The 72,089-nt window shown below is 34.4% G+C and overlaps 3 protein-coding genes across 3 annotated transcripts; all 3 read left to right on the forward strand.

Moving 5' to 3' along the window:
• Nucleotides 1–9,099: 9,099 nt before the first annotated feature.
• LOC123560717 (unconventional myosin-IXa-like) lies at nucleotides 9,100–33,613 on the forward strand. The gene is made up of 12 exons (XM_053516921.1): nucleotides 9,100–9,193; nucleotides 9,672–9,743; nucleotides 28,180–28,315; nucleotides 28,461–28,686; nucleotides 29,532–29,696; nucleotides 30,388–30,530; nucleotides 30,884–31,085; nucleotides 31,334–31,389; nucleotides 32,045–32,194; nucleotides 32,418–32,532; nucleotides 32,946–33,176; nucleotides 33,464–33,613. Exons 1-12 carry the CDS (start codon nucleotides 9,100–9,102, stop codon nucleotides 33,611–33,613), a joined length of 1,740 nt encoding a protein of 579 aa, XP_053372896.1.
• A 3,599-nt stretch (nucleotides 33,614–37,212) lies between these two features.
• LOC128546420 (chitin synthase chs-2-like) lies at nucleotides 37,213–40,553 on the forward strand. Its single transcript, XM_053516922.1, has 3 exons — nucleotides 37,213–37,401; nucleotides 38,470–39,437; nucleotides 40,391–40,553. Exons 1-3 carry the CDS (start codon nucleotides 37,213–37,215, stop codon nucleotides 40,551–40,553), a joined length of 1,320 nt encoding a protein of 439 aa, XP_053372897.1.
• A 1,251-nt stretch (nucleotides 40,554–41,804) lies between these two features.
• Nucleotides 41,805–70,239, forward strand: LOC123561516 (chitin synthase chs-2-like). Its single transcript, XM_045353956.2, has 15 exons — nucleotides 41,805–41,985; nucleotides 44,437–44,516; nucleotides 44,956–45,058; nucleotides 49,221–49,374; nucleotides 49,723–49,905; nucleotides 50,051–50,186; nucleotides 50,353–50,553; nucleotides 51,111–52,344; nucleotides 52,640–52,811; nucleotides 53,181–53,408; nucleotides 55,532–55,722; nucleotides 56,587–56,895; nucleotides 57,155–57,228; nucleotides 57,905–58,035; nucleotides 67,189–70,239. The coding sequence occupies exons 1-15, from the start codon at nucleotides 41,912–41,914 to the stop codon at nucleotides 67,195–67,197; spliced, it is 3,279 nt and encodes a 1,092-aa protein (XP_045209891.2). The 5' UTR covers nucleotides 41,805–41,911; the 3' UTR covers nucleotides 67,198–70,239.
• The last annotated feature ends 1,850 nt before the right edge of the window (nucleotides 70,240–72,089 follow it).

Below are 72,089 nucleotides of genomic sequence, written 5' to 3' on the forward strand. Positions count from 1 at the left end.
TTTCATAGTTTTATAGTCGGTGCATAAAGCTTTTAAATAAATACAATACAACCAAACGGTCCTTAATACTTATAATGTCCACGAAGCGTTATTTACTCTGTGAATGTACGGTAGGCGTTCCGTGACGAGATTATTTTACTGTTCAACGTACACTTCATGTTCTCAAAGCCAGACCAGAATAAGGGCCCTTGACTGAGTCAAAAATATAAATAAATGGCATCAATTCCCCTCCCACCAACAAAAATATCTTTTATTTCATTTAAGCTTGTACTTCTTCATTAAATTTTGTAGCAGATGCCAACAGTTCTCCCTCCCTTCACACAAAACCGTTAAAAACACCCCAACATGCAACGTTAACAAGAAGCGCATTACGACGCAGTAATGATTGGAAAGTGTGGGTACCAGTGTCCAATTAAATGGACATATACCTTGCTTTTTATAGATGTAGAATACATAGAGATAGACATGACGTCATAACCATGGCCTGTAATTCATCGATGTTTTATAGTATGAAATTCAGGCTTAGACTTAAATTCTTCTTAAATATGGCTTTGTACACATTGCGTCAATACTGCTAAAAATCGTACATGGTTTTATGGAGCTATGTTTCTGCAAAGTGTCATGAACATCAGTGCCTTTTTTCTCTAAAAAAACACAGGGCCAGCAGAATATTCAAGCTAGATCGTTGGTTAATATGGAACCAGATGGATACTACCCTCACAGTGTCTCTCATTATGGTGTCGGGTAGCGGCTAGTAATAAGTCAATACAGGGGAAAATAATTCCATATACATGTATGTCAAACAACTTAGCTAACCTGAATCACCATTGTGGCTGTGATCAGGGTGAAACCATGCTGTGCCAGATATTTCGTTTCTGATTCTAATATATTCAACGATAGAAAATGTAATCCCCTCATCTGTTTTCTTTCAGACAAACGTTAGTGACATATTGATTGCCATTAACCCATGGAAAGAACTCAAGATTTATGACAAAAAGGTACGTAGTCTACTGTTGCTATATTACACGTGCTACTAGATGCTACTAGATAATTACATTAATATAGGATGGTATTTGTTGTTAGTATATGACTAAATTTATTTAACAAATAAATTTCCGCTCCGTCTTCTATGTGAGATGCTAATATATAAATTAACGATGTCATTTTGACTTTGTATTTCATATTTTACAAGGCTTATATATTTACAAGAATACGACTACTTCGGATTTTGAATATGCAATTTTGTTAATTTGTTATTTGATACTATGACAATGTGACAGCAAAAAAAGCCCCCCACCCCCTTCCCTCCCCCCAACCCCCAAAAAACAACAACAACAACAGACTCCCCCCCCCCACCTCCCCCCCAAAAAAAAAGATCAGCAATGTTGTCTTTTACAGAATCATATCATATTATTCGTATATCATGCCCTTTAAAAGTTATAAAAGTTAATTGAAATTCTTTCAAACAAAATTTGTGTTTGAATGCAATACACCATTTATGCATTGCCCTAAGCAACACACAATATATCAACATTATCTATAGCATACGTATTACATGTAGAAAGGTCTAAAATAATCAGAAAAAAATATTCTTCTTTTTTTTCCCCTTAAGATATAAGTTTAGATCATACAAAGATTCAACGTTTATATCTAAGCAGATTTTTGTTTCCAGTGGACAACTTAGACAATTAAAGGTAATGCCTGGGTCATAATCAAAGGTATGACTAAATCTTTAAATGCAATTTCTGAATCGGTGTTCATACATTGAAATACTCGTGTAAATATGAAGAAAAACTACATAACTACGTTTAAAGTTACAGAATGTTTTTGTAACCAAATATGACTTCACATTTTATAGACACACGACAAATACCATGCAGACAAATACGGGACAGAAGTGCAACCGCATATTTTTCAGATTGCATCAACAGCCTACAAGCGTATGCGTGAAAATGACGAAAATCAGGTTTATTTTTGACTCACCTGTTACCTAGTGACAGGGTGGGCTTTTGTGATCGCCCTTCGTCCGTCGTCCGTCTGTCGTCCGTTCACAATTTGTTGTAAACAAGATAGAGACAATATTTTGCAATCGATTTTAATTAAACTTGCACACAATTTGTATTGGCATAATATCTAGCTTCCTTTCGAAAACTGGCCAGATCTCATCATGAGTTCTAGAGTTATGGCCCCTTTAAGGCCAAAATTTGCCATATTTTGTGAACACGATAGAGACCAAATTTTGCAATTGATTTTAAGCAAACTTGCAAACAACTTGTATTGGCATAATATCTGGATTTTGTTTCGGAAACTGTCCAGATCCCATCACGAGTTCTAGAGTTATGACCCCTTAAAGGGAATTCCTATAGTTTTTTATGCGCATCTTTCTGCGCAGCCGACACTTTCTATGGAAAACTGAACTGAAGTCAACATTTGTTGAAACATGTTACAGACAATCTTAAATATGAAGAATCTCGAATGAAATAACATTTTTGATAAGTTTTACCAGTAATCAAATGTTGATACTGGTTTATGTTGTATTGACAAATATCATGCCTGACAGGTATCTTGCTATTTTTGTGGTTGTGTTTTCACATCGTATTTTAGTACAAAGACAGTGTTGTTCATATAATGTAAGATAATTTACTTAGTATTGATAAGACAATATCACCTTTCAGATTATTTAGTATTCAATTATAGAAAAAATTAAGAATTTTTAAAAAAAATTTAACTTCTAGCACACATACATGTAATCAATTTGGCCAGGTTTGAGCTATTTTCCGTCCGAACAGGTGTTGTTCTAGCGGTCTTAACATAAAATTTAGCCTGGTGACCCATACATTTTTAGCCATTTTTATGCTCACAATACAATTATCTATACACAAGAAAAACAGGGAAAAAATTCTATGAAATAGTTTTTTCAAAATTAATAAAAAAATATTCTTCACTATGGGTATTTTTCATTGAAAAAAGTTCACAAAAGTAAATATGAAACAATATTATTTTTCATTTGTACCCATTATTATAAGGATAGAGTATTACAAATATGACTATGATATCAAATAAGTATATAATAAAATCTGTAAAAAGAAAAAACTTTATTGTGCTGTCTTGATGTATATTTTGGTTGGTATTTATAAAAAAGCAGAAAATTATGAAAATGTTGAAAACTCGCTGGCAGTTTCACCAACAGTGGATGTGTACAAAACAATTTTTCACAAAAACAAGCCTGGTGACCTATTGTTTTTATTTGTTCATTGTTTTCAGCACACATTTTCCTATCATATATGTGAATTTAAAAAAAATTCTATGAAAGGAAAAAAAATATAGGAATTCTCTTTGAGGGGCTAAAAGTTGCTATTTTTAGCTTGTGAACACAGTAAAAACCACATTTTGCAATTGATTTTAAATAAACTTATACAAAACTTGTATTGGCATAATATCTCGATTCCTTTCAAAAACTGGCCATATCCCATCATGGGTTCTAGTGTCATGGCCCTTAAATGCCCGAAAATTGCTATTCTGGCTTTTGCAGGCATATAGAGACTTCATGTATGGTTTGATTTGATACACAAATTTGCAAAATATCTTTAACAATAGATAGTTACAGGCTCTGATAGTTACAGACCCGGAGTTACAGGCCCTGATTGATCCCCGAAAGAGTCAATTACCTTGTAAACACAAAAGAAGTGACATTTTACATTGAAATATAACTACACTTACAATTTAAGTCACAATAATATCTCGGTTCTTTTCAAAAACCGGCTAGATGTCTTCATGTTACTGCCCCTAAAAGTGGAAACATTTTCTAAATTGGCCCTTTCAGCCATATATAGATTTCATTTATGCTTTGAATTGAAATCAAAGAGTAAGCTTGTTTACACTGTAAGGGGGCGCGTTTTTATTCTATCTACATAAAATTTTGTCAAAATGTTTGTTCTAAGTCTTGGACGATTTTAAATCTTGGTTACTAGGGATCACTAGGTCAAAGGAAAAGATTGTTTATACTCTAGAGGCCACATGTTTGCTACAATTTTCCCGAAACTTTGTCAGAATGTTTGTTTTTATGAAATCTTGGATCATGTGGGGTAAACAATAAGGCCACTAGGTCAGTTTAAAGAAAACGCTTGTGTACACCGAATAGGCCACATTCTTGATGGTCCAGTCTAGATGGAAATTAATCAGAAAATTTCTCTCCATGAATCATTAGGTAATCACTAGGTAAAACATATTTACACTTCTATGGTGTGTTACTCAGGTGAGCGCCCTATGGCCATTTTGGCCCTTTTGTTAAAACAATTCTATACAATAAATATACATAGAATTGTCATATGAAGCTGTATTTTCAAGTTTAAAATGACTGTGTTCTATTATTACCAAATTCTGCAGCTGATATATTTTTTGCCAGCATCTGACCTAAGAGAACACATTTTTCACATTTATGTTATAGTTCACTATTTCTTATTTACATTTTTACTGTTTTCACTATACAATGTATATGAGAATGCATATATGTATTCAGTCTTTTATTTTGCTAGTATTGTTGTCTGTATTCCCCAACAGTCTTTTACCTTATACATAGAGGCCTCCGTGGCCGAGAGGTTAATGCTGCTGATTTCAAATCACTTGCCCCTCGAACCTCACTTCGGGCGTCGAATTCGTCATGTGAGGAAGCCATTCAGCTGGTTTACGGAATGTCGGTGGTTCTACCCAGGTGCCCGCCTATAATGAAATAATGCAGGGAGGGGCATCTAGGGTCTTATTCTACCATCAAAGCTCGAAAATCGCCATATGACCTATAATTGTGTTGGTGCGACGTTTAATCCAACGACAAAAAAATCTTATACTTGGCAACGTTACGCGTAATTAATTCTACTGTTCTTTTTATTGTGAATAGTGAATTAGATTATGTTAAAAATTTTCAAAAGAGTGAAGTAACGGCTAAATTTTTCTAGGTCATTATTGTTTCTGGAGAAAGTGGAGCCGGAAAAACAGAGAACACCAAATATATGGTGAAACATATGGTCCATATGAGTCAGAAAGGAGATATGGAGCTGCATGAGAAAATCGTGAAGGTAAGGCCTAACGACACTTAGAATTGGTGCTCAAACCTCGAAAAGAAAACCACATTGGCAATCGACAAGAAGCTGTATTTTTTCTTAATTACTATATATAAACATAAAGAATTTTAAAAGATTCAAATCAGAAGTTTGTTGAATATTTAAAATATCTACTCAACAAAATATGAGCCTTTTGGGAACCATACTAGTAAAATAAAAGTTATTCTGTAATAAGACTTCTCAAGATGAATGAACACAAACTTTACCGTAAGAGCCAAATCTGTATGGTTCACACATAACTAAATAAAGAAAAAGTCCGCCCGCTTAGCTTAAAAGGGAAAGTGCTGATCTACTGATCGCAGGTTGTGAGTTTGAGCCCTGGGCGGGGCGTATGTACTCCGTGACGTTTTGATAAAAGACATTGTGTCTGATATCATTTGTTCTCCACCTCTGATTCATGTGAGTAAGTTGGCAGTTACTTGCGGAGAATAGGTTTGTACTAGTACAGAATCCAGGAAAACTGGTTAGGTTACTTGCCCGCCGTTATATAATTGAAATACTGTTGAAAAACGACGTTAAACCCAAAACGAACAAACAAACAAACAAAAATAAAGAACAAATATATAGTTTATACAATGTTTATGACAGGTCGGCCGTTTTGTATACCTGTTATTCATGTTGATATCTTAAAGTTTATTGTAAAATGTTTGTTCGTGTTGTATGTTTCAATAAGATATGTTCAAATTTCACTTTCTTATCTTTTTTTCACAATATATGTTTTGTATTCTTTACTGTTCGTACAGTACTTACACTGTTTTTGTTGAAATTCCTGAAACTTCATTTTTCCTCGATAAAATAAACCCTCTCTCTTTTCTCTCTCACACACACATACACATGCACACACGCACGCACGCAAAATAGGATTCGGTGAATAGGCTATGCCTTGTTACCAAGTCGGCGTAAATTATTGACATATATTTTATTCTTGCACTGTCTTTTGCTATATATCTATAATTTGACATTACATTTTTTATAATTAATACTAACAGTATTTTCAGATCAACCCTCTCCTGGAAGCTTTCGGCAATGCTAAAACAATTATGAATGACAACTCAAGCAGATACGCTAAATATCTTGAGATAAGCTTTAAAGATGGAGGCGAGCTAGCTGGAGGTAACGTCTGTTTATCTTTTGATCTTTTTCAGTTTTGCTGTAAAAGAAAGAAAACATTTTAATATCAGATTGCATAGAATTTATACTTGAAACAGCGCATACCTGGGCCCAACACATCCGCAAAAAGAGTGATTTGTCCTCGCCTTTTATTATTTAAAGAAGCATTTTGAAGAATAAGAAACTCACGAAAACTTAATGCGCAGCGATTATTGAAATTATCGGTGAGTATATACTGTATACAAAATGACCTTCATAAGACTAAAGCATCTGAACATGCAACAATATCTTATTTCGATAGTTTACAGGCGTGAGAAGAATGGTCTTTCGTAGCACTAAACATTTTTACCTTTCGAAATCTGTTCTGTAACGGAAGCTACTCTGTCTGATGCAATAATTACACATTACCATGGCTTTATAGTTCAGAGGTGGCATAGCCTGTATTTTGCAGAAATCGCTTTTATAAATATTATTTACTTGCGGTGGAGACTGGACTATATATTTTAATATAAGCTTTTGTATGAAACTATAATTTGGAGAATTCACATTTTTAATGCTGATTTTCAGCGGTGGTTAGGGACTATATGTTGGAGAAATCACGTGTTATTCATCAAAATGATGGTGAAAGAAACTTCCACATTTTCTATGCATTGTTTGCTGGATGCCATCAAGAGGTCCTTGATGATTTATTTCTCAACGAACCTGCAGATCATTACAGGTGATCAACCTTTTAGCTCTCCTTAACTTTGTTCAGCGTGCATATTAATGTAGACAGGCGGTCCATCGTACATCGGTCAGCATTGATAGTGTCTGTCAGAGATGGAAAAAAAATGAGAAAAGAAAACTTTAAACGACTTCTTCTCGTTAGGCACTTAATAAATATTTACCAAACTTTAACGATAAACATTTGTCTCTTAAATTGGTTCTAATAATTTTGCTTGACCCCTAAAAGGACCTCTAGAGCTGAAAGTGCATAAAAAAATTAAATTACATTTTCGTCTGAGGCGCTATGTGGATCTTAACTAAACTTGGTCTGGAGCATCGTTGACCTATCGCATTTTTTTCAAACATAATTTTACTTGGCCCTTCTTGTGTGTCGCTATATCTGCAAACAGATAAAATCGTTAAAATAACTCCTTTTTTATGAGCAACTTCATGATCTAAACCAAACTTAGCATGTAGCAACTCTAAGACTCACCGGAATTGGAAATAGAAGAAGAAACTTCAAACGACTTCGTCTTATAAACTTGATCTATTATGCGTTTATCGGCCTATTTTACTTTTATGCAAACGGATTGTACAAAGGAGCTGAAGAAAACTTTATACTACTTTTTCTCATGAACTGTTTGATATCTTCTGACTAAACTTTGGTCTAAAACAAACTTTTCTTAAGTGTATAAGGTCAGGTGGGTAACTAGGTTCCTTCATTGTTCCCTTTTTAATCGACAAAGTTTATTCTTTATGATAGAAAGCTGTTACAATAAAATACAGAGTGTCTCAAATGCTCAAGTCAGTTTGATATTAGGTGAAGAACACAAGATTGACTCATCATTTCGTAGTATCTCTTTGGAATTATATATAAAAGCCCCCAGCAAGCAGACATTTGTGCAACAGGTTTTGCAATATACGTGTTAACTTGTTAACATTTTACGTGAAGATGGATCCATTTATTTTAAGACCTGTCTGATAATCATGTCTAAAATGTGCTGCTCTTTTTCATAATGCGTTTGAATACAAAATCCGATTGAGCACAGACAGTTATATCTGAAACACCTGTATTAAAATATAGGAAAATGTCTAGACAACTGTTCAATTCAGTGTTCAATTCTGTAGGATTATGCAAAGTGACCCAATCAATCTCGGTGGGACTGAAAAATATAAACAGATGTATTGTGAAAGTATGGCCATTCTGCAAAAGATCAATGTTGTAAGTATAGCGTTCTTTTGTTGTTGCTAATTGCATTTTGGTCATGCAATCTTATAATCTTTGTAAAATACTTTAACCTTTGAAATAAACGGCTTTTAAAAAGCTACACTGGTATGCAAACACATATGTCAAGGGGAACGGTAGTTCGTTAGTTCATCCGGAGGTCATGGATTCCAGACATGTCCAAAGGCTTACAACCACTCCTCAAATGAATCCTGTACTGATTCAAATAAGCTTCAAGCTTTCATCATAATCGGGCTTACGTCAATGAGTATAGTATGGAAGCCCTGGAGTGACAATTGACTTCCGTACTTCCCACTTCTGACTTCTTCCTTTTGCACTTCTCACTTCCAACTTCTTGACTTCCTACTTCGTACTTCTAACTTCTGCACTTATGACTTCTAACTTCAATACTTCTGACTTCCAACTTCCTGACTTTCGACTTCTGATTTCTAACTTCCACACTTCTTACTTCCGACTTCTTGACTTCTTACTTCCTTCTTCTTACTTCTGCACTTCTGATTTCTAACTTCCGCACTTCTCACTTCCAACTTCCTGACTTCTTACTTCTGACTTCCAACTTCCACACTTCTTACTTCCGACTTCCAAAGAGGAAAAGTTGGAAGTCAGAAGTGCGGAAGTAGGAAGTCGGAAGTTAGAAGTCAGAAGTGTGGAAGTTAGAAGTCAGAAGTGCGGCAGTTAGAAGAGGGAAGTAAGAAGTCAAGAAGTTGGAAGTGAGAAGTGCAAAAGTTAGAAGTCAGAAGTGGGAAGTACGGAAATCAATTGTCCCTCCAAGGCTTCCATAAATTAACACAGATGTAACGAGATTTTCAGGTGAAGCTGTTCTTCGGAGTTTATTTATATTCTTATTTCTAGTTTTATTCTAATAAGGAAATATATCTATGTTCCACTTTTCTTTCACAGAACAGAGAAATACTTCAAGCGATGCTTGCAGCTATAATTCTCATTTCTGAGATAGAATTTGACGAGGATAAAAGAGGAGTTGCTCAAATAGTGGATACTGCAACATTTGCACATGGTAAACATGTTTAATATGGTGCCTTTAGCTATCGGCATTGTATGTTTCATATCGAAAAATAGCTCAGTTAATATTTCTATTGCATATTCCCCAGGCGATTCAAGAATTCCATTATCTATGAAACAAAATAAAAGTTATAACATAATGAATTACTCTCAAATTATCACAGATTCAAATAAGGCTGACTTACTTTGCTCAGAGCAACAGTTTTCCAGTATAGTTTAAATTTAAGTTCAATATTTTAGTCAATTCAGAATCCGTAACGTTATTTTCATTTACACTTTTAATTTAAGTCAATCTTACAATGTTTCTATTGGTAATGCACATTGTTTTGAATGAGTTCTTTTTTTTTTACTACTGTCACATATAATTACTATTTGATCTACAGTAAAAGTGGTCAAACCATATTTGACGTACTTTGAATTGTTTTACTCGCAGTTTTAGAATAATTAATTATTAGCTAAAATTCCATTTTCAGTGGCTATACTACTTAACCTTGATAAAATCACATTCGGCGAGGCGCTCATAACCAGCAAGCGTAAAATCCAAGGTAAGCTACAGGAAACGTTTTGAAGTCCATTACTACACTGAACAGCAAAAGAAAATATCCAGATGAGTAACTGGAATATTCTTTAATAAAACTCTTAAATTTATAAATTTGTCTTGTTTTCTTTAGACCACATTACGAATGAAGAATACAAGTCGAATTTATAAATTTAAGTGTTTATTAAATTATCACAGTTATACATCTGGATAGTTTCTTTTGCTGTTCAGTATATAAAGAATTAAAAATATTTAAATGTAAAGGTCAAAATGTGAAAACTTTCTGTTCAATTACAATATGTTTGTCTCGTGTTTTGTTTCCCTATACATACGTATAGGTAATGTGTTTTGTTTTGATTTACATTTATTGTCATTCTTTATTTTAGTTACATAACATAGCGACTGAATACAAACAACCTTACAACTTATAACTTTAAATTTTATTAAAGTTTCACATGTAAAACGTTCGTAGCAGTTTACACAATGTATGATACAATCCTGTTAAAGACCCACCACGACATAGTGACCTACTTTTTCTACTAAATGAACTTCATGCAAATCATTCTGAAAATACTGATAAAATAAGGTTATTCTATAACATGACAGATGTAATACTTAGGCCCTCTCTGAATTAATGTGTTTTTACAACTTCATCTGCAAAGTTATTCAGTCATTCTCTTTTCAGTATAGCTTTATAAACATAGACTAATAATTATCTTACACTGTAGAACTAAAGTGTGGTCTAAACATACCTAAATACATCAAGTATATCTCACTGTCAATATACTTTAAAAGTTTTACATCCAGCCATTACTAATTTATGAGACACTAAAAAAGTATAAAAGCATGAGTTTGTACGTAAAATGTTTTGTTTGAAAGTATTCATATTGCTGTAATGTACCTCACGACACCCAATCCACCGCCACAAAAACAGTGACGTGACAAAAGCATCGCCAGGCAAATCAGACTACGCAGTATCGAGATTTTCCATTTACATTACATTAATTGTCCCATATAGGGAAGTAAAACTTTTCTATCTGTTAAAAGGGATTAATTGTCAGATAGGCATAGACAAGGTAAAATACAGTTATTATAAAACTTTATACTCGAATTATTGTCATGTCCATAATTTCTTTTGTTATATAAGTGCAATAATCATGTGCTTAGCATATTTAACTACTGAATATTATCAAACGTTTTATTGGCATTTTCTTTATACAAAAAATAGTGCATAATCTGACAATCAGTCTCTGTAGATAAAATAGTTTTCTTTGCCAATATCCTTATTCTACGCTTTAAAGCCTTACAATACTTAAAATCACATATTAAAACATTTCCTTTAAAGATCGTATGTGAGAAAAGCACAATTCGAGGCCCAGCAACCCGGGCAAAGCAGGGCCAACATTACCAATAGCCAGACTGACATTAGTTAGCACAAGAAATGCCCACCTAACTAGATTAATGTACTTGAATGTCACAAGACATTCACTTATCTCATATTGTCCTAATAGATTCACTAAACACCGACAGTCTTATCTACATTGTGTAAAACATTCTGTGACACAGCGCCGCCTAGCCAGATTGAAGTAATATATACCTTTAAGTCGGTGGGATATGTATTTAATTAATATGACAGTAGGGTAGACAGACTGCTGTGTATATAGCAAATCAATGGACTAAAATGCAGTTAAAACTTACAGTATACGTATCTTACGTTAAAACATAGTGTTACAATACTTTAGCATGATTTCCTCTTCTATACATTGATAAGAGTGTATTTCTCAGATATACTGTAGCACTTTAGGATTCATGAGCTTTACTAGCATATGCTCAGAGTTTAGATCATTAAAACTAAGAAGCAGTGAGTGTGTCTTCATAAACACGTTGTATCAAAACGCACAATTAACAAGGAAGTGAGTTTCATCTTTTACACAATTATTATAACAATATTTAAAAAGTCTTTCATTTACAGGAGTTTTAGGTTTGGTGTAGCGGCCAGTTTCAGTGGCAAGTGGTAGATTACATGCCCTAAATTTAGCAAGAACTCGGCGTTGGTACCTATGTAAATTTAGCAATACAATATTTTCAATACAATAATCTGCCTTATAAACTCTGAAAGTTCTAAGTTTGTTACCATTTTCAGCCGTACCTGACTTCGTAAATTAGTATTGCAAGAAGTCATATCATTAATAACATATTAACATATAGAAAATGCATTTGTCTAACCAGTCTATCTTTTGGAAGATTTCTCAGCCGACAGCACAAGCGTACAACTTCAATCTTCTGTTTAGAATTCACAGATGCCCAGCCTAGATCTCCACTAACAGCAAGATTTAGGGCGTTTTTAGTTACACCTAGGAACATTCGCTTGGCCTTGTTAAGCCCAGACTCGACACAAGCAAACTTACGATAGCCCCAAATTCCCGCACAGTAGAAGAGGACAGGCTCGCCAACGGTTTCAACTAACTTATTATATATCCTGTGTGACAGCCCGCCCGCTTAGCTCAGTAGGGAGAGCGTTGGTTTACGGGGTCGCGAAGAATTCGGGGCATATGTTCTCCGTGACGATTTGGTAAATGACATTGCGTCTGAAATCATTCGTCCTCCATCTCTGATAAATCATGTGGGAAAGTTGGCAGTTACTTGTTGAGAACAGGTTTGTACTGGTACAGAATCCAGGAACACTGGTTAGGTTAGCTGCCGTCGTTACATAACTAAAATACTGTTGAAAAGCGGCGTTAATCCCAAAACAAAACAAACCCTGTACGACATACCACCAGCATTAACATATTCAAATATATGGCCCCGAGAGCGTTCCTTGCAGTTTTTTCAACCTCCTTCACAGACTTTTCCAAATCTAAATGTTCAATAAACCAAAAACCAAGATATTAATATTCAGACGCTGTACTTATATTAAGTTTCCCCATCTTGAACTGAAAATCGGATACAGGTTTGGACTATTATCTAAAATGTACAACTTTAGTTTTACTTTCATTTTGAGCCAGCCTTACGCCACCAGGTAGACACAATGTTAAACATATATTGCATATCAGTTTTATTTTCAGCCTACACAATACTATGTCATCGGCATAGAGCAGGCTTTAGATCATAACGTCGTCAACATTAACTCCACAGTTCAAATTCTTGATTTCTGTTACCAGATTGTTTACATAGATAGAAAACATTGTCGGCGAAATAACACAACCCTGCTTTACATCGACATTAACATTAAACCAATCTGTTAAGTCATTATTAACACGTACTGCACATGATACAGATGCATAAAGAGGCAGAATTGCATTTAAAAATTGACCGTGTATACCAGTTTGCATCAGTATATACCATAAGCAACTTCTATTCACTGTATCGAACACCTTTCCTTCCTCAACAAACAGGCAAAAGACTCATTTTAAGTAATTTACGGTTATTCAGCAATGAATGCAACAATATTAATATACATGATCTAAGCAACTTCTCTGACTACGGAAACTATTCTATTCCTCACAAAATATTTTGTTTTCTTCAACCCAAGACATAAGTCTATTGTTCAAAATATGTGTATACACTTTGCAAGGAATAGACAACAAAGTTATCAGTCGGTATTCTTAAGGATCAATTGGATTTGTGTTTCCCTTTGGAATAGGGTTTATTATACCTTTGGACCAGTCATTAGGCACAATACCATTTTCAAAAGCATAGTTGACAATTTTGAACAGTAAGTCGATGCATGTTCCATTACGCATAACTTCAGCTGGAATCTTATCAAAGCTGGTTGCTCTGTCGAGTTTCAGATGAAATATCGCCTTATAAAGATCGTCCCGTCACTACTGACTGGTTCATTTAAAGTATAACAATGAAGTTTTGGAAAAATATTGATATCTTAAAGAACTTTCAACATGTTGCAAATAAGCATCATCATATATTATATATTTTTACAATTAAATATTTTTTTAAAATCTGACATCCATTTGTTTAAAACGTCTGACTTGTCCGTAATAATACGACACTCATTGTCTATCACTTCCTGAGGAATTCTGATTTTACACTCGTTGGCCATCCCAATTTTTCTTATCTTCCGCCAGAAGTCTCGTGGGTTGTGTTATCTTTCGTGGGTTTTCAAGTCGTTCTTGCTCCTCAAGTTGATATGCCCGTTTGAATTTCCTATTAAGTACAGCTGTTTTCTAATAGAAACAAATAAAGATTTCAACATTTTCTTTTCACAAGGCATTCTGCATTTTAACCACTTCTTTTCAAAATCATACACTTTACACCATACGTTTTGTAACTCATTATTCTAGTATGCCTTTTTCTTTCTATATTTCTATTTTTACTAATGAAAACCATTTTAGACATTTCATTTTAAGTAATGACACAAATTCACTGTATGCTTTATTTATATCAGCCTCGTTGTTGAGAGAATTTTCAATATTTTTAATACATTTCACAATTTCCTATAAAGATTCTTCACAATTTAAAACTGAAGATTGGATCTCATAGAGCACATGCCTTTTCAAGAATTTGGCGCATTTTCACTAGCAGGTTAAATATTCTGTTGAAACATTTTAAAGACTAAAATAGAGTGGTCTGGTAGCTTGGAAAACCCGTGAAGACCTAGCGTATTGATAGCCTCTGTGACGGTAAGTAATGCAAAGTTATTACAAAACAAAAGCTGGACATGTAGTACTAGTACGTAATCAACAATTGAACGATCTCGATTAGAGATATGGGTGAAGTCATCCTTTCATTTGCGCCAATTAACGACACAGAAATTTGTATCTGTCAAAACGTCCAGCAAATGATGTTTGTTCACGGTTGAATCTATAGAACTACGAGGAGGTATTAGATCTACACCATCGATATAGTCCACCTCTTCACCAATTCGTGGGATTAAATCTCCGCAGATGACAACAAGCTCTACATTTTGATACATATAAACTCGGTTCATAAGGTCTATAAAATTGTTCAGCATCATTGTGTCGGCTAGAATTATCAGGGGAAGATAACAACAACAGAGACAAACATTTTCATCAGACTCTCGACATGACAGTTTCACCCATAGAATATCTTCAATACGCTTGTCAATAACTTCTGTTTCATATTCATACAATATAATGTTGTTATTTTTACGAAAATGCTCACACCACCGGAGACACGTCTTGCCCTGTCGTTAGTCAACACTCTATGATGGCCAAACCACTTGTAGTTGGAGAAACTCATATCAATATCTTCCCTAAGAAATGTTTCACATATTGCAAAGAGGTCAAAATTTAATGATTCAGTTACACTTTTTCGAAAGTTTAAGTTTTCTTGGTCGACTAGGGACCAACAACCGACGTTCCATACGCCAAACGTTATGCCCCCTATTGCTGTTTGTTCGATTTGCACCGCCGTTCATTCCGGGTCGATTGTTTCCTTGTTTTTCTTCTTAATTAATCGACCGTTTGAAAAAAACAAATTTGTCTGTTGCCCCGACTTCTCAAGTCTGCAATTTTCACTGTTTGCCTTGTTCTCGCTGCTTCTGAGGGATCTACTTACCAGATTTTATTTACTTCACAACAGCGGGTGTTAAGTGCTGTGTGGTGGCCGTTAAATAGTCGCCCCGACTTCATCTCAGTTTTGTTATATTTTCTGGTTCTTCGGGATTATTGATTTAGATTTTGAAGATTTGAATTCTGCTTAAGCCGGTGCTAGGGGGCGTGGGCAGTGTTGCATTTTCCATAACCGCTCATGAACAGTCTCGATCAAAGTGAGTCTACAATTTGCACTGTTTGCCTTGTTCTCGGTGCTTCCGAGGGATCTACTTTCCAGATTTTATTTACTTCACAACAGCGGTGTTAAGTGCTGTGTGGCGGCCGTAAAAAGTCGCCCCGACTTCATCTCAGTGTTGTTACATAGTTGGTTATATTCACGGTGCCAAATGTTCGCGTTTTTTAAGAGTTTTGAATTCGCGGTGTTTTAACTTCGCGGAAACTACTTCGACCGCGAAATATAAACCTTGGTTGTAAACATCAGAAAGGAGGTCTCTCTTCCTAGACATGCAAATGATAATAAATACGCAAATTTTGAGGTAGACTGTAAACGAAAGTATGATTTAAATCGAGTGGAATCGGTCTCACTAAACTATCGAGTTTTGTTTTCTTTACAATAAAGCCAATAAAATATTGTTCATTCTTATGTTTCGTTTTTTAAATTTTAATATTTTTTGAAGGAATAAAAAGCAATTTTCAATATCTCGTAATGGCATTTATGCAAGCTCCGTAGCATTAGCTCCATATAACCAAGGTATATATCTTACAGTCACTTTATGAGCTCTGTTTGATGATGTAGTAAATCAAATCAAAAACCAACACGTATCTTTGATTGAAATCTGTCATTTAATATCTAAATGACGAATGTGAAAACACAATTAACAATAAATGGTTCTGTTACAGCATCATATATAATATGTGATAGGTGACTAATTTTATCAAGAAAAGACAAATATTAAGAGTTGGTATGCATCATCAAAGGTGGGGATCTAACCTTTATGCCAATAAACAATGAATGAGAGTCTTACATCTAGGAAAATGCTGAAATACATATCCATTAATTAACAATGATCAGTATAATATTATGTTGAATGTCAGTCTTGTAGTCAAAAAGTAATGGCACAATGACTAGCATAATAATAATAGCACGCTGAATGTCAGCCTTATAGTTAAAAGTAATGATATCAATATATATATTTACATGTGAAGTATCAATACAGCATTTATAAATGTATGTTGAATGTCATTCTAACAATTAAGAAGTATGAGAAATATCTATTATAACAACCTGTTCGGAAAATGGACCTGTTTTACAGCTGTAAAACGTCTGTAAAAGACCTGTATTTTGAAATTACAACTGTAAAAGACCTGTAAGTGGAAAACTGATCAGAAATACAGTTGAAATTTCCAGGTGTAAAATATGAAGGTCTCAATTTACAGCTGTAAAAATTTTACTGTTGAAAGTTACAGCTGTGAAATGGTCATGTCTCAAAATTACAGCTGTAACATTTTGGAGGGAAACATGAGTATTGTCAGCCATCTTTAATGCATTTTGGTGGGATATAACTGAAATTCACACAGACATCACATCTTGTAAAATTTTGGAATTTAAAGCGGTATAGAGTAAGTACAGATGTTTAATTATCTATTATAGTTGTAAAAGGACATGTATAAGTACATACATTAACTATTTACTCTATACTGGAAGCCGATAAGTTTAAAAGAAATAATTACAAGATTGTCATATGTTTTCATGACTGACAAAGAAAGTTTTATAAACAAAATCTGCATATGTTCTACGTTGTATCCTACTCTTGAATTTTGCTGTTGCTCTACTGTAATCATACCACATATACTTTACGTACTAGATAATTTATTTTGCCATTTTCATAGTAATTGCTACCTTATCTAGAGAATTGCAATTCATCCTAAAACTTTTTGCACCTCTACTTTCTTCCCTTAAAATAATGCCCTCTTTTTCAATACCTATATTTCTACAGCTGTAACTTTTGGGCATTTTTACAGCTGTAACTTTTTCATTTTTACATATGCATCCCCACTCCTATACTCAGATCCTCACTCCCTGTAATTACTATAAGTACTCTTTCTTCCCAGCCACCATAGGACTTTGGAATGCCCTTACAGTACAACTTGTGCAAGCCCCAACCCTGAATCAGTTTAAACAGGGTGTGACCAAACTTGTACACAATGCTTAACATGATAGACCTGTTTTTAAACTGCTTTTATCTGTAAATCCTTCTTGTTTTTAACACTATCAACTGTATTTATACTGCAATACACATCGTGTATTACTTTTATCCTCCTATCCAATCTACTTTTAACTTCTTGTACAGGCGCGCAGCTGCACATAATACTCGCAGAGAGGAGCGCTGCAGTATATATAGATAGATAGATAGATAGATACAGCTGTAACTTTTTTTTACAGGTGTAGCTCATTTGCATATTTCGAACTGTTTTACAGTCGTTTGACAGCTGTAAATTGAAATCTACAGCTGTAAAATCAATATTGTTTTATAAAATCTACAGTTGTAAATTTGGAATAAGCATGACTGTTATTTTGAACTTTTACAGCTGTAAAATTTCGTACAGGAATGACTAGCATATGTTGAACATCGTTTTTACAATGAAACTGTAATGACATATCTATCAAGACAACAAAAATGACTGGCACATGTTGAACTATCTACAACTATAGGTATACTGAGCATACCAGGGATGGGAGGGAGGGTTTGAAGTTCTTGATAATTTGCGCGTAAGCTTTTCGTGCTCCGCAATTGAATAATATTAAAACCCGTACCGTCCCGTACTTGCATAAATGTTTTTATTTTTCAATAGATCTGTATTTATGCAAGCTCCGTAGCATTAGCTCCATACAACCAAGGTATATATCTTACACTCACTTTATGAGCTTTGTTTGATGATGTAGTAAATCAAATCAAAAACTAACACATATCTTTGATTGAAATCTGTCATTTAATATCTAAATGAAGAATTTGAAAACACAATTAAAAATAAATGGTTCTGTTACAGCATCATGCATAATATGTGATAGGTGACTAATTTTATCAAGAAAAGACAAATATTAACAGTTGATATGCATCATCAAAGGTGGAGATCTAACTTTTATGCAAATAAACAATGAATGAGAGTCTTACATCTAGGAAAATGCTGAAATACATATCCATTAATTAACAATGATCAGTATAATATTATGTTGAATGTCAGTCTTGTAGTCAAAAAGTAATGGCACAATGACTAGCATAATAATAATAGCACCCTGAATGCCAGCCTTATAGTTAAAAGTAATGATATCAATATATATATTTACATGTGAAGTATCAATACAGCATTTATAAATGTATGTTGAATGTCATTCTAACAATTAAGAAGTATGAGAAATATCTATTATAACATTATGACTAGCATATGTTGAACATCATTTTTACAATGAAACTGTAATGACATATCTATCAAGACAACAAAAATGACTGGCACATGTTGAACTATCTACAACTATAGGTATACTGAGCATACCAGGGATGGGAGGGAGGGTTTGAAGTTCTTGATAATTTGCGCGTAAGCTTTTCGTGCTCCGCAATTGAATAATATTAAAACCCGTACCGTCCCGTACTTGCATAAATGTTTTTATTTTTCAATAAATCTGTATATGAAAGCTCCGTAGCATTAGCTCCATATAACCAAGGTATATATCTTACACTCACTTTATGAGCTCTGTTTGATGATGTAGTAAATCAAATCAAAAACCAACACATATCTTTGATTGAAATCTGTCATTTAATATCTAAATGAAGAATTTGAAAACACAATTAAAAATAAATGGTTCTGTTACAGCATCATGCATAATATGTGATAGGTGACTAATTTTATCAAGAAAAGACAAATATTAACAGTTGATATGCATCATCAAAGGTGGAGATCTAACTTTTATGCAATAAACAATGAATGAGAGTCTTACATCTAGGAAAATGCTGAAATACATATCCATTAATTAACAATGATCAGTATAATATTATGTTGAATGTCAGTCTTGTAGTCAAAAAGTAATGGCACAATGACTAGCATAATAATAATAGCACGCTGAATGCCAGCCTTATAGTTAAAAGTAATGATATCAATATATATATTTACATGTGAAGTATCAATACAGCATTTATAAATGTATGTTGAATGTCATTCTAACAATTAAGAAGTATGAGAAATATCTATTATAACATTATGACTAGCATATGTTGAACATCATTTTTACAATGAAACTGTAATGACATATCTATCAAGACAACAAAAATGACTGGCACATGTTGAACTATCTACAACTATAGGTATACTGAGCATACCAGGGATGGGAGGGAGGGTTTGAAGTTCTTGATAATTTGCGCGTAAGCTTTTCGTGCTCCGCAATTGAATAATATTAAAACCCGTACCGTCCCGTACTTGCATAAATGTATTTATTTTTCAATAAATCTGTATTTATGCAAGCTCCGTAGCATTAGCTCCATGCAACCAAGGTATATATCTTACACTCACTTTATGAGCTCTGTTTGATGATGTAGTAAATCAAATCAAAATCCAACACATATCTTTGATTGAAATCTGTCATTTAATACCTAAATGACGAATTTGAAAACACAATTAACAACAAATGGTTCTGTTACAGCATCATAGATAGGAGACTAATTTTATCAAGAAAAGACAAATATTAACAGTTGATATGCATCATCAAAGGTGGGGATCTAACCTTTATGCCACATATTGCAAAAACATAATAAATGGATTTCATTTATTACGTTATTAGCAATAACCCCATCCGAAGAAAGTGAGTGTATCATTTATTTATCAACAGCTTACTCATGTGTTACACCCTCTAACATGCAGAAATTGTAGAAAAAGGTATATTTAACATGACAAAATAGAAGTGAGCAACCCTTGGCACCATCACTCAAGCAAAATATCAGTAAACTTTATGTACATGTAACATGATAACTTAAGTGCGAGAGACCCATGACCCCATCGCACCATTAGCAATAAGAATTATAAACATAAGAAAACTAAATATTTACTTGATAAAAATCATCCACCCCAAACATAGGTGTATGATTTCTAAAATCCAATACTGTTTTTTTTAAGAGGATAACAAAAGAATACTTGTTAAAGTGTTACACCCTCTAACATGCAGAAATTGTAGAAAATGGTACATGTATATTTAACATGACAAAATAGAGGTAAGCATCCCTTGGCACCATCACACAAGCAAAATATCAGTAACTCATAAAAACATGCAAAATTGCCTACTAATAAACTTTATGTACATGTAACATGATAACTTAAGTGCGAGAGACCTATGACCCCATCGCACCGTTAGCAAAAAGAATTACAAACATAAGAAAACTAGATATTAACTTGATAAAAATCATCCACCCCAAACAAAGGTGTATGCTTTCTAAAATCCAATACTGATATTTGTTTTAAGAGGATAACTGAAGAATACTTGTTAACATGATAATCACAAGGTGAGAGACCCTTGACCCCATCACATTTGTGACCATAATGTACCTATATTGTTGGAACTTTGACCCCATCTGATTGTTCTCCCATAGGAATTCGAATATATTTTTATAAGCGTTTGAAAACCACCTGCCCAAAGGTCGATTTTTCTTCTGAAACTCCCCAGAAACCTCTTTGCGATGCCGCACCAATGCGGAAACTATGACCTTTGTAAAAGTCAGTACTATAACCTATCCGAGTGAGTGACATTTGAAGCTTGGTACAAAAGAAAGATCTTGTCACTGGATTATTATCAAAAACGCAAAATGTGGGCCAGGTGGAGCATTACTTAATGTATAATACGAGTTCAATGCATGGTGAGGAAGAAGTAAATTTTCCAACTCGAAGGAAAACATGAAAGGTCAATAAATACATGGCTGTTAGCAGTATACGTAGGAGTTGCGAATTGCAAACGACGTCCATTGACCGTATTAAGTTATGCAATTGGCAAACGTGTGTCTGTTTTAGGAACTAAATTATGATAACCTTGCAATGCTTTTAAGATGCGTGTCTTAAAACAATACGTTATATTTCAAACATTTTAAAACTAATCTTCTGACCAGGCATATAATACTTGGGTCCCGAGATGTTTGTTTATTTACCAAGCCTACAACTGAATTTGAATGATTTTAAATGCATTTTGGACATAAATTTTGACAGAAGCGCACCAGGTCCAATAGTTTTCACAAGTTATACTGCATCATCGATATTTTGATATTGAACAGAGCACAATTCTGATGGGATTCCAGTCTTAACAGATTGACCTTCAGGAAATGATAAATGATGTATTCCACGAAATTCACTGGGTTCCTGATTTGGTACTAAACCCAGAGTTGAGGTCATAAAGTTGCTAAAAGGTGGTTCATAGAAAGGACCCGGAACACGACCCGCATCAACTTCAACAGTGATTTTATGCCCTCTAAATTTTCAGTCGCAGATTTGAAATTCCCAGGAAATTTGTTAGAATGAGTACCTGTAAAAGGTATTTTAAAGCCCTTTGTGAAACCATTCACCAAATATTCAGTTAATTTCAAGTCGTACCTTGGAGCCAGTATCGTTGGTTATCAGAATTAATTGGTGTAACAATATGAAAAGTAGCCTTACTTAAGACTGCAGGCACAATGCATAGGGTTTCGTTATCAGTTCTTTGACTTGAAATTTGATTGCATCTTTTTAAAACATATAATTCGTCCTTGAGGACCGGGGCACTTTTGACATCTGTGCTGAAAGGTGCACGATTTTCTGGCACAAGACCCGTTGTTGAAATCAAAGCACGGTTTGTTTTGGTGGGATCTTGCGCCAAGAAAGGACTGTTTTTGTTTTGGTTTAATTAACCCCATGGCCAGTGCCTGCGTGTACAACTGGGTATCGATTTCTCCATATGAAATCGAAGCCGATCTAGCTTCTTTTAAGAGACGAATTTGTCTATCGTAAAAAATGGCAGCGGAATCCCCCGATTGCTTTGCAAGTTTATGAACTGTGTCGCAATGTTTCATTAAAGCAGCAGCAGATGTTGGGTGTCTGTCTGTGTAAACACTTGTAAAAATATGAAATGTATTGAACCCTTGATCCAGCGTTTTTATACTGGTCGGCGATTTAAAAACGAGGGTTCCCCACTGCCATTTTCGACTAATTGATATTGATAATCACCTTTATCTTATATGGAATCTAACTCCACAAACTGATCTGATACAATCTTAGCTTTGATTTTTTCATCAATACCAAGAAAAAGTGGACGCAAAATGTGGTAGAATTTTGATTCATAACTGAAGCTGCCAAAGTTGGTGTTGGAGCAGATGTTGAAGTTCTTTGTGTGGATTGCAAAGGTATCTGTTCTTTTCCGAAGTTTTGGTTCTGAGTATTGTCAGGCGGTAGTACCTTCAAGTCTTTTAAAACCTACAACATATTTTGTGTGACAGCAGGAACAACCTTTGATATAATTGTGTTCAAGTCTTTTTCTGATAAATTGGATGTGTTAGCTTCTGTAACCTGCTTAATTTGGTTTGTTCTTCGTTTGGTTTTAGCAGCTTCCTCAGCTGCAGCAGCCTTCGCTGTCTGTGTGGCATATAAAATAGAAAACCATATACGAGAGCATGTAAAGATCAACTTCCACGAGAAATACTGTATTTACAACAATCTCTTCTTGTAACATTTTTCAAGTGTATGAAGTCATCCTGTGTTTAACCATACAGTAAAAATAATCCATCGACTAAATAAAGTAGTCCATATGACTACATATAGTCCATTTGACTATACAAAGAAGTCCATCTGACTATACAAAGTAGTCCATCTAACTACACTATAGTCCATTTGACTACACCAATACGGACAAAATATCTGAATAACATAGAGTTAGAAGCCCATTTGACTCCATGCAGTCCATTTGACTACATAAATGTAGACAGCTGTCAAGTACAATCATTTTTTGTTGTCCATTTGACAACTTGCGGTGTTTTTGACTGCAGATTATTTGTCTGTAACCATTATTTATATAGTGGAACAGAATATAAGAAAATACAGACAATGTGTCTAGATTTCATAATTGTAGTAGACCATTTAACTACATTTAAACTAATCGGCCACAAACGTATAAACAAATACAGACAATCTGTTTAGAGTTTATAATTCTATTAGTCCATTTACTTACATTTAGTCTTTTACCACAAACGGGCAGAAAATTTGTGATATACAAGATCTGCCGTGTTCATAAGCCTGCAGAAAGTCTTGTTTATCTAACTGAATTGGGCCCCATATGGGTTTGGTTCTATCATATATGACAGGCTAATATACTTACTATATCTATACTTACTAAGAGAGCATGTAAAGATCAACTTCCACGAGATAATACTGTATTTACAACAATCTCTTCTTGTAACATTTTACAAGTGTATGACAGTCATCCTGTGTTTAACCATACAGTAAAAATAATCCATCGACTAAATAAAGTAGTCCATATGACTACATATAGTCCATTTGACTATACGAAGAAGTCCATCTGACTATACAAAGAAGTCCATCTGACTACACTGTAGTCCATTTGACTACACCAATACGGACAAAATATCTGAGTAACATAGACTTAGTAGCCCATTTGACTCCATGCAGCCCATTTGACTACATAAATGTAGACAGCTGTCAAAAACAATCATTTTTTGTTGTCCATTTGACAACTTGCGGTGTATTTGACTGCAGATTATTTGTCTGTAACCATTATTTATATAGTGGAACAGAATATAAACAAATACAGACAATGTGTCTAGATTTTATAATCCTAGTAATCCATTTAACTACATTTAAACTATATAAACAAATACAGACAATGAGTTTAGACTTTATAATTCTATTAGTCCATTTAACTACATTTAGTCTTTTACCACAAACGGACAAAAATTTGTGATATACAAGATCTGCCGTGTTCATAAGCCTGCAGAAAGTCTTGTTTATCTAACTGAAATGGACCCCATATGGGTTTGGTTCTATCAAATATGACAGGCTAATATACATACTATGTCTATAGTTACTGTTATATGATAATATACATACAAATGTGCCACCAATTAGAATACAGTATCTTCCAGTACATGTGTGAATTACATATCTGCAATGCACTTGAAAATTATTCCTCTCACATTGTGGACAAATTTCAAATCCCAGGTTGTTGAAATGAACACCATCTATCTGTAAAATGTTAGCATTAGAATGTTTCATTCCTTTCAAATTCCAGTACGTTAAATATTCAAAGTTCTTGCTTAAACACCCTGTTTGCTTCTCTCAGTAATAATAAAATCACTGTATATATACACTGGGATGTGGCGGGTGTGTTGCTTTGGAATAAATTGGCAAATAAAGATATGTTTCGGATTGTAGCGACGTACGAAAAGTTTAGCAATTGAAACAATTCGTAATGCTATGGTCTCTGCATTTAATGCAGTAGAGCCTGGTTAATCAATGTCGTTACCACCAATGAACATGACATCATAGTCAGGCTGGTGCTTCGCTAATCAATCTTGAAAGAACAGGACATGGTTCGAGTTTGTTAAACAACCGCCACTAATTCCACAGAACTTCACGTCAATTGCCGAATCAATATTAAATAGATCATAACTTTGCAGTTTATAAATATACGCCTAAAATTGAGCTCTATGAGAATCTCCCATGAACAGCAAAGACATCTCTAGCACCAAGTAAACTATATCTTACTGGGTCGAAAATGACCGAGTACGAATAAAGAAAATTAAAACCATACAAATACGATTGTCCCGTGTTGTACACTACGGCGATGTCTGCAGCATAACATTACATTGCGTTGGACATCAAATTGTAGTAAAACATCAGAACTGTACGTGCTAGAACCTCTTCTATTGACAATTTTGAAGTTCTTGATAATTTGCGCGTAAGCTTTTCGTGCTCCGCAACAGAATAATATTAAAACCCGTACCGTCCCGTACTTGCATAATTTTTTTTTTTCAATAAATCTGTATTTTTCAAAATGGTATCAACTTCTCAATTCAAATCGATAACAAATGGTGTGATTGTCCTTTGTTAAACTTTAAAGATGAAATGGCCAGTAATCGCAATTGGCGTGACGCCTCATTTCAGTTTTGTTGTTTACAGTTTTATCCCGGTTAAAGATCATAGTCGATCTTTTATTAGTATCATAAAATTTAGGATTTTTATAATACTATTAAATTTATATAAAAATAGGGCTATCACTGAAGGTGGTGCATGTACTGGCACAGTACATTGCAATTTGACGCACACAATATAAAGTAACAAAAAGTCAATAACGCTGATGAGTAAAGTTTGTAACTGAGTGGTCAGCCTTAGTGAAATGTATATATTCGTGGTAACAAAAATTTGCAGTGTTTAGATTTCGCGCTGTCAATGTTGACCGCGAATATAGCGAAAATTAAACCTCCGCGAATATTACCCGCTATACAGTACCCTGTACGAAAAAAGGACCATTTTTACAGCTGTAAAACTTCTGTAAAAGACCTGTATTTTGAAATTACAACTGTAAAAGACCTGTAAGTGGAAAACTGATCATAAATACAGTTAAAATTTTCAGGTGTAAAATATGAAGGTCTCAATTTACAGCTGTAAAAAGTTTACTGTTGAAAGTTACAGCTGTGAAATGGTCATGTCTTAAAATTACAGCTGTAACATTTTTGGAGGGAAACATGAGTATTGTCAGCCATCTTTAATGCATTTTGGCGGGATATAACTGAAATTCACACAGGCATCACATCTTGTAAAATTTTGGAAATTAAAGTGGTATAGAGTAAGTACAGATGTTTAATTATCTATTATAGTTGTAAAAGGACATGTATAAGTACATACATTAACTATTTACTCTATACTGGAAGCCGATAAGTTTAAAACATATAACTACAAGATTGTCATATGTTTTCATGACTGACAAAGAAAGTTTTATAAACAAGATCTGCTACTTTGTATCCTTTTCTTGAATTTTGCTGTTGCTATACTGTAATCATACCTCATATACTTTACGTACTAGATCATTTATTTTGCCATTTTCATAGTAATTGCTACCTTATCTAGAGAATTGCAACTCATCCTAAAACTTTTTGCACCTCTACTTTCGTCCCTTAAAATAATGCCCTCTTTTTCAACACCTATAATATTTCTGCAGCTGTAACTTTTAGTCATTTTTACAGCTGTAACTTTTTTTTACAGGTGTAGCTCATTTGCATATTTCGAACTGTTTTACAGTCGTTTGACAGCTGTAAATTGAAATCTACAGCTGTAAAATCAATGTTGTTATATAAAATCTACAGGTGTAAATTTGGAATAAGACTGTTCTTTTGAACAAAAATACAGGTCTTTTACAGCTGTAAAATTTCGTACAGGACATTTTCTGGTCCTTCGAGGATCATTGATTTCAACTCATTTAGATTTGAAGATTGAATTCTGCTTAAGCCGGTGCTAGGGGGCGTAGGCAGTGTTACATTTTCCATTACTGCTCCTGAACAGACTCAATCAAACCGAGTCTGCAATTTTCACTGTTTGCCTTGTTCTCGGTGCTTCCGAGGGATCTACTTTCCATATTTCATTCTTTCAAAATAGTTCTTATATTGGTTTCAATATAACGTGATTCCCGGCTGCGGTCAACTTCTATGTAAACACGGTCAAAATTTTTACAGGTTTTCAAATCACACTTTTTGTTCTTAATCTCCTTTAACTTTTGACACTGTTGATATTACCACTTCTGGCTTAGTATCACTTGGCTTTGTCTGTGCTCACCTTAAGTAATTTTAATGTTTTAGCTTCAACCAATCACGGATGAGACTGTTTACTTTGCACATAGTCACATGATTGTCTTTTTTCCTTCTTATCATGTTTTAGGTTGCGTATACATATATTTTTAGAAAAAGGACCTGCTACGACAACAGGGACAGCTGCTTACTTTTCTGAAATCTCACTATCCACTAAGGTTTTAATTTTCTGTTACCTTTTCCTTGGCCTGCTCTTTAACAGGTTTAGTCAGTTTTTCTTCTAGGTTTTTCTCTACTTTGTTTGAGAAACCGTCGACTCGCTTATTGAAATCTGTCCTGATGTTTTCACTGCCCTTTTCCACCGCAGCAAGAATACTGATTTTATTGCCTCTTACCTAACCCTTTAAATATTTTGTAATGGGATGTATTTAACTCAATTTTCAGGGTTCCAAACTCACACTTCATACAAACAAGCAAGTTCTCACATATAAAATTCACATCCGCCTCATCAGTTTTCTTTATCTTTTTAATCACTGTCTCCGTTTCACAATCCAATTCAGACTGTCCCGACCTGCTTCGTTTCCTGTTTTGCGTGCCTCCTCCAAATCGCCGTACATTTTGCAAATCAGTCTGATGATCAACCTTTGTCAAGTTTTGCGAGGGCATTATGGATTGTACATATTTCTCAGCTTCTATACTCACAGTCTGCGTGTTCTCTGCCACTGTACTTGCCATTATAACTGTCAACTGAACGCCATATTTCCTTATTCAACAAAATTGTATAAATATTACGGTCTATCCACTTATATTTGTCCACAAATAATGTTAAAGCCTCGCAAACAAAGTGCGAATGTACTTTTCCACGTGCATAGAAATGTTGATTTAACTCTCAAATTTCGTATCTTACATAAAGTTCGCACTTCCTCGTCATTGACTATGTTATAACTATTCTGCCAATTTTCGACAATGCTATTCGTTTCACTCTACAAAATTTCTTAAAATTCAGTTCCCACAATTCAATTACAACGTGCTTAGATCAGAGACCACTATCTGTGAACAATAAAATATATACGCAATATACTATTCTATGTTTCAGACGATTATGTTGCAACACATAAAACAGTGAAACAAGCAAATGATGGTCGTGATGCACTGGCTAAAATGTTATATGAAAGAATGTTTGGCTGGCTGGTTAGAATGATAAACCAGAATCTTCATCCAAACAGACTCGGGTACGTTAATTTCAAGCAAGCACCTGGAATTTAATCTTAACCATGTTGTTTAAAATTTGCATATATTGTTGTTTGTCCAATTTTGAATATCAGAAGTTCTCTCAAGACATTGAACAGTGTATTCGTTCTGTGATTTTGTTTCCAGATCAAGTACAGATGCGAGCATCGGGATATTAGATATTGCCGGGTTCGAGAAACTAAAGAACAATAGCTTTGAACAACTATGTATAAATCTGGTCAACGAGAAGTTACAAAGCTTCATGAATAGGAAGATCTTTACGATGGAGTTAGAAATATACAAAGAGGAGGGAATTCAGTTGGATGGAATAAATTTTAAAAACAATGACGAATTATTGGCTATGTTTGAAACGGTAAGAAGATGGTTGTACACAAATGTTTATTTATATTTGTGTCACAATCAGAGTATTATCATACATATTTTCCTTGCAAATTGTCACAAGAAAATCTAAATTGAAAATGACAACATTGTGGTGATACCTGTTTGACGATACAGATAATTATTGAAATCTGTATTCTTAATGCCTATATTTTAAATTGCAGGGTAGATCTCAATTTTTTCTTGCATAACATATAGGATTTTCCCTTGTTTTACCGGTGTTACAATACAAATGTGTAGGAACATTAAAATTGTACCTCCGCGAATATCTGAAATATCTGGCTGGAGGATAACTATTAATGCGGAAACGAGGCAAGAGAGACAGATGTTTCAATAATCACATTATACCAGTGGCAGGTTCTTTTTCTTGCACACCGTATTCTTCATGACGAGTTTTCCGGCACTGGCAAAAACACGGGAAAACCTTGTCCGGCTTGAAAGTAAAACTCGTCTACATCCGGGATGTAAGATAATTAACGTACTGTTATTTATGAATGAAGTCGTAAATTCATTAGCTACTAACAGAAAACAGTTGTTCTGGTGAATATCTTCCATTACTTAAAGAATATGGTATACAACAGAAGGAATGAATTACTAGTTGAAGATGTTAAGGGAAGTATCTGGCTCTTGGGGAACTTTTTTGCGTAACGCGGTAGAGCCTTGGCACTGCCTAAACAGATACCCTCGAGCCTCACCTTAGCTACTGTAAGTTTCTGTTAGTTTATTGACTAGGGTGATGTTTATTTGGTTTAAAGGAAAAGGAAATTAAAATAATTAAAATGGCTATGTATGTGTATAGTTACGTTATATTCATCACAGCCAAAATCTGGTGTGTTGGCAATTCTGGATGAGAACTCCAATACCCAGCATGCATCAGATATAGGATTCGTCCAACAGTTGCAAAGAAAGTTTGGCAAGCATGAACTGTTCGAACAACCGCCGGGAGACAGACCGATTTTCTGCATACAACACTTCGCTACTTCGGTTAGTTGTTTAAGTCCCATTCATGGGTTTTAGTCTTCTTCGATAACAAATACCATACCTGATACAAGGAAAGTTGTACACGCGAACATCATGCCTTACATTTTGTACATGTCAATACAGGAGTTCCAACATAATTAGATATTAATTAATTGACGTTTCACTGTCCTTTCATATTTACCTCTTACGTTTTATATAGATCAGATTTGTAAATTGCTTTAATAGTTTAATAGTCACTTAATAAAATCTGTAAAAAGACCCTTTGGAAGCAAAGAATGCAACCAAGTAAAATAATAGCAGACTCGGTTTAACTGAGTCTGTTCATGAGAGGTAATGAAATGTGCAACACCTCTCACGCCTCCTAGCACCGGCTTAAGCGGAACTCTATTACACGTATGTTGAATGGACTCCTTGATCCCAAAGGACAAGAAAATATAACAACACTGAAACATGTTCTCTACGAAAAATGCTCTTCTCTCAATCCTCAAGATTTGTTTTTTGTTTCAACGTTTTGTAGTTAGATATTTAATATGTTACTGCATTTTATTTGAAAAGATTGATTTCATCTTTTATGACAAAATATTGCATTTTCGTATCTGAATATTTCTTAAATATGCTATTATCTTCTCCTAATTAACTCGAAAGTATATATAATTAGTGTAACGAGTTGTTATGTGTTTTATTCTTACTCAAGGTTTCGTACAATGCAAAAGGCTTTCTAGAGAAAAATCGTGACAGATTGAACGAGGAACTGGTTCAAGTGATGCGAGAGAGTTCAGATGAATTCATAGCTGACCTGTTCAACATAAAAAGGGGACCAACTGGAACTATTTCAATGTAAATGAAATAATGATTACACATTTAGCATCATGCCAAGTAAAATGGGGAACATTTTGCAGAAAACTGTCTACAGTCAGCAAAATGCCAGGCATTTGGTTTCAGTTAATCATCCCCTTTCTGACAATAATACAAAATGCACTTGAGGATTCATTTCCGAAAGCATCGAAAGTATGTCATGTATAAACTATCTCAGCTAACTTTCCGTTGTAAAAGCAATGATTTTTTATAAATGTAAATATGATCATTGCAATTTTTAAAAAAATATTAATCTAAAACGTTATCCACAACAGAAAAAGACTTGTGTATGAAAATTAGATAAAATGTTGAATAAAAACTGTATGTTATTTAAGGGATCCAAGTTTCCAGTTTCGGACTTCGGGTCGAGGAGTTCCAGGTAAGCCGAAACCCCTAACACCAACGCCACAAGGAGCTTCTCTAGCGGCAGAACTCGGTAAAAGTCTTACGAAAAAGTTCGGAACCGTACAGAGACCATCTGAAATGACACAAATCACGCCAGGAAAGAAACATGCAACGCTTGTTTCCTTTCTCCAGGTAAGAATACGCAATAAGTATATCATGTTCCTTAGATATTAGGAATTATTGACCAAAGCCTTTTATCTTTTTTTCAGACGTGAGTTTAGTATTTTCCTCATGTTACATAAAGTGTTGAAGGATATTTATTTGCACATTATTTTTGCAACTTCAAGATTCCTTCATGGTGTTATCTCTTCAGACTCTTCTGCAAGCAGTGTTTACCGACCTTGCTTGAATCTTTCATATGGCATATGTATATTTTTCAGAACTCACTGATGCAGCTATTAGAGAAACTTGGTGACGGAGATCCATTCTTCGTAAGGTAGATATAAGCCAAGACCTCTGTTAAACACCGTTTATCTTTGCAATTGTTTGTCCTAGATAACAAATAGAATAGTTAATACCTAAACTTTCAGAGTTGGTTTTAATGGAATACATTAGCATTTGTTCGGTTAGGCATGAAATGGTTTATTTTAATCACTGTTTAACAAGCTTTAAAGTCTTAGTTAATATGCATTCCTGAGCTAACAAAAAGAAAAACAAAAACAAATATAGAATGGTGTCCTTATTATAATGAAAACAACAAGCGTCTTCAACGGTCACTGTACGTTTAAAACCATTGTTTTAAACCTGAGCTTGCTAAATTTTTAAAATGAACTAGTCCATCATTCAATTTGGGTAGTACCAATTTTTATTTGAAGGGGTCTTTCTTGAAAACTTACCGACTGAATAGCGAACAGTGCAGACAATGATCAGACTGCACGGACGTGCAAGCTGATCTTAGTCTGCATTTGTCGCAAAGACAGAATCATTTGGCGCCAGCAGGCTAAAAGTTAAAACATGCATTTATCCGTGTACTTGAAAATATTTTTAGAATATGTTTTACTTACATCTTGAAATCCACCCCATTCAATATAAGTTCACTTTTAAACGATTAATTGCTTATGATGCCTTTATATGACATCCATGTATCACAGGTGTATAAAAGCCAACTCGAACCTTAGGGCAGGCGACTTTGACGAAGCAGTTGTAATGGATCAGCTTCGATACAACGGTTTAGCTGAAATAGCAAAGATCAAAAAGATGGATTTTGCAGTTAGGAAGCTATACTGCGATTTCGTTAACAGGTTTGTATTTATTATGTAAAAGTTAATTTTGTTATCGCCGTCATTGATACACTGTTCGAAAGTGAAAATAATTGTACTAAAACTTGAGCTTTGTCAAAGATATTGATAAGCAATCCTGAAAATTCATAATTCTAAATTCGCGATACATTTTATATACAGATTTGAAAAGTGCATTCTGATGTAAAAAGTAAAGCAATATTATTTCTATCATGCGGTATTACAGGTACCGTGGTTTATTTCCATTACCTCCGTTAGAACGACAGTCAGACGTTAACCAAAGCCTTCTTCTTCTAGTCCCATCAGCCTATCATAGAGACTTCAGATGTGGCAAAACAAGGGTTTGTGTACTAAATATATATCTATTGGAGAGAACATACCAATACGCGCTACTGATTAAGTGACGAATTGCTCCTAAGCAATAATCAGAAATGTTCATACTACCGTCTAGTAAGACTTGGAACCTTGTCGATGAAAATCCGTTAATATTGAAGATATTTGTGACAATTTAAATCAATCAGAAGATATTGATTTCGACAAGAAGAGAAAACAAGATTTTTTAAAAAATAATCGTAAATGTTCTATATAAATATTGAGGGCTTACTCAGAGATTTTACATTTAAATGGTAGTTATCAATGAAAACAATGCCCTCATTGACAATTCATAACTATGAGTCGTTTGAAATTATATGAAAACGGTGACACTGGGCATTTGCAGCGTTTGATCATGTATGTAATATTGATATTTGAACAGGTATTTATGACTAGCGCATTGAATGACTGGTTTGAGCGTATATTGCGATGTCGTCAGAAGACTGCTGCTCAGACAGTCACGAGATGTATGCGTAAAGTAGCAGAAATCAAGAAAGAGGAAAGACGTCAAGAGGCCGAGAGGAAACGACCGGAGGAAATAGAAAGACGCCGGAAAGAGGAGGAAAGACGTAAGAAGGAAATGTCCCAGACAGATGGTCTTAAATCGACACTGGTAAGACATTCGTGGTTTTTACACTACAACAGTGGAGCGTCGATAATCTATTTCAAAATATTTTAGAGTAATTTTATTTGTTACATTAAAACTATGCGGTATCTTGAAGTACACCGTAATAGTACCAGCCGGAACAAATACTTTATTTTTGATGGATTTTATATATAGAATCTCCGTAAATTGATAATGTCTACTTATGAACTTATGAAATTAACATAATTTCTTTGCAACTATGTATATATATATATTTGTAACAAAGTATTCAAGAGATAAAGCACACCTTTCAGAAAAGCACATCAAAGAAGCCATTAGGTGCTTCATCTAGGCATGTAACATGGACAAATGGAGGTATTGACCCATCTTCGTCTGGATCATCGTTGTCCTCGTCATCACCCGGAGGTTATGACATTGCATCGCCGCCTTATTCTGTATGTTGACTTCAATATTACTACTGAAATTATAAACATGTGTTTGTGTGAAACTAATTATTATACATCTGTAAAACATTTCAAACCGAAATTTTCCATTACATGAAGGAAAATGATAAATGACAACTGCCATCTATGAAACCATAACAATACGTTAAAATTTGTTTATTTATAAACTCACACACTAGTACTATAATACCAGAATGAGAATGCCTTGTATATATTACACCCTACTCGAATGAATATAAATAAACCATGATATGCAGTGAGAAAATACAAATGTCATTCTAATGGAGCATTTCTCATCCAAAACGCAGAGTTACGTGTGAATAATTTTTCTTTGACGACTGATTTTTTATCGAGCCGACAGGCACATAAAATCTTACTTCTGTCGCGAAGTATTCGCGATGGTAATCAAAACATTATCTTATTTATTATAAAACACTTAATTGCGCCGTCTAGGTGCCGGTATCGGTGTTTGACTGGAACCGTTTTCTATGTAATAATAATGTTTTTTATGTCTTTTTGGCACTAAATTGCACTATATAAGCAGTTTATTTTGCTGTTCGTCCGAGGAAAAATATAAAAGTAAAGAAAGAACACCAACAGGACAAAAACAATTTATTATGTTTATCTAGTGTTAACTGATATGCTTATGTCACAAACTGACATACGGGCCTCAACGTATCTGTAGTTTAAATGCTGGTATTGCATCATCTTTTTGTAAATTTTTGAGTTATTGAGATAAATATAACGCATAGAATACCTCTCATGTTTTTAATGTATTTCATAACTTAAATTTCCATGTAAATTTCATTAAATACGGTTCAGTAATAAGGAAGTTGATATTTTCTAAACTTCAGTAATTTATGTTTTTATCCCCAAAACCACTGTAACGGGCGTTAAATTGTCCATTTTTCCTTACCGCCACTATAGTCGGAGTTCACGGCTATGTCGTGATTTCCGTGAAATTTCACGGCTATGTCGCGAGTTCCTCGAAAATTCAATATTTGGCGGGACATAATCAAGGAAATAGACTGGACTAGATATCTTTAGTACACACGCCATTACAGTCTTGGGACGACATTATGTCACAGTTATATTCTTGGTAGAAATATAATTTTGCTCGATCGAGGTAAGAAATTTATTTGTTAGATTTTTGTAAAAATTTTGAATTTCAATTTTTATTTATTAAATTTTTGTTCATTCTACAGAATTTTGTAAAATGTTTACTTTTCGGCAAGATATTAAATTTTTTAGACTTTTGTAAATTATTTATTTCGAAAGAGGAATCTAAAATGTTTAAATTGTAAAATTTGTTTGTTTGTTTGTTTTCGGTTTAACGCCGTTTTTCAACAGTATAAATTGTAAAATTTAAATTGAAAATTGTGTAACGTGAAAATTAGTAACTACTTTTTGTCATAAAACGTATATGTCAATCTTTTCGTGGTAATTGTGGAACGCCGGTACTGCATTGCATTGTAATGTAGAAATGTATGTGATGACAAGTATAGTGTATTTCATATGTAATTAGAATTTAAAATTATTGTGTGCTAATATATTGCATATCTATCAAATGTCCGTTGTGTTGTATGGTAGTTGATAATACATTCATACCAGCTTTTGTGTTACGTTTGATTTGCTTTGCATTTTGTTAATTTGTGGTTGTAAATAATAGCTGCAGTTTGTCATCATCTTCTCTATAATTTTTCATCATATCTTTATCATACTTTAATTTTAGACTAGTAAGTAATAAATTTGAGAAATAATGGAAGTAATAAGTAACGTATTGTATTCACGTGACGTCAACCTTAGTAGCACATATATTTTGTATAAGTAGCGCGTATTATTTATAGGAACCTACGGAGGTATGGTGTACACAACGGAGAAGTTTTATGCCCTTATTTTTAATTGCTATGGTACTTACCATATGTTACATATTTCTGCTTCTTCCACCAGACGGCTTTTTACCTGGTGATGTAACGACCCGGAAGTCCTATACCCGAGGTTTACTTGTCTGTACTCGCCTGGATGTGATTTCCCAGCCATGGTTGTGCCTTAACCGCCAAGGCGTTGATTTTTGTAGTCAATTGAGACAGCTCAGGGATACAAACACCTACAAACACCGGACATGGGAAGCCAAAAAGGAGTCAACGTCTTCGCGATTTAGTGGGACATTATTTTACCAAAGATTAGTTCTTAGTGCTACTTGAAGTTTTAAGTATAAGTAAACATCTGTTAAAACGTCGCAAGAACAGTCAACCTTAATTTTTTAAAAAAAAGATCAGTGTTTAGAAATCGGATTTTGAGCTCAGTCTTTTTCCTTTCTTCTATTTAGTTTTGTTTTCATTCATTGTAAATCATCATTTTTTTCTGTAAATAAACATATTGTAATGAGTGTTAACTTGTTCCTATAGTTTCTGTTCCCGGTTCGACCATCCTGTCACAGATTATCAATATTATTACGATTTAAAAAATTAAAAGTAAAAAAAATGATGAAATACGTTATGTGTTTAAATTAAAAATTTACTTAAAGAAATCAAAGTACGGTGTCTTTACAAAGCTGAAATTGCGTATTGTATCATTGTGGTAAATTCGCCACAACTTCTACATTATCCTATAAATTATGTAACTACATATGTAATGTATTCCTTGAATTGTGCTTGCAAATCAATCAATTTTAAAGTAGATAAATTTTCAATAATCACAATGTTAATAAAATTAAATTAATTTTTTGTTTCTATTAAAGATAATATTTCCGTTTTTTTACTTAAGTCGTTTCTTTTTTTATCGTACTTCGATTTAAAATGCAAATCATAACATAAGAGACCCAGATTATTTTCATAATATTCTAATAATGTGAACATTTTGACATACGTAAACAGTGTGTTAACGCCCTTTTGCAACAGTGTTTTACTTACCTGACGTAACCAGTGCAACTACGTGCAGTACTAGTATGGGCTTGTTCGCAAGTGCATGGCAACGTCTTGTCATGAAACGGAGATTGACTATTGATAACATTCTGGACCGTCAATCCGGAATTGAAATTTCGGTCCAGTCACTTGAACTTTCTGAGATGTTATTACGCGTCTTTCACTTAATCAATATACTAGTACTGACTGAAGAGGGCTTATTCGCATCGACAAGGGACTGAACACATTTTGACAACCTGTCGGTTGCCAGTTTCATACTTAAAGGTCAAATAATTAGGCAATTAGTGTTAAATTTAAGTATAATGGTGCATGTTGTGATTGATATATCTTATAATTAGCCGGAAGATACAGTGCCACGCCAACGATCTCCGATGCACGAGGAAAAAGAAATAAAAGAAAAGGAAAAGGAAAGAAGAAAGACAGCGTACGTGGTTTATACTGGAAAGAAATATTTAAATTTTCTTCACAGATATTACATTCACTAATCTTGATGTTTGTCGTAAATTAATAAAGTACATGTATTAATATCTAATAGCATAAGAACGAACATGAAAAAGCGGCTAATGAATAGTGAAAAAAGAAACTCCATTAACAAATGTACGCAACATTTATATCTTTATTAGTAGCAAGTTTAGATTAGTTAGTCTGTTTTATAGTTTTTGGGATGTATGCCAGATGATTGCTAAAGAAAAGAAACTTTGGAACGTTGACGAAGACAGAGGACTCCAGGTTATCAAAGTTGTTACCTACATCCTTCTGTTTTGTATTCTTCTGTGGTGTGCTGTGGCTCAAAAACTCAGTCTAATGGTTCTTGTGTCACCACAATTCAATCGTACTGACGACCGCGAAAAGTCGAAAGTCATGGTAAGCTCAGTCTTTATATCTGTTGTAAATTCAGTTTTACCTACAACCTTATAAGAAGTTAAATAATACTTAAAGCAAAAGGTTTAGTTTGTGATGGGCTCAAATGTCTGGATACTACGCAAATATAAAATAGTTTTCTGTTTCGAATATGTAATGTCTTGCACAATTTTTACAAAAATCAATGTAAACAAACTGTCGCAAAAATCATTCGGTCAGCAGTATTGTGTGTAACAGGTTATATTAAAATACGTCTGTTACAACAGGAGGATAGTGCGATAGCCGCTGCCAGACACATTCTGCTTACAATAGCTATTTTAATCCCGTACTGCCTGATTTTCTTAAGTAGCGTCTTCAAGTGGATGTTTGGAAACTTGCCTTTACCAAGCGCCTCGACATTTTTCTTGGTGAGTTTTTATTAACTGTTTCATCCAATGTAGCACAAACAGTATCTGGGTCGTCTTGGCATGCCTTTGTAAAACTTGTTTTCTTCGGGCAGTGATTTATGGAGATAAATTATAAGTTTAACTAGGATGAAATAGCGAAAAATGTGAAAACGAATGCTGTTTTTATTATGTTCAACCTCTTGACACGTTTTTACATTCTTGCTGATTTTGAGTAATAAATTCTGAGAAAAGATCCTTCGGAAACAAAGAACACAACCAAGCAAAATAATAGCAGACTTTGTTTGACTGACACGTTTCATGAGCCTACTTGGCCGAGTGGTTTAGGTCGCTTACTTCGAATTACTTGCCCCTCACGGGTGTGAGGCGTTGAATTCTTCTTGTCAGGAAGCCATTCAACTGGCTAACGTAAGACCGGCTAAACCCAACTAACAAAAATATAAAAAGTAACGAGAGTTAATGAAATATGGTTTTGAAAAACTGCTGGAAAAAGATAAAAGTCATTGCTCTAAATCAGCGATATGTTAGATCTTTATGACATTTACTTGCCAAATGTTAACGAAGGTTTATTCTTATGCAGTCTAAGATTAAATACACTTTATTATACATGTGTAACTGAACATAATAATTCATTTTAAATTATGTAGACACTTATCTTATATTTCAGTGTTTGATTGTCGAAATGATGCATTCGATTGGACTATGCATACTTGCATTTGTTGTGCTTCCGGAACTTGACATTGTTCGTGGAATATTTCTGCTCAGTGGTGTTGCAGTTATTCCGGCAGTTTTGTTTCCGGTTTGTGCATCAGATGTTAAAGTACATAACAGACGTGAACGACAATCAAGCGGTCTGAAACTTGCTGTCTTTGTCTTGAATATTTTAACAGCGCTGCTGCAGTTTGGATACATCCCTGTTGTTCTGCTAAGGGATCATTTTATAAATGACAGTAAATTGGACAATGAAGTATACAATATTGTACTTTTTGTTGTGTCAATGATTTTTGTTTCGTGTACTTACTGGGAGAATTTTGTGGATGACAGATTCTGCGGACGAACAAATCAAAGAGGATGTTGGAGAAGACTTATATTAAAGACAAAATTCGACCTTCAAGAGGCAAGACCAATAATTTTGTGCTCCACCACTTTTTTCAAGATTGGTCTGACCATTCTCTTTTCTTGGGTTATCAAAACATATCATCCAGAGAACGTCACTGTTACTGATTCAGAAAGAAACAACAACACTAAGCGAATCGACACGGTTACCATATCTGACGCGTTTGACAAAATTGGAGAATTGCCAGTAGCAAACAGTGCTGCCATCATTGCATTGACATTGTCAGCTTTTGTTGGTCATTACGTAGGTTACACTGCATGTAAACTACATCTGCAGATGTTTTCCTTCAACATTCCTCTAATACTTTCAACTCCGTTGGCTATTGTATTAGCAACAGTTGATTGTTCTGTTATACGTCTACTTGTGCCATTTACAAATGAAAAAAGAACATGCAAACATGTAGCAGTGCAGAATGCAGTAGAGCATTTCTTTTACGGTATAGTTGCATGGATGTCCTTGTATTGGCTATGTAGGCATATATTCTACCCACATATAGAAAAACTTGCAAAGACAGAAAGGTAAGTCTGCATAATGGTATTTTATTAAATTGCAAAGTATACGCGACCATATTCTAAATTTAATGCGTACGATGATGAACTTCAGAAGAGTACCGAAGAGATAATTTTACACAAAAAGAACGCATTTGATAGAAAGGAAATACATCTATAATAAAATGTATAAAACTATTCTTAGAGCATTAAATGCAACCAAGCAAATTAATAGCAATAACGGTTTGTCTGAGTATGTTTATTACACTAGTAAATAGTATTGATTTTCTGCCCTGCTATTTTTTTTCAGAATAAATGGTTAGTTTTTCATTAATTTTAAACATTATCTCAATAACGATAGTAGAAGGATGTACATGTAATGTTTACACAATATAATTTTTGAAATACTGTTGAAACAACGGCGTTAAATCCAAAACAGACAAACAAATAATTGCATTGTGTTTAGCAGCTTTATTCTATAAATTGTAAGTAAATATTTTGCAATCAAGGAACTCTACTTCTTGTGACTAATTAGAAGAAAAGATTAATTGGTTACGTCTTGGTTTTTTATCTCATGAAGTATTACAAATTCTTTTTTTTTCTTATTGCTTTAAAATGGCTGTTAGCAAAGTTTTCCTATTGCAGTTTTGATCTGTATAGTATTATTTTGATATAGCATATTGTAAATGCTTTGTGGAAAATTTAAGACTCTTTAATTGCTTTTTATGCCACTGTCTTCCCGTGACTTAGTTTTATTCCAGAAACATGTTTTGCGTCCAATTTTCTGATTATTACTTTACTAAGGACATACCAAAAGAGATATCCAACTAGTTTGTACTTTATTTACTTTAGTAAAATTAAGGTCGCTGACAACAATGACTGAAAGCAAATATACTGAAGTTAGCTTAGATGTGTCATTTCTTAAGAAAGCTAAGGTAGTTGTCTCCACACGTGTACTATATATTCAATTGTATACTTTCCAGGTTGTTTTTGAATCCGTTCTATTGTGGCATTCTTTTCGAGCAGAACATGATTCTAAACCGACGTCGTCATACAAGAAAAGTACACCTCGAAATAAAGGATGATAAGGCTTACTACAGGTACGGTAAGATAAAATTACATGTAGACACATCTTCATCCGATTAAAGGAAAAAATATCAGAAAGAAATATAACTTCAACAAGTGGGTATTTATCTTCATGATTCTGGATTATGACGCTTTCCCTAATCTATTTTGTAAAAATGTCAAATATTTCATTAACAGAGGGTAAGATCCGGCAATATGAGACACATCGGATGTTTGGTTAGGCCCCTGATGAAATATTTTATAACTAGGACGCTAGTTTTCTTGAACGTCTTAAATATGTTTTTGTTCTGTATCCTCGGACATTTAAAGGTATTTCATTTGTTTCATGCGTTTTTACAGTGTTAAGACATTGAATGTATATAAATATGTTTCACCATCTTTCCTACTTTAAATATGTTAACATAGATTTTATAACTATGGTTTTGTTGTTATCATATGCTCTTGTTTTCAATAAATGCTAGTGAAATGTCGTTTACATTGTCCTGAGCATTTTGATAAAACTTATATGCAGTGTTAAAGGGCTAAACTCTTGTCTTTAATGATATGCCACACACTACTCCCGAAGCAGTGCTGCATGGTGTTCTCATTTTCTGTTTCTTTACTTTATGTATTTTATACAAGCCGTTTTGACAAAAAAGTACAGATACATAATTTTCCTTAAAAAAATAACAACCAACATGCTTATTATTACCTTTCCTGCTCTCTCACATCTTTGAAGGAAAATGATCATTTCAGAGCTCATTCATATCTATTAAAGATCAAGGTAAAACACTTTGTACTACAGAACAATTCTTCACAAAGCGGTGAAATATCATATCTTCTAATACGCCGTTGCAATACTTTACACAAATGCAAATGAATGTATCGTAATAAAATTTGTAAGAAGAATTTTTGAAAGCGTAGAATTAATTTCAGACTCAGTTTAACTGAGTCTGTTTATGAGAGGTAGTGGAATGTGTTACACCATACAGGTGTATCACATTATCTATTGAGAGGTATTTATATGGACATATCTTCAAAAGTCATGCAGCATTAGACTTTTACATTATCGAGAAAATGTTGAACTCTTGAATATTGTATGTTGAAGTTACGCAGTCAATGACATTTCCAGAAAAAATGTTTAATACTTAGCTACATTTCTTATATATAGATCAAACTACAGGGTTGCTTTAAAACGGTATTTAATGTGGCATTTACTCAGGAGCATTTATATTGACCCAAAATAAAAACTATTTTGGGGTAATATATTCATTGGATATCTAAGCTTCATTTATTTCTACAGGTTGTCTGAGTATCACTCGAAGATAAACATAGAAGATGAGGAGGAAGATGATTCTGCCAGCCAAACTGACGGCAAAAAGGAAAATGAAGACATTAACGCATCTAATTATAAGAATCCAAAGTTCAGGGGTACGCCAATGATATATGCATGTGCAACTATGTGGCACGAGTCTAAATACGAAATGTTGCAACTCATGAAGTCACTTTTTAGGTCAGTTTTTATTTAAAAAAAAAAGTTATGATTACAGGTTCTTCAAAGTGTTATCCACGTACCTGTGCAATGTATTAATAACTCAACCACAATTTATATATCAAATGTTTTTATAAGCCCGCTTTTGAAAAACACAGACGTTTTATGTAATGGCGCTTACGTCTGTCAGTCTCTCTAACCGTCTGTTATATTTCGTGTCTGATGCATAACTTTATAACCAATCAAGGGATTGCCTTTAAACTTGGCGTATTGGTAGGTGGAAATGAGACAACGTGCAAAGCTTACGATACGGGTCTGTTAGTCTGAAATGAGACGTCAAAACCATCAGTCATATTTAATTATCAGAGCATAACTTAATAACCTTTCAAGTCATTGAATTCAATCTTGATGAGCATAGTGCATGGACTGGGTTTGTAAATTAAGAGCGAGGTCACCACAAGGTCAAGAATATCCATCCCATTTCGTTTCTAGAGTTACCTTGTTACCAGGGTAAATTAAAATTAGTTGAAGCGCAGCAATATTTTGTATTTCGTGTAATATGATGTCTTAACTGCTACAATCTCAGTTTCGTTTATCTCTGTCCTTTCAAGTTCAGTTTTTATCCAGGTCTGAAAAATATGATCCTCCAAAGGTATTTCATATTGAACGAAGAGGGAAAATGCGGATATTTAGCACTTTTCAGTGTACTTTAGTTTCATTGATATTCGTAGAAGTATGCATAATTGATAATTTTACCAGTATGCGTGTTAGCTTTCTAATATAAGCTTAAAATGTATGTGTCGCGGGGCTCGTGTTTCCATGGTAACGCATTTTTTGTCACTTTTAAACAATGTATAAAAACGGGGTTTTCGACGGCCTTAGTGCCATTCTGTTAATGACCAACATGGAATACTTGGGTAATATTATTAGCGAAATATCAAGCACTTAACATGGTACCCTAATTTTCTTAAAGTTTAAAGTAACCATGGCAACAGAGATGTTTAAAATAGCTTATATCTTGCTTTTGTCGTAATTTTTTTATAAGAAAATATTGAATAAAATTATCTTTCTTGTTAGGTTTAAAACATATTATTTCTAACGTAAGTTATATTTTTGTGTTATTTGCATTTATTGAAACAAATTTCACAGCTTAAAGCACTTACAACAGTACCCTTCCCCTGGCATTTTTCAGGGAAAAATCGTTCAGCATGCTGCTTATATTCTCATGGATATTGTTGAAATGAAAATAAAAAGCCGAAGCTGTGCTCCTTAAATAGACCAGTGTCAACCCTTTTTGAATTTTACATTTAGATATATAGCTGACGGGCTTCGTTTCCATGGTAACATCAGTTCAATTCAAGAAACCACCACTCTCTACTGAAATTTGAACAATTCAAATCTTAGTTTTAGTATATAAGTAACAAATTATCAATGGAAACTGAAAATAGGTATTACAAATCAAACTGCTAGCTTTTCTTATTTGAAAATGGCCGCAACAAGTAACCTTTCACCCAACTATGCTCCAAATAACATTGGTTACCGTAATCCATTTCCTTATATTCCCCATAACATTTCAATATAACTACAGAAAAGAAGCAAAATATTGATTATTATTCAGAACAAAGACTCATAAAAATATTTCAGCAAATAATGGCTGTTTGAAAATAGTTCAAATATAGAAAATGCACAGAATTACGTACTTTCAAAATAAAAGCTATTAATTTTGCGCGGTAACTGACACGTAAACTGAGACGTCAATGACGTCATATAAAGGTAACATTGTTTTGAAGCGTTTCTGTGGCAATCTATTTATTATTTCTGCATTATTAAACCATAAAGCATCAGATCGGAGACAGGTTCATGTTTTGTTTTCAAAAAAATGGATATACAAACACATTTAGTTTGTCGTAAACATCGTTAGTCACTAGCGTTAGTTTCCGGTTGGACATGCGCACATACAAATATTAAGGTAACCTACCTCCTTAATAACTATTCCAGGTCAAGATTTTCATATAGTTATATGGCGTTGAAACTATGTATAGCGCACATGAACCTTTTCGTAAGGTCAAAGGTCGGAGCACAACTTAGAGTGTAACAATCCACATTAATATCTCAAACCCCATGGGACCTATTTAACTTACTAAACAAGAAAAAAAAGAAAGAAGGTACATTCACAGATAGTGACACAACACTCACCCCCACCCCCCGTCAGGATTCTTTATATTTCACTGCCTGCTCCGCTGATCTGGGCGTACCTTGTCCCGCTTTGTGGAGCACTTCTTTAAAGATTGTTCCCAAAGTGAAGCAATAGTTTGCTTTGATTGAATACTATCGGCCTTTTAGAACTGAATGGTATAAATGTTAACTGAAACTCTTTTATATAATATAGCAATATATACTAGAAGAGCGTTTTTGATTAGATGTTGGTTTCTTTGCCAACTTTCTACATCAATATTGTCTGTTACACTACAGAATGGACCGAGATCAGTGTATAAGAAAACATGCTGAAGAGGTGTTCCAGAAAGAAGACGAAGATTTCTATGATTTTGAAGGTAGAATCAAATTTTTGACAAAACAAGATATCCTTTTGGGACTAGATAAGAAATGTGATAAAATGAGATCTGCTTAAGGTTTAGCCTTTTCATCAATTCCGACAGTTAGACTTAGTTATACTGTTATGTGAAAACACAACGTATTTCATAATACATAATGTGTACAGTTTTATAGTTTCTTCTTCTTGCTATCAATTTCTTTGGACAGTTCTTGTCATAAATTTCATTTTTCTGTGAGCGTTTGCGTTTGTTTATGCCTATTCAAACGAAACACCTTTAAATCTTAATTTTGTAAAGAATAATGTAGAGTTATTAAACATCTCTTTGTTTAATAGTGTTTCACTTTCATGCATTTGTACAATATTACAATATGTTTACGTTGCGTTCAACAATGTAGCCTATTTTGTGATGAAGCAATCTTTAGATATAAACATTTTAGCACACATTTTGTTCGATGATGCAATGACGCTAAACGATAACGAGGAGATGGAACCAAATAAGTGGGTAAAGCTGCTTGTTAACATTATGGACGAAGCAGCTAGGTAAGTTAAGTTAACCTTGAATTATTTAGTTGCTACAACAGCCACAGCGTTTTATTGACAACCACTTATTAAATTTTATTTAACTAAAATATGTTGTAACGTCTATTATATCCCGAAAACAATGTTTAGGGATGTTTAGGAGTCATTTTGCAAAACGTTTGTGGAGCGGACCACTTCTACCATTCCTGAAGGATTCTAAAGAAACGTCATTCAAGTAATCATTATGAAGTATAATAGCATAATATTTTGAACTATGTAAAGCGCCTTTGAACGTGAAATTGATCATGAAAAGAGCGCTATATAAGTCTGGTATAATAATAATAAAATAATAATAGTGCGTAGTATATTTGTTTGAGTAATGCAAATGTGGAAACTGGAGCGCAGATACTACCTCGAATGTACGAAATATTTGTAAAACAAACTGTTTCCATAGTTAAAAAGGGATATCGATGCAGCTTCATACAGAAGATCACCATGAAATGTAGTCTTGCAGTTTTATCTTTTTCTCGGTGTTGAGATCGGAAGGTCACTGAGGCATTCATAACCCCTCTTTGAGCAGAACAGTTTGTCAAAAGAAAGATTTCAAGGGAATACAGATTCCAATGAAATTTAAAATAGGAGGTCACCACGTAGTGTAGTAGTGAGTGACGTATACACGAATTCTGAGAGGTGGGGGCACTAGGAAACCGAGGTCATCAATTTTTGCAAAATGTTTCTACTACAGTTTTAAAGGGGTGGGGTGTAATGAAAATTGGATGGAAGGGGGCGGAGGGTACTTGGGCACCCATGCTTTCTTAAATACGAAAAAAACTGTATTGAATGAATAGCTTGTACTTTTTGAAATTGATTGCAATATACTTCATGCAGATGATCACCATAAAGTGTAGTTGTATATTCAATGTTCTTAGTAAACTTTATATGGAATTATATGTTTGCCATATTTTTCCCGTCTCATCCTTGAATATCTTGGGGATCCATAAACGTATCATTTTGAAATTTTCATTAGATTTTGGGATATGAGATAAGTTCACTTACTAGGTCTATATCTCTTACATCTGTTTTGAAATATCTATTTAACTTTTATACTTTAAACATGTTCCAAATTATTTTCTCCAAAATCTTTGCAACAAGTACACATATCACTTTGAAACACGCAATAGGCTTTTCGGCTCATATGACAAGTTCTTATACAAAGATCAGTAATTTTGACATCTTTTCTTTACCAAAAATGTTTTACTTTGAATATCTTCCACATTTAAAATTTTTATGCTCCCTAGAGGAGAGTATTTAGTCACAACCTTGGCCGGTTGCCGTCCGTCAAACTTCTTTTTCTGTGACTATAAATATGGAACAATAATTCTAGGTAGTCGCATTTTTAACAATATCTCTTTTATGAAAACCTTGTCCGGGGAATAACTAAAAACTATTTAAGGTATTGACATAAAACTGCACATGTTTATAGGACAGTGAATGAAATTGCAGTGACACGGAACCATAACGCTAGGTTGTCCAATTCTTTAGTATCTAACTTAAAAGTAACTTGTCCAGGGCATACCTCGAATACTTTGTAAGGTTTTGATTTGGTACTTTAAATATTCATCCAAGAGATCAGTGATAGGGAGTGCAGTGCTTATAAACCACAACTCTTGCTGACCTTAACACAACCTCCGTGACTGAAATTCCTCTTATTCTATTATACTTTCGGTGAGCATCCATCGGAAAGTGTCCTTTCCTAAAAACTACCAGGGGCTATACGTGCATTTTATTTTACTTTACACAAGCTTTTAAGGTTATCTTTTATGTTTACGCTTCACACTTCAAATTATTGAAATCTGCCTTTTATTTTGACATAAATATTTCTTGTTTTGGTTTATTAAATGAAGCAAAATTAATTTATTGATTTCCTTGAAAAATAGCTGAAACAATGAAGGTATTTCATATGCATTTTGCAGAAACAGAAAACATACGACAAGTTCACGTACATTATTCCATGACAACACTTCCATTCGACTATTCATTTTTCATATTTGCTCTTAGAAAATGTCATAAAGCTTCAAGTTCTGAATAATGTAACATTGTCTAGTCATTCTCAGTCAAGTTCATTCAAATAATGTTCCTTGGGTCAAAATTGGCTCTGCCCAGGGATTCACTTGTAAAGACTTCAAGCCCTTGAGCTTAGATATTTTTCATATAGCGTTGTGTTTTTGTTCAAATCATGCCGCTAGGTTGAAATATTCTTGTCTAAAAATGAAATGTTATGAGCTTAGATATTTTGCAAGCAGCAATGTTCAGTTTGTTCAAACCATTGGGTCAGTTTGTCCAAACCCTTGATTTCACTCGTTTAATTTTACTTCCTCAATGGGAAATAACTTTTAGAATCTTTTTGTCTAAAACTGAAATGCCCCGAACTTTGGTAGTTGGCGTACTTCATTGAGAAGGGGTCTTCTCACACATTTGTTCAAATTATTTTCATTGGTCAAAATTGGCCCAGTCTGACGTTCCTTTGTTTTACATTTACTTACATAGCAGTGTTTTAAAATTTTCTTGTCTGAAACCCTAAGCTCTTGAGCTTAACTGTTTGATATGTAGCTTTGTGCAGTAGACATTTGTCAATTTTGTTGAAATTATGCCTCAAAAGTCAGACTTAGCCTCGCGCGGAAGTCGCATGTTAATATACTGAAATAATTTTAGAGTCGTCTTGTCTAAAACTTAAGCCATGGAGTTAAGATATCTGGCTTGTAGAATGATGTTGTAATCCATTATAAAGTTTGTTTAAATTATGCTCGTTGGTTCAAAATTGGCACTGCCGTCTAATCACTAGTTTTACATAGTCTTATATTAGAAGGAAAAATCTACCTTTCTTGAGCTGAAAGATCTACAGCTTAGACGTTTAGTATGTAGCATCCTCTAGTAATCCTCTACTGATGTCATTTTAATCATATCTCATGGGTCAACATGAGTCTTGCCAATAGGGTCACTTCTTTTACATATACATTTTGTACCTACATAAAGAAAAACTTAAAAGTCGTCTTTTTGTTAGCCTCAAACCTTGAACTTAGATAATTTTCCTATAATATTTTGTATATGTTCTCTAACAACACACAATGTACCAGTCAGTCAGGTGGCTCTCGTAAGATGTCAGCGTGATTCAAGGACTGATATAATTGAAAGGCAAACTAATCATAAATCCGACTTGAATAATGTTGAAGTTATCTCCCTTCTTTTATTTATTTTCTTGGTTATTTAAAGGCAATACAGTATTTAACTCAACTGATCGGGATTTAATGCAGCTTTACAAAGCGAAATATAAAAATAAACAGGACGAAAAGGAGAATAACCATAATACTCTCATGAATATTAACACACTCTGTACTTAATGCTGAAATCACATCTGTACGTTTTAGCATCATCTGTCCATTAGAGGAAAAATAAAATCGTTCGCAGTTCACAATTCCTTTTTCAAGGAAAATCACCGTTTTACAATAATAATCGCATTATAAATAATAGAAAGTACCGTGTTAATGCCCACACTTTGTGTTTAGTGAATTATTTGACTTAGATGCGCTTATTTGAGTATTCGTGGTAAAAGTCATCTAGATTAAAAACGATCTGTCAGAATCCTTTTGTTTTAATAATTTCAAAACAACAAAAGAAAAAGAATACAAATAGTAAATCTTAAGAAATTGTATCACTTTAATTTTTACGCGATTGTGACAGAAACAAACGTCCATTTCCCTTGAGAAACACTTGCGCCGCCGCTTGTAGGGGGTCGCTCCTCAAGGGCATTAAGGACAGGAGATGTTACTTCATACAACTCTGATATCAGTCTTACATTTCATACTTTCATACTTCTATTTCGTAGGAAATCCGCAAACAATCTTAATGTTTCACTTTTCATACCTCCTAGACAGTTTAGTAGTATTCCAACCAATGAGTATCAGTCATAACACTTATGACCTTGGCATACAAGACCTTCAGCGGGGAATGAACCACATTTATGCGTATGAAAAATGTTTATAGTGTTTTAGTATGTCGTTGCGTTTTGTCTTTGTATATCTATGTTTATTGATTACACTTGAAGGATCTTAAATGCTCTCAAAAAGCTAATATCTAGTTTAAATCTGGTACTAGCTCCTATTTAAGTAATGAATGTTTATTCTAGTTGCGTTTATGAGAAAGATATTACAATCGAGGCGCCAATCAAGGTCCCAACTCCATATGGAGGCCAGCTTATCTTTACAATGCCAGGCGACAATTTTCTCTTTATACACCTCAAAGACAAAGCAAAAATAAGACACAAGAAACGTTGGTCACAGGTAAAATTAAATTTTTTATGTTAGGTAGGGAGCGCAGATAACGTTTTGTTACACATTAAAAATGTACAATAATTTATTTGAAAATTGTTTTGTATCATTTGAAGTAACATTTGAAGTTATGAGGGTTGGTTGGTTTCTTTTTTAAATGTTCAAATGATTTTAAAACTCGCTTTATATTAAATAATATCTTTGATACAAAGCAGAGGACACATAGAATTGCAATATGTCATTTTAAATTCATTTGCCAATATCTTAAGCGAAATAATAGCATTAATCCTCCCAGCGCATTTTGCATTGCTTTATGTGATACATTCATTCTTAATTTCACACGTTATTTGTTTTACTCAGGTAATGTACATGTATTATTTGTTGGGCTTCCGAATTATACGAATGTGTGAAGAAATTGTGACAGAAGCTGTAAAGGAAGGAAAGATTAATGAACTTATTTATGGGAAACAAGAAGCCCCTCCTAGAGGAAGAATTGGCAAGAGTCATATTTTCCATGCTTTTGACGACCAAGTTCTGAAGAAAGTAAGTGTTCACTTTACGTTTTTAAACTTTTGTAATTTTCATTGTGTGCTTAGTTTTAGCACTGAAAAAGGAAAGCAAAGTAACTTTCTATTGAACCCCTGCACTTGCAGATGTATGTGTAAAATTCGCTTTTTTTCATTTTTAGGCAAGTAATACGTTCTTGTTGGCTCTAGACGGAGATGTTGACTTTTCTCCTGGGGCTGTACGCCTTCTACTGGACAGAATGAGGAAAAGTGAAAAAGTTGGGGCCGCCTGTGGCAGAATTCATCCAATAGGAAAGGGTATGTAGCGTTACAACTTAATCTCATGGTTTTGATATTTTACAGTTTACAACAACCGATCCAAAAAAATACAGTGTATGTTATTGAACATTTTGAGGTAAAGTGTATATTATTAAAGAAGAAATTCAGGAATATCTATTTAAGTGCTGCTGTTATTTAATTTTAGGGCCGGTTGTTTGGTTCCAAAAGTTCGAGTATGCTATCGCTCACTGGTTACAGAAAGCTACAGAGCATGTTCTCGGATGCGTTCTCTGTAGTCCAGGGTGTTTCTCACTATTCAGGGGTTCTGCACTTATGGATGATAACGTTATGCAAAAGTATACACTCCTACCTTCGGAGGCTGCCCATCATCTAATGTATGATCAAGGTATATATATGATGCTTTCAAAATTCAATATTTATAGGTTATTAGCTTTGTATCGGGAAATATGCACGAGTTCTTCAGCGGAAATATTGCGTTACTTTAGGAGCGCAATATTCTACCGCTGAAGAACGAGTGCATAATTCATGATGCAAAGATATAACCTTTTTATTACATACGCATCTACACGTATAAGTATTATGTCAATATCATATATATATGCTCAATAGCCTGAATAGGATTGACAATACTGAACTAAATAGAAAAAATAGTGCAACAACACACACTGAATTACGTCACGCACCCGATATGAAATTCAGGAGTCAGTGCATGGAAAAATATTGACGTTTCCGACACCAGTGTAATTTAACGGAGAATAGAAACGAGTATGTAATAATAAATGATGTTGTTAGATATAGTCTGTAAACATAATACATATTTTCATTCACGACATTTAGTCTAAAACACATTTTACCTATTTTTGAAATTACATATTTCTTACAGAACCAAACAATGCAGCTAATCCCATACTGACACATTGTTTTATTAACATTCGTTTCCAGGTGAAGATCGCTGGTTATGCACTCTCCTTCTCCAGCAAGGTTATAGGGTCGACTATGCAGCTGGTTCTGACGCTTTCACCTACGCTCCAGAAGGTTTCGCAAAATTCTTCAATCAGCGCCGAAGATGGATGCCATCCACAGTCTTTAATATCATTGACCTGCTTGCTGACTACAAAAACACCGTGTATGTTAATTCCAACATCAGTATGCTGTACATCCTGTATCAGGGTGCGCTACTTATGTCTACAATAGTTGGTCCTGCGACAGTTTTGATGATGATCGCAGGAGCCAACATGGTTGTATTCAAGGTAACTTTAATCTGGGGCTATGTGATTGCACTCGCGCCTGCAGTTTTCTACTTTATCATATGCTTTTATGTGAAGTCTGAGACTCAGATTCAAATTGCAGAAGTACTCACCGGTCTATACTCTTTTGTGATGATGATAGTATTGGTTGGAACTATAGTAACCGCAGCTCAAGAGAGTCCATTTCATCCCAGCGTCATTTTTCTTGGATTTCTAGTTGTAGTCTTTATGTTCTCAGCCATGTTGCATCCAAATGAAAGGTCATGCATTATTTTTGGTGCACTGTACTTCCTTCTTATTCCAACCGGATTTTTGTTGTTGAGCATATTCTCACTTTGTAATCTGCATGACGTTTCCTGGGGCACTCGAGAAGGTCAAAAGAAGAAGACAAAAGCCGAAGAAGAGGATGAGAAAAGATTAAATGAAGAAAAGGAAAAGAAAAAGAAAGAAAGAGGTTTTTTTGGCAAGTTCTTTCCAACATTTCCGACAAAAGAATTTAAACACATGCTCAGCAAACTTACAGAAAGTCAAAACACAAAGAAAGAAGATCTAAGTTTGTGTGAAACTAACAAACTTTTAAAGGAAATAAATGAACATTTGAAGGACATTGTTGAACAAAAGAATAAACAAATAGAATCAAAGGGAAAGGTAATGTCGGATGAGAAAGCCAATACAGTACAAATGTCTGCAGATGAGACGACAGAGGTTAAACCTAAAGGCATATGGATGCATCTACAAACTGATCATCATTCTACTGAAAGTGTGAGAAAAAATGAGATTGATTCAGAAGAAACAGGTGATGACAGGGTTAAAGCAAACAGGGACGACCTCGTTAATCCGGCATGGGCAGAATGCAAAGAACTAGGAAATGGAAAAGTAATTCCACTTGCACCTGAAGAATTGACGTTCTGGGAGAGTTTTGTGGAGAAGTAAGAAATTCAATTAACGTTTTATAAGCAAACACGTTTGTTACACTGATCTGCATAAATAATTATGTGTAACTCCTTTATCATCAAATGATACGTTTCATGTCGTGACTGTGCAATTAACTTAAATGTTACCAAATACATAACGAAGACATATATTACGGATAAATATTTTAGTATAAGAAGCCTGTTTTAAATCTTCTTATTAAGCGTTGGAAACTTTCCAAGTTACTGTGAACTGAAATGAATACAAACTTTAATATTTCAAGAAAGTGACGCATTTCACACATAATTTCAGATACCTGAAGCCTCTTAAGCTTTCGGATGATCAAATAAAGAACAATGCAAAAGGTCTGATAGAGTTACGCAATAACCTTGCTCTTGGCATGGCCATGATAAACTTGCTTTGGATCGCCATCAACTTTATGTTTCAGTTCGAAAGTCCAACAACAATATCTTTGAAATTATCCGTAAGTGTATCATTTTGCGAAGCACTATTGTGTTATTAATTGGGAAATTTTAGGATATAAGTTGCAACGATACATTACTACAGCATATGATCATTAAACAGCTACAATATTAAGATGATATTCACCGGAATGTTATTTCATTCACAATCCGGCATTTTGATACAGCCAAAAGTTATATAAGCAAGACTGATATTAACTAAATTCACAACATGACGTAAAAATTCAAATTAAACTCTTTCAGAAATGAAATCTTTAAAATGTCTTGCTGATATTAAATCTAGAATATTTTTAATATATGCAATTGCCATTTATACTCATCACTTTCAACTAGTTGCATACTTGTCTTTCATGGATACAAGCACATTTCAGGGATTTGAAAATAGCCCAGACAGTCCTGACTACCTCGAGGAAAATCAAAGAGATTCTGATGACTCTGAATCAGCTGATAACATAATAGAAGTTGACGTTTTGGGATTGTTGTTTATATTCTTCTACCTTGCAATTTTACTGCTGCAATTTATTGGCATGATTATTCATCGTTGGGGAACCTTCCAGCATTTAGTCTCCGCGGTAAAGCTAAAGAATCCTTTCCTGGTGGTAACTACTTTTCTAAAATTTGATTTTTTTTTAAAATTTACATTTTAAAAAAGTTGTTTACTTGTCTCTTTGTCAGTCATTTATCTCCCGATTCTTCTAACTTCTTAATGTTTAGCCTTACATCTTGAGGGAAACAATAAACAACACCATTGCACAGAATAAAAGGACTGTTTCGCATAAAAATGGAACGGCATTTAAAACATGTACACAGTTATATAAAAAAATTGTTATTAAACTCATATGAATTGAACTCCAGAAAAGGGGTGCGTATAGGGACCAAACTTTCGGACAGTTCAATGCCTTTAAAAACTCGCCATTTTCAAAGAACTGTAACATTTGTTTGTTCTTACGGGAAGATGTCCCAGTGCTGATATTTCACATAACTAGGAATTTCAGCAATTGTTTATTTGTATTTCTTTACAAATGATTCATGTTTGAAGTGGGACATTTTTTGCAATATGTTTAGAATTCATTTTATGGGACAGTGCGGCAGAACATGAAATTGCTAGATGGATTGTTGGTAAAGTTGTTGCTCCTTTTTAAATATTTCTGTATGTTTAGGATATATTCTCAAACCTAAAGTATTTCCGTCCTTCTTGATATTGATCATCTTCATAATAATTCATTGTTTTCATACAATACTTTTAAACACTTACAGAACCCACATAAAATCTTACTTCAGTTTGTTAATTCCAGCTGAAACTGAAGGAGTTTTAATTTTGTGACACTATCGGGTTATCCTTATACATTTTTCTAAACACGGACATGTCCCTCACTTTAGGGAAATGCGTTAAGTTTCTGTTGGATTGCCTAAGTAACACCAGAGTAATGACCCTTAGTAGTTTCTGGTGTTAATATATAGGGTATTATAAATATGGCAATTTCTGCTTCATCACATTTAACATATTTGACCCAAAAATATAATACTTAGACTGAATTTAGATTACCATAATGTGGTAGTGAACACACAAATTCTTCAGGAAAGCTTAAGATTACTTGTCTTAAATTGTTAAAAAAACATATTTTTGTACAAAACAAACTAAGAATTTGTAGAATTTCATTAAACTTCTTTTAATTTTTTCTATGAACTTTTATTATCAACATGTAAAGTTATGTACCTACACATGGTCACCCCACCACCCTAGTCATACTCCATCCCCCTTCGCACCCAACCCCCACCTCACAAACATTTTGTTCTTTTTTTTCTCTGTTTTAAAACCTTAGACCTTCTGTGAATCTTTATCAGAATGCAAAGTTGTACCCTTCCCCTACCTCGCTCGTCCACCACCCCGATCATGCACCCCCACCCATTCCCCAATTTTGTTTTCATTTTTTATTTTCCATCAATGTTTATCATCAGCATGTGAAGTTTTTGTACCCTCAACCTTTCACACCCTCTACCCCACTCCCCTTCTCCAACATTGTTGTTATTCATTTCACTTAACATCGTTCTCTTCCAATCACATTTTGTCATTTTTCATAAGAAAACAATGCAATCAATAATATAACATTTTCCTTTAAATATACCTTCGGGGACGGACCGAACTGCTATATTATATATATACTAATGTTATATGAACTTGTGGTCCAACCGTTTTACCTTTCTTAGAATGTTTCGTATATTTTTTCTGTATATGTACATTGTATATGTTGTCACAAAAAGGAAGGAATAAAATATGTTTAAATCAAACCACTCCCCATCCCACCTCTCCAACCCTTCCCAACGAAAAAAAAATGTCATTCTCTTTTTTAATTTTTCAAACCTTCAATAAATATTTATCAACATATGTCCCCAGTCACCACCCTAGTTCCAGACGTTCAAGTTTTCTTACTTGATTGTGCTCTCTTAAGGACATATGTTTCTGTTATTTTAAGTACGAATACAATGAGATCATTTGCTTAATAATAACAACCTAAAAACCTTAACTTCTTGCCACATATATGTCTTTGCCATTCCTTGCCACATGCCCATTCGTTGTGGGATACCTATTCATCGATTATGCTAGTACGTTTTCAAACATTAATATAGATGTATAATGATTCTATTTATTATTGCACTAGCAGTTTCCTGTGTGTTTCTGCGATTATACCAATAAAGTATACATGATTGCATCTACATTTAGACTGATAAAATGGTGCGACTATCTAGCTCCGCAGAAGGAACAGAAGATATTGATGCAACTGAAGCTAGAGAAATAATAGATAATATACTGAAGGAACCTTTACCTGACTATTTTGATGACAGTGGACCTGAAGAGCAATTTGAACAGGAAATTGAGGAAGAACTTCAAGTTTTACAGAAAACAGGATCAAGGTGGGTATACTTTTGATTGAATAGTGTTAAGAATATTTCAATTTAACATTTGAAGATTGAAACAGCTGGTCAAGAGGTTGAAGAAATAATATTCACCGCTATTATTTGTATAAAAGTTTGCGTCTGGAGCTACTACTACAAAGAATTGATGCACACGATTCCAATAAAGTGTTGATGTGTGATGCCTTGTTTGAAGTGAACGTAGACGGCACACATATCCCGTCACCCCTTAGTGGAGCAAACAGTGATTTAACGCATTTCAGTGAAAATTCGTACATATGATAACTATGTCGTGAAGTGTTGATGTGCATGACATGTGTTTTGGTTGAAAGAGGTGTAAAGGACATATACAGTACACCATTCCCCTCACATTTCCCTCCTACAAATGGTATATAAATTAATATTGTCATATTATATGTCAAAGGTCGCTTTCTTCAACCTTCAGTTTAGTTTAATTCAGTTTTTTGACCTCTTACTCCTTTCAAGATATTTTGGGGTAAAGCCTCCCCTTCAGATCATATTAGGAATTGTTTGTATTTATCATACAGACAGCAACACCAGTCTAGCTAAAACATTTTGAATCAAAATGTAATCCAAATAGTTCAATGTAATATTGATACAAAAAAGCAATATTTTCCTAGAATAGTTTTTGCCTTTTACATTCATTTACTTATTCAGCTTTGTTCAAATCAAATAATTAAGTTATTCCTGATATCTGAGCTGTAGAAGTGTTCATGCATTGTGATTTAGTTGAAAGTTATATCAATGTGAAATACATAACAAGTTAAATGTCTTACTATAGAATGTGTTTGCATTTATTTTTTGTTTTATTCCTGTGTTAGAATGTTGAATTTTTTTGAACAGGTATCGTGTAACGGTTACAGATAATGGCATCGGCGCAACATCTCGGCGTCTAGGTTATACTGACTTGGGAAGATCAAGAGATGGTTTGTCTAAAAGTGCTAGACACATCAAAGACGGTTTACAAGCAACAATGAGAAAGCATGCCAGTGCTCCGAAAAGTGAGGAGTTTAGGAGGGGAATGCATTATGAAGCTTACAGGGCAAATGATGAAAACGTAGATAGACCTCTTCCACCAGTCAGGCAAAGAAGACTGAATCTTAGGACAGGAAGATTGGAGCTAGCGACACGGTTGCAAGAATATTTGAAAGAGTAATCAACACTACTAACACTTGATCAAATTTCTTTATATCCAAGCCAAAGTTTTTGTTTTGTTAAGCTTAAAATGGAGAAATATGTATTATTATTGATAATTTGGTAATTTTAAAAGTTTTATACAAAATGTATATCAAAATAGTTATTGTGGTAAATTGCTTAAGTTGTCAAAAAATATCAAACAGGAAATCTCATGTTCAAACAACATAGCCTCCTGTCTGTGTTGTATAGTAACACTTAATGTCTTTTTTTTAAGTTCTGCTGATCCTATACCTTTGATTGAGGAGAGAGATTCAGATGACGATATCTATGACAGGCTTGGATCAAAAGGTTAATTAGATATCATTCCATAAAATTAAGGTTTAATTGATTTCGAGTTATTTCTTGATAGGAATTACTCAGTAAATTGGTAGTATTGCTTTTAACAAATGTCATATATTAAAACTAGCCGAGATAACTGTTTACTTTAAATCGAAATATTAGACTATATATTTTTAAATAGATATTTCCTCCGATTTATTTATCTGGACTTATCATGTCGCTCAGTAATATGAAGTAAGAACTTGAATAATAAAAGGAATTCTTTAGCGATGGTATAAATAAATATTTTATCACACGTTTGACGTCGTGGGAGTGAAATAAAAAGCCATTAAATAATTTTATTCTAATGCTAATGACGTTGATGTAGGATACGTTGTTCGAATTGACTTCAGCTTCTATTGGCAAGAAAAGCTTACATTTGATAAAAACAATATTACATTTGTGTCTTTCTGGACTGAAGTTATTAAAGTCGTCGAACAAAATTGATCAAATGCCAGTCAGAGCCACATATCTTTAGCAATTCGTGTAATATCTTCCATTTCTGAGGGCATTGTATGTTAAAAATAAAACCGTCTTTACAGGAAATGTTGTTTACCTGGATAAAAATTGCTTACAAGTCATTTTCGATCCAGTTATACAACATACACCCGAATGTTATTTTCAATGATATAAATATGTTTAATAGGAACAGTAAGCCGACAAATTGGGAAAAGGCTGAAATTGTGTGCCAAATCGTTGAAATTAATGGAATCACATTCGAATGGACCTCACCAGCATTGTGTATCTTTTGAAAACTCAGGACGACCAACATCCACGGTATATGATTTATTTATTAAGACCTTTTTACTGGTAATTGATGGACCTAGTCTAATTCAAGTAAACACTTGAGGAATCAGGTTAAGTGTTTAGTATAAGATAATATAACGTAGAATAATATATCGATTTTTGAAAATCTTTCAAATCATCACAAACAAGCGTAGGTCTGCATTTTTGTTAAAGTTGGTAGCGATTCAGTATTTATGTTTGGTAAAATATAAAGCTTACAATAAATATTTTCTCACTTAGCGCTTTACGACAGAAATATCATTTGCAAACTCTACAATAATTAACTTACTTTGATTGTGGTCTTATGAATATTAACACACACTCTGATTAACTGTGAAACGGAAGAACATGTTGACTAATTAACTGAAAACATTTATAGCACACATATCTAAAGAGATTATGGTAGTCATGTAGTTATGAATTTTTCGTCATTATGCTTGCATTAACTGATTTCAGCCGTGGCCAATCCATCACAGAAACTTTCCTCATTATCGTAGACATGATAGATACTGGAATGGTAAAATACAAGTTCACAATGTATATCGCCTGTAGTACATACCTTACCACTATATTTAATTATGAAAATGAACGTTTATAAACAGAGGGCATTTGTTTGTTTCAGTGTACAGCAGATGCAGAGCCACAAATTAAAATATAATATATAGTGTATATGAGTGAAAGTTATTTTGATTTTACATACAAAATAACCAAATTTTCTTTTTGTTTCATGTTTTGACTAAATGTATGCATTATATCGTTATTTACCAGTTAAAATACATATTTGATTTTTTTCACTTTGAAAATTCCAGATGTATTTCGCTCTAATATGTCGATAATTCACTGAAAAACATGTAGAATTATTAATGTAGTGATATGAATATGGAACGTCAGCAGAAAAAAATTTCTAATTCAAAGCTACTCGCCCACATTTTGGGTGAACTTTTTGAACATGTTCATTTTCGTCAAGTTTGGCATAGAATGTCTACATGTAACTGTAAAATGAAAAAAAAAAGTGGGAGAAAAAAAGAAGTAAGATGTTGGTAAAAATGCGAGAAGAATGTTAATTTTCTGCATAAAGATTTTTCAAACTACAAGGGCTTGAATTTTACTACCTTCTTACAATATTTTGATTGTTTATAAGAAGTTCTTATGTCAATAGATTTTACAAATAGTCACTTTTAATGGATGTTTGAGAGAAAATATTTTTCATCTAAATATGTGGGTTAGTCCCTTTAAGTCAATGCATTTAATTTATTGTTGTGTGCTGTGTCGACAATATGTCGACGAACTGATTAATGCATTTTATCAGTATTTGTATTACAAAATAACATGGGCAATGTAATTGTGCATAACGTGTTTAGTATAAATATATTATGAACTTCATTTCAACAATATCGTCGAGCAATGTATGACAAAATGTTTCTGAGATTTGTTTTAGCTCAAAAGGGAAAAAGGCAGATCTACGGATCGTGGGGTCGCAAATTCAAGCCCTTATGTTCTTCGTGACGATTTGATGAAAGACATTGTGTCTCAAATATATTCAAATTTGTTTTACAAGCACATAAAATTACGTTTAACACTTAAAACATTTTAAAAGATGTAAGAAATAATGAACATAAATATTATTAATTATTGTAAATTAATTATTAAGTAAGTATTAAACAAAATATCAGACATCATAAAACTTAGGAGAATGGAATTGATAAAATAAAGTATTAAGATACATTAAGGAAGCAGTTTTGTAAGTAAGTAAATAAAAGGTTTATTATAGTAACGTGTCCATAACTGTACAACTGTACTATTGTATTAATCAGTGATAAAATTGCTCATATTACCCAGCTCATGTTACCACAATATCTTCAAAATCACAATCACAGGCTCTAATAGAGTGCAATGTAATCTCTAAAATAATGAGTTTTCAACTTCTTTTTTAATATATCTAATGTTTCTGCGTTCCTTAATTCGAAAGGCAATTTGGTCCAGAGTTTAGGTCCAACAGTACTTAAACTTTTGTCACTGAACGAACGTTTTGCGTCTGTTGAAAGGAACAACGAAGCACCCAGTAACAGATATTTAAGAACGCAAGTATCTTGTCTTGAGTTTGTTTTATGAGAAGTTCTGAAAGATATTCCGGAAAATTTCCGTCTGAACAATTATACACATAGGTGAGCATTCTGAATGTGATTCTGGCGTTGATGGGTAGCCAGTGAAGATCATAGGGCGCTTGTTTGGAACTTTTATATTTTCTTCGATTTAGGACAAGTTTTGCATACATGTTTTGAATTCGTTGCATTCTGTTTACCTCGCTTTGAGCAATACCATACGAAGTTACATTACTATAATCTAAATGGGATATCATCAATGATAGCAAAAGAGTTTCAGCAGCTTCCTTGGTTACATATTTCCGTATATATTTTAATTTGAAGTAGTTGAACATCGCTGTTCTACACTTTCGTTTTAAATGATCTTTCGTCCAGGTTGTTTGCACCTATATATCGAAACAAGAGGGTCATTGACCCTAAAGCGCTCACCTGTGTACAAGGTTTCAAGTGTGTTTATGTAACATACTTGTACAAAGTTAGATTTCTTCTATGTTAGCCTAATAAAAGTATATTATATACATGTCACACATATTTTTGAAGGGCAGTAATTTGATTAATTATGTTAGACAGTACAACTCTGATATCACACGCCAAATATCAAGACTCTATCTGTTATTGATTCAGAGAAGAAGAATTTCAAAGTTTCTTATATATAAGCCTACAGTACATACATGTCACGCACAGGGGCATGGACATTTTTTTACCTAAGAGCAATAATTTAGACAATTATGGTAGAGAGTCACACCCTTATATCACATGCCAAATACCAAAGCTCTAGAGAGAAAGATTTTTAATGTCTGATAGCTGAAAACCTATTTCTTACCAAACAGACCCATATGTTCAATGAACCAGAACCATTGTAACAACTTTAAAAGAGGGCTACCAAGAGATCATTTGTGTAAAGATTCATCAAAATCCATTCAGTGTTTTGGAGGAGATGTGTTGATGAAAAGAGACCACACCCTCTGGCGGCCATGTTTTTTTTAAAAATGAATAAAAGTTTGAACACTATTTGTAGAAGGTCACACAAGGACCATTTGTGTAAAATTATTTTAAAATTGGTCTAACAGATTTATACAAGAAGTTTCTACTATATACATATAGATAAAAAGGTGCCCACGCCCCCTGGCAGCCATTTTTTTTTGATGAAGCGGAATAATTTGAACAATCTTGGGAAAAGGTCACACGAGGACCATTTGTGTAAAATTATTTTAAAATCGGGCCGGTGTAATGAAGTATTTTGACCCCCATAGAATAATGACCCCCCGGTCATTATTCTATAGAAAAAGTGACCTCCCGGTCATAGTATTATGACCTCCAGATCATAGTACTATGACTCCCCCACGTGAAGTAAACTGAACCTCACGAAGAATATTGTCTCCCATAAAAAAACGACCACCGGTCATTTGGTCAAATTTAGTGATAACTCATGTATCTAAGACCTAATTGCTGCATTTTATGCCCCCACTCGGGGGAGGGGGGCATATAGATTTGCCCTTGTCCGTCCGTCCGTCCGTCCGTCCGTCTGACCATTAGCCCCAGATACCATCACTTGACACAGAAATCAGAGCATTCCGCAACGGGAAAAGGGATTCTATTTCTAGACGCTGTATCTTGGTGTATACATTTTTTTTTCAGGAAAATAACAATTCACAATACGTTCACAAAACAAAACAGTGTCAATAATCCCTGCAAACTTCGGTATGAAGTAATTCTTCAGAAGAAAACTGCACAAGAAACTGCTAGCATAGAACTTAGTATTAATAGAAGTTGCAATACTTAGCAGTGGCAGTAAAGTACAGTAGCGGCAACAATAGAAAGTAGTAGTAGTAGTAGTAGTAGTAGTAGTAGTGGCAGTAGCAGCAGCAGCAGCAGCAGCAGCAGAGGAATAAGTGACAGCAACAACAGCAGCAGGAGAAGAAGAGGTAGATGTACAAGATGTATTAGTGGAAGCAGGTATAGTAGTATCAGTAGTAGCAGTTGTAGTAGTAGTAGTAGTAGTAGTAGTAGTAGTAGAAGAAGAAGTACATGTAGTAATAGCAATAGAAGTAGCGGCACCAGTAGTAGTAGTACAATCAAAATGTTAACTATTGGCAATGAAGGGGAATTAGAGGTGTAGATCTAGTAAAATTGTCCGTTAGGTTTGGTGGGGATCACTTTTTAATAGATACTATCGTCGAAAATCTTTTTAGGAGCCGGTGTTTTACACGGAAAGAGTAACTTTTTAAATAGAATAATGTCCGGGAATCGATATTGTATGAGAGTTCGAATGTAGTAATTTCGGCAGTGAGTATTTTACATGGAAGGAGTCACTTTTTCTATAGAATAATAACCGGGTCGTTATTCTATGAGATTCGAAGGGAGTCATCTTTAGGGAATCAGTATTATACTTGGAGGGGTCAGTTTTTCTATAGAATAATGATCGGGAGGTCGTTATTCTATAGAGTTTTCAAAGGGGGTCAGTTTTTTATAAGGGGAGTCAATATTTTACAGGAAAGGAGTCACATTTTCTATAGAATAATGACCGGGGGGTCGTTATTCTATGGGGGTCGAAATACTTCATTACACCGGCAGTTTCACACAAAAAGATTTTTAATATTTCCACTATGTACATACATATAGGGAAAAGTAACCACGCCCTCTGACACCTATGTTTTTGACAAATCAAAATAATTTGATCAATCTTTGTAGAGGGTCACACAAGGACCATTTGTGTAAATTTATTTCAAAATCGGGCCAGCAGTTTCACATAAGAAGATTTTTAAAATTTCTGCTATATACATATGGGGAAAAGTGACCACGCCCCCTGGAAGTCATGTTTTTTGACGAATCGGTATAATTTCAACAATCTTGGTAAAGGGTCATACATGGAACATTGTGCAAAATTATTTTAAAATCGGGCGAGCAGTTTCACACAAGCAGATTTTTAAATTTCCACAATATATTTATAGAGAGAAGTGACCACGGCCCCTGGCCGCCATGTTTTTTAACGAATCCGAATAATTTGAACAATCTTGGCAGAGGGTCACACAACGACCAGTTTCAGTAAATTATATTAAAATCGGGTTAGCAATTTTATACAAGAAGACTTTTTAAAGTTTCCACTTTATACATATAGGGAAAAGTGACCACGCCTCTTGGCAGCCATGGTGTTTGACGAATCAAAATACTTTGAACAATCTTGGTAGACGGTGAAATAAATTTGTATGAAGATATTTCAAAATCGAACCATCGGTTTAGAAGGATGTATGGTTTGAGGTCTTTTTCTATTTTTAGCTCTGGCAGCCCCTTTGTGCAACCAAGAGGAACCGTTTGATCAATTTTGGAAGAGAACCACACAAGGAACATTGTGGAAAAGTTTCTTTAAAATCCATTTGGTGGTTTTGGAGGAGATGTCGTTTAAACACAAATGTTGACGACGGACGAGCGCATGCACGATGGACACCGGACACAGCGTGATCACTATACCTCACCATGAGCACTTTGTGCTCAGATGAGCTAAAAACTCATTGATTTCACTTCACCACCTACATACATATTTAGTCAGTTTCACACTTAGAGAGCTGGTACGTTCTACCAAACATGATGAACTCGCTGTTCATTTTAAGCTTATTTTCATTCAACTTGTTGTTGATTGTTTTAGCACATTGTTCTATTTCTTGCGTTGCCTGGGATTCTACTGTTGAAGATAGTGATATAAAGCGTTTATTAGCAGTACGGTCATCCGCAAAGCCGTAAACTGAAATCGATGGTGAAATAACATAAACAGTGACCTAGTATATGTCAAATAAAGCCACCGTCCTAAGCAACTCCCTTTTGGAACGCTACAAATTATTTTTTTTATTTAACGTCGCACCGACACATGATAGGTCATATGGCGACTTTCCAGCTTTAATGGTGGAGGAAGACCCCAGGTGCCCCTCCGTGCATTATTTCATCACGAGCGGGCACCTGGGTAGTAAATGTTGTGGAAATGATATTGTTGAATTGACACTTACATGGCAACTTCTGGGTCGCAGATAGGAATCAACCCAGCTCGATGCTGTTCCACAAAAACTATACTGATTGTTCAACACATCAACGAGAATGTCATGGTAAACAGTATTAAAGGCGGAACTGTGATCGATGGCAATTAGCGCCGTAATATTTGCTTTTTTATTGTATCCTGTAAATCAATTACTAGACGTACTGTGCTGATTCACAAATACGGATTTTCCTGTAAGCAGATTAGTTTTGGGTGAAGATTGTGTTAATGTACATGATCGTTGAGTCTGAAGCTGCTTTCTCAAGTAGTTTTGACAGCACGAGAGGTTTATACATGTAACAGGCCTGTTGTCTACAAATTCAGGGTCGAGTCCCACTTTCTTCAAAAAAAAGTCTTAAAATTAGCTGTTTCCATTTCGTTGGAAAAACACCGTCACGCAACGACAAATTTACTAATTTGATGATAACAGGTAATAATTCACCTAAGTACAATTTTGTCACTTTTGTTGCCAAAATAAAAAGTTCATATCATGTCGTCTGTAGTTAGTTTATAAGTTTTTCTTCCTCACTCAAATCTATCAAAGAGACTATCAAAACAAGGAATATCTTTTTCACATGGTTCAAACTAATTGAAATGCTCAACAATTCTCGAATTCTTTCGATTTTGTTCCTGAAATGATCTGCAGAGTTCTCGGTCAGTGTACCGTCAGTTCCATTTGGCACATAGTTCTCAGACTTTTTAGAGCCAGTTGTGTCAGATACATATTTATAAAGCGTTTTCTAGTCACCTTTGGCATTTAGAACTTGTTTTACTTAGAGATGATTTTCTCTCACTTTTGAGTTTCTTTTCGTAATTTGTACATAATGTCTTTATTCAGATGTGAACCTGGGTTTTGGTGCGAGACGGATAATTTTTATGCCCCCGAAGGGAGGCATATAGTTTTTGAACCGTCTGTCTGTCTGTCGGTCTGTCAGTCTGTCGGTCTGTCCGCAATTTTCGTGTCCGGTCCATATCTTTGTCATCGATGGATGGATTTTCAAATAACTTGGCATGAATGTGTACCACAGTAAGACGACATGTCGCGCGCAAGACCCAGGTCCGTAGCTCAAAGGTCAAGGTCACACTTAGACATTAAAGGATAGCGCATTGGTGGGCGTGTCCGGTCCATATCTTTGTCATCGATGGATGGATTTTCAAATAACTTGGCATAAATGTGTACCACAGTAAGACGACGTGTTGCGCGCAAGACCGAGGTCCGTAGCTCAAAGGTCAAGGTCACACTTAGACGTTAAAGGATAGTGCATTGATGGGCGTGTCCGGCCCATATCTTTGCCATCGATGGATGGATTTTCAAATAACTTGGCATGAATGTGTACCACAGTAAGACGACGTGTCGTACGCAAGACCTAGGTTCGTAGCTCAAAGGTCAAGGTCACACTTAGACGTTAAACAATAGTGCATTGATGGGCGTGTCCGGTCCATATCTTTGCCATCGATGGATGGATTTTCAAATAACTTGGCATGAATGTGTACCACAGTAAGACGACGTGTCTCACGCAAGACCCAGGTCCGTAGCTCAAAGGTCAAGGTCACACTTAGACGTTAAAGGTCATTTTTCATGATAGTGCATTGATGGGCATGTCCGGTCCATATCTTTGTCATTCATGCATGGATTTTAAAATAACTATGCATGAATGTGTGACACAGTAAGACGACGTGTCGCGCGCAAGACCCAGCTCCGTAGGTCAAAGGTCCTAAACTCTAACATCGGCCATAACTATTCATTCAAAGTGCCATCGGGGGCATGTGTCATCCTATGGAGACAGCTCTTGTTTTCTCTATAATTGGTGCACGTGAGTTCATAATCTGTTCTACTGCTGTCTGAAACTCATCAACAAAAGAGTCGACATTTTCACATTTGATGGCCATTTCTCTCAGATCAGTTGTGTTCGTATCTGTGTCTTTTAAATTTCTCTAAAACACCACCTCACTGGTTTTCATGTGTCATATTTGAAAGCATGGATACTTACTTAATCATACTTAGCTAAGTAAAGACACTGTTTGCCAGGGTAAATTAGTAGTCCGTATATGGCTTGATGGGATATTTGAAAATCTCCTGCATGTCAATTTTCAAAGCAATGTGACAGAACTGATTCCGAAAGTGTAAACTATTGAAGGTGCGAGGCTCTGTTGAGCCATCTAGTACTGTCATGACCTACTGGTTTACTATTAGAAGGTCGAAATTTTCAGGAATCTTAAATATCCACGGTGAATATTTGAGACAAATTCCTTTTGTGTTTTTTCGGGAATCTGATAAAGCTTCAGATTTGCTCAGCTTAGGTAAGATGACGGCATAATGCTAAATTGAAAATGCTAAAAATATCAAACTCTTTACGTATTCTCTGAAAAAGCTGACAGTTGATGTTGATATTCAGCAAATTGATTTCAATATGTTAGTGCTTAGTTTCTGTAAGAAAAGAACAGCTTTTAAAACAGTATTTCATAATTTTTTAACATATGGATATAAACATTTTGGAAAACTAAATCAAATACCGCAATGCTGAACCAATTGCCTCTTTCGGCAGTTTTGGGAGAAATTATTAGATAATATAAAACGTTAATGAATAAACATTTGCCTCTAACACAGAACCAATGGTTTTACGCAGCGTCATTTATTCGTTCGAAAAGCTGCTTAAAGACAGACATGTTTTTAATGTACAAAATGTACTGCAAGCTCAAACATAAGAAAACATACTATTAATCAAGAAATTATATTTATTTCGCACAAATATGTAGCATTAAAACATTTGTTATATATAAAGAATTTAAGTTTTTTTTAAAGAAACGATGACAAACTGGACAATGATAATTAAAATCTTTAATGTCTCTGTTTGTTTCTCATGTATGTAAATAACACTGAATTGATTTCACAAGTATAAATTATAAACGAATTAACATAAAATTAATTGCACATCAGTTTCATTCCGCTTTCCGTTGACTCACACCACCGTCATTCAGAATACTTCAGAACTAATTATTTTTTGTTTTATATTACAGCTGTACTGAGGTCACAACACCGTGAGACAACGAAAAAGACTGTGAAAAATCTACCTATACTTTTATCTGATGTAGACCATATTCCTTCGACTACTGTGAACAACTATTATAAGAGAAAAATATAGTACTCTGTTCTACTCTGGAACCCATCACTGTTGAAATTATCCGTGGATAATAGGAACCAGACCTACATTCCGTTGTCGTCAATATTCATGATTTCTGTCCGCAACAGGTTTCATTAAGAACAGACAGAACACGCTGTAAAAATTCCGGAACACTAATATTTTTTACTCTATTGACTTAAAAAGTGTACATAATGTCCGTAACGAACATGGATTTGATTAAAGTATAAAGCTGATGTGGTCCATGCTGTAGTGAGATAGATGCACGTTAGGTGAGAATGATAAATCCTATGCATGAGATATGCCTCAGTTATACTTAATCAAAAAAAAACAATAACTGAAATCAAAATATTAGTTTGAACTACTAAGATGCTGTGTTTGACCGCTGACTTAGTATTTATTTGTTGTTGCTTGGTGAATATGGACCGATATATTTGTCGTGCTATTGAGAAGTATGTTTCTATGCTAATAATGCAGTTTACGCTACCATTGTATATCTCGGGGAACGTGCAGTGTCGGTGATGTGGGAACTTAACTATGATAGTTTTTGTTTTTACTGTATAACCCAGTCAGTCTTAATTGATACCATCCATTTGATGTAGTTTTGTTAACACATCTTCAAACAAAAATTTGTATATATGTGTTGTAAAAATAATATGTGTGTTTGTTTACAACAACAATAAGCTTATAGCTTAATTATGTGAATATGTTTTTTCTTTTTACAAGGTTATGTTCTTCCTTCATTGACATTTCGGAACAAGTTCAAATCCATTCTGTGTTTTAGAATATCTGAACATTCACGTTCCTCAATTTGTGTGTTTTACATACTTCCTGGCTTAGATGAAGGCTAATTTATATGTTTATCCATTCTATATAACAACTGTTTTTCTTGATGTTTCTTTCCCGTGACAGAAAATGACAGTAAACGATGAAAAGTACATTTTAATTTCAATGAAGCAATATTTCTATATTTCGCTTACTTTCTAGCTGACAGGGTATTCTTCGAAACAAATAAGGGTGTAACAGATCAGACACGGAATTAAGCATAAAAGAATCTTATAATAAGAAATAATATTTTTAGTCAATTTGATTGTTGTCTGAATACCAAGTTTGTTCAAATAATCCCCCTAGGGTCAAATTTGGTCCCGCCCTGGGGGAATCACATGGTTTACATAGGTTTATATAGGGAAAAAATTTGAAAATCTTCTTGTCCAAAACCACTGGGCTAAAGGCTTTGATATTTGGTATGTAACATCATCTAGTGGTCCTCTACCAAGATTGCTTAAATCATTCCCTAGGGTCAAATATGGCCCCACCCGGGAAGTCACATGGTTTATATCGACTTATATAGGGAAAAATATTGAAAATCGTCTTGTCAAAAACCACTGGGCAAAGGGCTTTGATATTAGGTATGTGACATCATCTAGTTGTCCTCTACAAAGATTGTTCGAATTATGCCTCTTGGATGAAAAAAGGCCCTAACACGGGGATCTCAAATTTTGCATACACTTTTATAGGAAAAAAACTATAAAAATTTTCTTGTCTTAAACCAGAAGATATAGGCCTTTGATATTTGGTATGTAGCATTGCCTGGTAGTCCTCTACAAAGATTGTTCAAATAGTTACCCTGGGATGAAAAGAGGCCCCGCCCCCGGGGTCCCAATTTTATATAGACCTATATAGAAAAAAAAAATCTTCTTGTCTGAAACCACAAGACCTTGGCCTTTGATATTTGGTATAAAGCATCAGCTTATGATCCTCTATCAAAATTTTTCAAATTAAAACCCCGGGGTGAAAAGAGGCCCCCGGGGGTCCAAAAAATTACATAGACTTATACAGGAAAAAGCGTTAAAAGTTTTCTTGTCTGAAATCACAAGACCTGGGCCTTTGATATTTGGTATGTAGCATTGGCTTATGATCCTCTATTAAGTTTTTTTTTTTCAAATTATGTCCCTGGAGTCAAAAGTGGCCTCGCCCCGGGGGTACCAAGTTTTACATAGACTTATATAGGAAAAATCTTTAAAAATAAATCTTCTGTTCTGAAACTCCAAGGCCTATGCTTTTGATATTTGGTATATTGCATTGCCTAGTGGTCCTTTACCAAAATTATTCAAATAATGCCCCTGAGGTGAAAAGACATAGACTTATCATTTTGCCTGAAACTGCTAGGTCTAGGCTTTTGATATTTGGTATGTTGCATTGCCTAATGTTCCTCTACCATAATTGTTCAAATTATGCCCCTGGGATGAAAAGAGCCCCTGCCCCGTGGGCCCCAAGGTTTACATAGACTTATATAGGGAAAAATTTAAAAATCTTCTTGTCTGAAAGTTCAAGGCTTAAGCCTTTGATATTTGGTATGTAGCATTACCTAGAAGTCCTTTAACAAGATTGTTCAAATTATGCCCCTGGGGTGAAAAGAGGTCCCGCCCCAAGGGTCTCTTGTATATGAGTTATATAGGAAAAATACTTCAAAAAATATCTGATCATTTTTTCTAAGATTGTATAATTATATTTACCTGATGACCCCGAGTAATTTGACCTACTTTCTTGTTTTTTAAAATACAACCTTGAAATTAGGATGCCATGTACAGTTTTGCATAATAATCATTACAACATAGAAATTTGGACCATGTCAGTAACCTTCGATAAAGATTTCAATACTCATCTTAAATGTCTTAGCCCAGACCTACTGACCTACTTTCTTCTTTTAGAAGCTACAGAAAAGAGATTTTTATAATTTTAACAGATTTCAGAACTTATCTTGAAGAATCTTTACCATAACCTTCTCACCTAGGTTTTGTTTTTGTTTTTGAAGCAGCTACAGCAAAAACATTTGTTCAAGCAAGCAATTAAACTCAGGTGAGCGATATATATGGTCATCATGGCCCTCTTGTATTCATTATTGCACTTAACATTTAAAGACATAATAAAGAATAACAGTTTTTCTAGCGTTTAGTTTTTAATGTTATATATACATGTATACATACATGTAATCATATGGTAGTATGCGTCTACTGACCAAGCAATGTACGTGTACATTTCTTGCCATTAGCATGAAAGCATCCATATATTTGTTTTTATCCTGCAACAGAAACAATGATAGCAAAAGTCACCTTACGTCAATCACCCTATTTTAATTGAACCCAAATGTTTAATGGGATTGTCACGTGCCTTAATCCCCATAAGTTGAAACTATAAGAATACCTGAGACTTCCGTCGTGTACGTTGTCTCACTGGCTCCAGAACAGAATGAAAAAGTCATTGTAAATAATTTACACGTGTCGCACAACATCAGTATAACCGCAGTTACTCTTGGCAGTTTTAGCAGCAGCAGCAGTATTACTGCTCCTACTGCTGTTGTACGAGATTCAATGTGATTGTTTTAGCAATTATGCATCATTTGCTGTCGAAAACTCTTCATGTGTTTTATATAGTTTTTTTTTTCTTTTTTGCTTTTTTCATGTCTGAGGAAACGGCCTCAAAACCCTCTTACTCTTGTAATTTACAATTTTATGGGGGCTTCATGATGCATTTCACGATATCGATATATTGTTGGTATGTTTATTCTCAACTGAGTATATTGCTGAATCCTTGTTAATGTTGTTATTCACAGCGTCCAGAAGGACTTGAGGATGAATTAAGCCATGTGGATGTATATATGGCATGTATGTCAAAATAATAATTGTAGACGGACCCTCAAGACGTACCAAACATTCCAAAGAAAGCCTCGTGACTAAATTGGAACATGTTTTGGTTGCTGCACAGTTACTGCTGTATCTGCGTCGTAACGATACACTCAAGCATAAATTTGCTTCCCTTAGATCATCGTTGGGGTCTCTATAAGATACGAAATGAAGTTTTAGCACTTTATGCACAATGTGCCGACGAAGAACTGTGAAATTTGTTGAAAACATTTTTTAGAACTTTTCAGTTGTCCGAAAATGGGCTCAAATTCATTTTACTACTGTATTACAGTGTCAGGGAGGAGTTGAGAATGAATAAAACCATGTCGATTCATTGGTATTATCTATGTCCGAATAGTTATCTATGTCCAAATAGTAGTACATGCCACAGTGCGTTGCCAATGGATCTTCAGGATGTCTACAGCATACGTCTAAAAAAGTCTCATCACAACATGGGAACATGTTTTGTGTTTTAAAAAATGCTGTATTCTGCGCCGAAACGATGGACTTCAGCCAAGATTTGGTCTCCCTGGGTCATCGTTGGAATCTTGATAATAAAATAGGGTTCAGTTTATGGATTATACTAGTATGCTGGCAAAGAACGGTAATGTCTGTTGAAAATCGTAATTTTAAGCATTTTTCAGGTGTCCGGAAATGGGCGCGAATGCTTCTAACTGCTGTAATAAACAGCGTTCAGGAGAGCTTGATGATGGATTGAACCATGTCAATATGTTGTTGGGATATATGTCTAAATAATCGTTCATATTGCCTTGTCGACGGATGTTCAAGATGCCGATGGTATACGTCAAAAGATGGCTTCATTAAAATTGGAACATTGTTTGGTTCCTGGTTACTGCTGTATTCTGCACCGAGACGATGAACTTCAGTCATGATTTGGTCTCATTAGGTCACTGTTGGTGTCTTTATTATATGCAAAATGCAGTTAGTTTTAGCTGTTTATACATTATGTGCCGACTAAGAACAGTCAAATGTATTGAAAATCGTATTTTTTGTCATTTTAGTTGTCCGAAGATGGACTTGAATCCTTTTACTGCTCTTATTCACTGCGTCCGTGACGATCTGATATTGCTAGTAT

This window comes from Mercenaria mercenaria, chromosome 10 (assembly GCF_021730395.1).
Source record: "Mercenaria mercenaria strain notata chromosome 10, MADL_Memer_1, whole genome shotgun sequence".
Classification (NCBI taxonomy): Eukaryota; Metazoa; Mollusca; class Bivalvia; order Venerida; family Veneridae; genus Mercenaria; species Mercenaria mercenaria.

Excerpts from the sequence above, each read along its gene's own strand:
- LOC123560717 (XM_053516921.1), top strand. The coding sequence starts at position 9,100 with ATGCTTGCAGCTATAATTCTCATTTCTGAGATAGAATTTGACGAGGAT. Across the intron at positions 30,531-30,883 it reads CCAACTGGAACTATTTCAAT|GGATCCAAGTTTCCAGTTTC; the intron begins GTAAATGAAATA and ends ATGTTATTTAAG. Across the intron at positions 31,086-31,333 it reads CGCTTGTTTCCTTTCTCCAG|AACTCACTGATGCAGCTATT; the intron begins GTAAGAATACGC and ends TATATTTTTCAG.
- LOC128546420 (XM_053516922.1), top strand. The coding sequence starts at position 37,213 with ATGATTGCTAAAGAAAAGAAACTTTGGAACGTTGACGAAGACAGAGGA. Across the intron at positions 37,402-38,469 it reads GCGAAAAGTCGAAAGTCATG|TGTTTGATTGTCGAAATGAT; the intron begins GTAAGCTCAGTC and ends CTTATATTTCAG. Across the intron at positions 39,438-40,390 it reads AAACTTGCAAAGACAGAAAG|GTTGTTTTTGAATCCGTTCT; the intron begins GTAAGTCTGCAT and ends TATACTTTCCAG.
- LOC123561516 (XM_045353956.2), top strand. The coding sequence starts at position 41,912 with ATGATATATGCATGTGCAACTATGTGGCACGAGTCTAAATACGAAATG. Across the intron at positions 44,517-44,955 it reads AGATTTCTATGATTTTGAAG|CACACATTTTGTTCGATGAT; the intron begins GTAGAATCAAAT and ends TAAACATTTTAG. Across the intron at positions 55,723-56,586 it reads TTACAGAAAACAGGATCAAG|GTATCGTGTAACGGTTACAG; the intron begins GTGGGTATACTT and ends TTTTTTGAACAG.